This window comes from Plectropomus leopardus, chromosome 20 (assembly GCF_008729295.1).
Source record: "Plectropomus leopardus isolate mb chromosome 20, YSFRI_Pleo_2.0, whole genome shotgun sequence".
In the NCBI taxonomy this organism is placed as follows: Eukaryota; Metazoa; Chordata; class Actinopteri; order Perciformes; family Serranidae; genus Plectropomus; species Plectropomus leopardus.
Window position 1 is genome coordinate 27,455,353 of NC_056482.1, and position 63,136 is coordinate 27,518,488.

The 63,136-nt window shown below is 39.2% G+C and overlaps 2 protein-coding genes across 2 annotated transcripts in view; one reads left to right on the plus strand and one right to left on the minus strand.

The window, feature by feature from the left end:
* adamts6 (ADAM metallopeptidase with thrombospondin type 1 motif, 6) overlaps window positions 1–13,522 on the plus strand; it is a 77,378-nt gene extending 63,856 nt beyond the window's left edge. The window contains exons 20-24 of the mRNA XM_042509745.1: window positions 860–989; window positions 4,993–5,197; window positions 6,584–6,760; window positions 11,040–11,196; window positions 13,248–13,522. Coding sequence (XP_042365679.1) covers window positions 860–989; window positions 4,993–5,197; window positions 6,584–6,760; window positions 11,040–11,196; window positions 13,248–13,357 — 779 coding nt within the window. The 3' untranslated portion in view covers window positions 13,358–13,522. The remainder of the gene's footprint in view (window positions 1–859; window positions 990–4,992; window positions 5,198–6,583; window positions 6,761–11,039; window positions 11,197–13,247) is intronic.
* Window positions 13,523–31,638: 18,116 nt separating this feature from the next.
* Window positions 31,639–59,910, minus strand: cwc27 (CWC27 spliceosome associated cyclophilin). Its single transcript, XM_042509193.1, has 14 exons — window positions 59,712–59,910; window positions 58,881–58,977; window positions 58,283–58,395; window positions 58,026–58,169; window positions 57,769–57,867; window positions 57,572–57,675; window positions 57,303–57,372; window positions 57,067–57,146; window positions 56,949–56,985; window positions 56,695–56,864; window positions 44,987–45,090; window positions 36,892–37,001; window positions 36,652–36,758; window positions 31,639–32,282 (listed from the first exon to the last, which is right to left on the minus strand). Exons 1-14 carry the CDS (start codon window positions 59,751–59,753, stop codon window positions 32,120–32,122), a joined length of 1,440 nt encoding a protein of 479 aa, XP_042365127.1. The 5' UTR covers window positions 59,754–59,910; the 3' UTR covers window positions 31,639–32,119.
* Between the last annotated feature and the right edge of the window lie 3,226 nt (window positions 59,911–63,136).

The window sequence follows — 63,136 nt, forward strand, 5'->3', positions numbered from 1 at the left end:
TCTCCGAGGAAGGATTTCCAAGCGCGGAGCAGAAGCTGTTCCTCAGAAAAAGGGGAAGCACACATGTTCCTCCCAGTGTTGTAAACATGCCTTTGCATTGTTGATCCAAATGATCTAATTTGCGTCTCGGACCGCACTTGGCTTTAAATCTGCAAAATGTTATTTAATCACGCACCGTTCGATAAAGCAAGCTCAGCTAATCACCGAGCGATGTTTAATATATCACCGCGGTAATAAAATCCATGAAAAACACCTTTTGACAGCCTTACAACCAAAACTCTTTTACCCCATGCTTGGTGCTGCTCCTCCAAACTGTATTTCACTTCGAGCACAGATGGGTAGATTTTCTACGCACACACACACGCGCACACACACACACACACATCCATATCTCATTACATCTGCCAGACAAGTCTGCTGTGGGATATGTCCCACGAGGGCCCAAGCAGACCCTTTCTGAGCTGGTATGGCATAGACACATGCATGCACACACACATATAGCAAACACATGCATGTTCTCACACACACACACACACACACACACACACACACACAGTGGGAGGTGTGACACTGATACGGTAGCCCTCACTCTCTCCATTAGAAGCCAAAGTAAAGAGCTCTCTGCTCTGTAAAAGTGATTTGCCAAGATATCCTGCAAAGAATCAGGAATTTACATGTCTGGATTTACTACAGACTGAAAGCGATACCATCTCCGCTCAAACACGCCGTTCGACACGGCGCTCGACACGGCGGGCCTGGCCGTCCATGTTTCTGTCTGAAGGGGGGTTTAAATGTGCGAGATCAGCTGAGCTCTGTGCTGCCTTATTCTTGATCAGTCTTTTGTTTTTAACCATGTCAGGTTCCCAGAAGCAGGAGGTGGTGTGTAAAAGGCTGGACGACAACTCGGTGGTCCAGAACAGCTACTGTGACCCAGACAGCAAACCTCCAGAGAACCAGAGAGACTGCAACACTGAGCCGTGTCCTCCAGAGTACGTAACACACAATTATCAATTGTTAACCTGAAAAATGTGACAAAAATTAGTGAAAAATGGCTATCAGAAGTTTCCAGAGGCCGAGGTGACGTCCTAAGTTTGCTTGTTTAGTCCAAAACTCAGAATATATTCACTTTACATTATTATGAAACAGAAAAGAGCTGCAAATCTTATCATATTTTAAGAAGCCGACAGCAGAAAATGCTTGGTATTTTTGCTAGATAAATCGCTTAAATGATTAATCCACTTACCAAAACTTGTGTTGATGATATTTATGTTGATTTATTGATACATTTTCTTTAATTTTTTTTTACCCTTAGTCATGGTCTCCAGTTTAGTTAAACTTTTATTGACCTAGAAAGTATCAAGAATACTTCCACCTTTTAAGGTAAACAGTTACCTATTTAAACATTCAGCACAAAGTCTGCTGTTCTCTTGAGCTGAGTTTGTAACCAACTGTCCAATATCATTATTTAGATTATTTATTTAACCTTAATTCAGTCTCTCTTTGAGGAGATTCAGATCTCTTTTTGGAGGAGACCTGGCCAAGATAACATGCCATTACAAGGTTACAAAAACTATAAAATTCAGCATGTCAATAACAGACAGCGGACAATAAAAACAGTCTTTTAGCTCTGCTTTTGGTCTCAACCATCTCCTGAAGAATAAATATTTGTCTCTTTAACTACTAAATGCTTCACCATGTTCACCAGCTAGTCTTTAGCGTAGTCTTCTGTTTAAAGCTGGGCAAGAAGGGTACTTTTTTTCGCTGAAAACATCCGCCTGCTGCATCTGGAAACATCACTTATGACGGCAATGAGACTGAACCAAAAAGTTACAAACCCTAAAACCAAAATCATCATCTGAATGTTGCTAAAATGTTCTGTAGAGCTGAAATCTGTCAGGTGATCATTCTCTGTAGGTTTTTAGGAACATTTCAGCCCCCAAATGATCATTTGAATATCAGTTACTTACCTCATGTTGCACTGAAATCATGAAGCAAACATTGCTTTTCTTGCATTCTTCCACATTGAACAAAGAATCCAAAAACTCAAAAAAATCTCGATGAATTGACGTTGTAGAGGTTCACGTTTCACGACAGCAAAACTATATAAAAACATCTCAAACTCTCACACAACTGGTGCAGTATAATCAAGTCTCATTTATCCAGACGTATGTTCAACTTCCCAAACAGAACTAAAGTGGAACTTGTCTATACTCTCTTCAAGGCCAGACTGCACGACAAAAACAGTAATTTTAACTCACTGAACACAGGAGCTGCTGGTTTACAGCTGCTTCAATCTGTAGTTTGTTTGTGTCTTTGTGTGACGTTGGTTTAAAAGGGTTAGTTCAAATTCACCAAAATCACACAATAACACAAACAAACTATCGATCAAGGCATTTGTAGGCCAGCAGCTTCTGCCCTCAGTGAGGTAAAATCACTGTTTTGTCAATGCAGTCTGGCTTTTTTTAAAAACATGTATTTAAAATTTTCATACATATATCAAACATGTAGATATTTGTCTCCTCCACTAAACAAACAAAAAATCACAAAAGAAGAACGTCTCAGACACAAGACACTTTGTGCACACATCTTGAATGCATATTTTAATCAACGGCATTTCATCATTCTCCTAATTTGAGCTCATATATTAACCACGTTGCAGGGTTCACATCACGAAGTACGTATTCCTCTGAAACAGTTTCTCTGGTGTTCATTTTGGATCCCTGTCACTTCAATTCATCATGAATTTTCTCAGTTTTTGTAATCGTCGTTCACTGTGGAGGCATGCAAAAAAAAACAAAGTTTTCTTCACGAATTCAGCGTAACACGGGGTGAGTAACTGATACACAAACGCTCATTCTGGGGGGGGCGGGGGTGAAGTATTCCTTTAATTTACTGCTTGCAACCCTCCATAAAAACGAGACTTGCGATATTCATTCGCCTTCAATGAGCCCTACTTTGTGAAGTGTGTTTGGAAGAAAATAATAAAAATGGCTGTGATTTATAACTTCACATGTTAACTATTTTCAGTGTTTGCCTCGTGCCAGAAATTAGAGGCCTTGAAAATGACCACCTGTGTTTGATTGTTTTGGCTTCTTCGCCGATCCTCGAGGGGTAACGCACACGTATACAGGTGGAATATGAACTTGTGTTTGGTGGCCAAAAAGTCTGTAAACCCCTCAGTGTAGCCCGGAGCGCGAGCCAGACTCGCTTCAATCACATCTGGAAAAAGAGGGATTAAATGCATTGGGTTAATTAGTTTCAGACTATCTGACAATTATTTGTGTACGAGACAGAAAAACTGATAGTATCGTAAATCTACTGAATAAGTGGTAATTTGTTTTCATACATTGAAAATAGTCTCGGGTTATTTATTTTCACATCTGTATTCAGTGGACGCAGACTTGTGCTATCTCATTTATTTTGATTAGTGCTTGAAGGCTGTTGCAGTGAGTGTGTGTGTATTGAATTACAGTGCACACATGACGTGTGTGTGTGTGTGTGTGTGCGTGTGTGTGTGTGTGTGTGTGTGTTAGGGAGGCAAACACCCCCGTCTGCAGCCTCAGGACAGGCCGACTAAAGGAGAGCACGTAAACACGATTGTTTTAGAAACAGCGGCGTTTTACGGGCTGCAGTAATGAAAGCTAACACAGATGTTTGAACACGTCGTTAATTCTGTATACATTCCTGCAGATGATGTAATATCTCACTGGCTGGATGTGTTTGCAGCGCTGTTGTCTGGGCAGTTTTATGATATTAATTCTGAGGTCTGGAGACAACGGGGTTGAATGAGACTGGCTTTAATTTTCTGGAGGTCAAAACCTAAAAAAAAAATTTAAAAAAGTTGCTGTTTACCTGTCACAAAAGTGAATCTGCAGCTTTCATTTTTTAATAAATGTTAAATGTTTTTTACAGATGTTGTGTCCAGGAGCATTTTCAGATGTTAATACAATACTTTGTCAAGTGACACTAAGATAAGGTTGCTCCTTTAGTACGCTTTTGAAATAATAGTTTGAATTATTGGAGACACTCTTATTCTCGTGTTTTCGTTAGCACCCTCATGTTCGTGCCTTAAATCCTCTGGGAACAAAATCACAAAAACTTTCTTAATATGTACTTTCGGGTCTTACATGCATCATAAAAAGCATCAAAAATGATCAGACATTAGCCTCAATCCATATTTGAAATATTGTCATTTTAATTCTTTCACAGTTTCCTGAGGCTGGGTTGATTTGGGCGTTGTTATCCCCGATCAGCATCAAATAATACGGACAAAGAACATCAAAAATTCAATGTCAGGTGTCAGTTGATATTAATTTAAGATGCCAAACTGAAATCCCTCAATGCTCCTTTCAATAGGGTGCGTTCAGAAACACTCACTCTGAGTGCCGGAGCGCACTTTGGCACAACCTGGACTGTTAGGAAATTCGGAGCGCTGTTGAAATGTACCGTTCGTTTATCCAGAGCACGGCACTCTGGGAGAGGGAGCAGCAACATGAACCCTGAACCCTTCGTTAATTCACGGAGAAACAGAGCGCTCCGCGGTTTTGAACAGCAGCTCTCTCGTTTTACTGCTGAGCGTCAGATTGGCTTTACGAACGCAGCCAGAGTCAGAGGGCTGGAACAGATAGAGCTGCACCTCGCCGACTCTTCTTTGCTCCATGGCTGTCGTCATGGAGACAGAGACAGTCGACAAAAGGTGGGATCCAAGGAGGCATCGATCAAAACGTGATCTGCCCACACAGTCTGGAGAAATGCTATAATGTCCCAAATTCTACCGTAATTAGAACAAAATCGTCGTTACTTTGATTTAAATCAGGAATAAGATTATTAATTTGACAGAAAAGCAAAATTTTCCGTCTTTTCCTTTTTGGTAATAAATTCACAGAACCTACAGAAGCATAACGTGATTTTACACCCTGACGTTAAAGCCAGCTTGTGATGAAGAAACCACAGGAAGTAAAAGTCCTCGTAACTCGTGTCTCTGTCCTGCAGGTGGTTTATTGGCGACTGGTCGGAGTGTGGGAAGACGTGTGACGGCGGGTTCAGGACGAGGACCGTCCTGTGTATCAGGAAGATCGGCCCCGCTGAGGAGGAGACGCTGGAGGACACGCACTGTCTCACTCATCGACCCATCGAGCGAGAGTCGTGCAACAACCAGTCCTGCCCTCCAAAGTGGGTCACTCTGGACTGGTCCGAGGTGAGACGGTCTTCTGAAACACACTATCACTCTGGTGGTAATTTAGTCTCTGTGGACAGGAGCGAATGTTTCAGAGGTCACAATGTCTCCAGCAGATATCTGAGCCAAGATGTCCTCCTCCATGTGCTGGATGTAGTTTACAGTCAATCACAACTTTAAGTCCAAACCGCATATCGGCTGATGTCTATAAACAAATATCTGCACATTAATGCATTTAAATAAAACTCATCAATGGCCAAATTTTCATCCGTAGATAAAGAATGAGGTCAGAGATTGCATTTTGGCCAAAGTGCTCCACCTCTTCTGCTCTTCACACAGACTGTTTAATAGCCTTCATTAGTATATTGTAACCTACATGTGAATTATGGGCACGTACACACATACTTATGATTTGTCTTTATTTTTGTCATTTTTAGTTGACCCCATTGTATATTGCTAATGATAAAGTATTGTAATTTATTGTATTAGCTTGATTATATTGGCCCTGATTGTTTTTTTTCTGTTTTCTTTTTGACCTGTTTTCCATTACTGTTCTTAACCCTTTAAAACCTGGAGTGACTTCACTTTTCTAGTGCTGATTTCAGATGCCTTTCACAAGTATTTAAACTTTTAAATCCGAAGCAAATTAGTGCAAAATCTTTCAAAAACATGGAAAAAAGGCCATAAGCAACTTGGTAAATGTTCAACAAATAAAACTAAAACTATGTTTAAAAAGCTACAGGAAAAAATTTTACATTAAAAAGAAGAAAAGCTACAGAAAAACTGCATTTAAAGCTAATTATCAAAATTACAAATTAATAATTCTGTGACAGAATTGTTACAATTTTTAAGCACTTTTTCTTGGTAATTTTCTGTAAATTAAATTACATTAATGTTACATAACAGTATATTTTTTTATTTAGGGGGAGGAGCATACAACTTTAAATGGCTGTATTTAGTATTTATTTTGCAGCAGATTTGTAAAAAAAAAAAAAAGAAAAAAAAGCATGACCTCCAAACTTGTGGGCCCACAGGTTTTTGCAGATTTTATTTTATTTTTTTACATTTTGGCATTTTTTTATAGAAAACATAAATTGTATATATAGGGTATAGGGTTTATGGAAAACATTTTATTTTTTTTATTTTTTATGTTTTTATTTTTTTCTTTTCTTTTTTATAAGCAATTCTCAGGTAATTTTCCTTGTACTTTTTTTTTTTTTTTATTTTTTTTTTTTTACTAATTTCTTGCAAATATTTTGGTCATTTCTACTTTTGTTGCTTATTGTCTTCTTCGCATACTTTTGAAATAAATCAAGCCAATTTGCCCAAGTTTCAAAGGGTTAATGTTGCCAATAAATAACTGAGAATAAATGAAAGTGAAAATGAAATGTTCTCCTCCCTCTTCAGTGCACGCCTAAATGTGGCCCCGGCTTCAAGCACCGCATCGCCTTGTGTAAGAGCAGCGACCTGACCAAGACCTTCCCGCCCGCCCACTGCCCGAGCCGCAACAAACCTCCGGTCCGAATCCGCTGCAGTTTAGGACGCTGTCCTCCTCCTCGCTGGATCCCTGGTGAATGGGGACAGGTAGGACTATTTTTAACTCGATTTTAGAGCGCTTCCCGAACAACGGTGCGCCGGTTAATCCTTTAAAAGGACGGCTTGGATGTTTAAGAGACAAAAGATGCTCGGATAGATCCCATGTGTCGGTGAATGGTTAATGTAATTTACACCTGGATGACACGCTGAGTGGGCCTGTGACGTGCGTGTGCGTTTGTGTGTGTGGGTCCAAGTGCTGCAGCCGGCCGGAGCGAGTGTGATCAGAGGCAGGAAGATCCTCCCGGCTGTTTGAAGTTTATCTCTGCCTCGGCGCAGAGCTGGCTTCAGAGGAAGGAGCGAGGAGTAGCATTCTTGGGCTCACCCTGACATGACTTGTTGAGCACTTTACAACACAGCTGACTCATGTTGGCGAGGCGACGCCAGCAAAACGTGCGTCACAGAAACGCTGTGTGTACAAAGAAGCACGGCTCGGTATTTTGTGGGATTTGTTAATAATTTAGTGTAAAAGTGGAATTTTTAAACAGTGCGCTCTGATGTTTAGAAGATTGTGGAGGTGATGTCATGGCTTGTGTTTTTTTTTAGGTCAGAGGTCAAAGGTCAAGAGTCAGGCGGTCTCGGTCTCAGCTCTCATTTTGCTCGTAACGGCCACATGTGCGTCCACATCAATAACACACCTTTACGATTTGATCAGTGCCAATAATAGTCGTAAACAAACCAGACCTGACTGATAACATCAGGCTGGTCCATCACAGAGCCAGCCGAGGTTAACCCTTTCAGACCTGAGCTAACTGGTTTCTTTCAAAAGTGTGGGAACAAGGCAGTGAGCAATGAAAGAAGAAATGACCCAAAAATCAACAAGAAATGAGTAAAAAAGTACAAGAAAATCTTGAAAATAAGTTTTAAAAAAAAGAAAAATCATTTTAAAAAAGCCATTAAAATATACCAGGTTCTCATGGTCATGGAAAATCTGGAAAAGTCATGGAATTTTTTAAATATCGTGTTTTCCAGGTTTGGTAATGTAATAGAACTTTCTATTTTCTTTTCTTTTTTTTTTTTTTTTACATTTTGGCAATTTTTATAGAAAATATAATGGGGATTTGTAGTATTTGGGGATTTGGGGATAATTTATTTATTATTATTAATTTTTTTTTTTTAGGGTATAGGGTTTATGGAAAACTTTTTTTTAAAAAAATAATTTTTAAAAATACAGATTTGGAAGGTTTTCTGGTAATTTTTTATAGAAAATGTTAAAATTTGTGACTTTTTTATTTAAATTTTTATTTTTGAATGGCATGTTTTCTTTTAAAAGTCGTAAACAGAGCAGATCTGACTGATAACCTCATCTTGGTTCATCGAAGAGTCGGCTTGAGTTAATACGTCGTGGAGCAACAGCTGGAGTCTTCTCTTACGCAGCACTTTCTCGTGCGTGTGTGCGACTCCCCTCCCCTTTTTTTTGGCTGTAATAACAAGCTTCGCCCTCGCTGCTCCGCTCCCTCGAAGCGTCAGAAAGGAGAGCTTGTTGCCAGCTACCGAGCGCCTGGTCTCCCAAGGCCAAAAGGTCACTGGTTCAAATCCCACTTAAGTCGCACCATTGACGTACGCCATCTGTCAAGGCCGGCAGCGAGTCCTAATAAAGACTCTCTAATTGGGAAGGGATGACATGCGGGCTCAGTGATCTGAGGCAGCCAGGGAGGATCATTGAAGGTGACAGAAAGCCTGGTAGTTCTCTCATCAGCTGCGGGAGTGACGGTTCATATCACACACACACACACACACACACACACACACACACACACACAGAGTGACGTCTGACAGGTGTGTTTTTTCATTCAGAGTCATTACAAAAAGTCATCTGAGGTGTTTTGCCAAAGGTGTGTTGGCATCTACTGCATTTGTTTTTGCAGTCTCTTTTTAACGGCCACCCATAGAACCGCTTTTTATTACAGCTGGCACGTTTATAGGAGTCAGGTGCACGGTTTGGGTTCAGTACAAAAACCTTTTTCGTGTGTCAACAAACATTTTCTCCCTCAGTTCTGTGGCCAAGCTGAGACCATCGAATAGAGTCATTTTTTATTAAGTTTTGCTTCTTTTATTCTAGAAAACCAAGCCAGTATGAGCTTATGCTAAAGGGAGGCGTCTCTCAGGTTTATGAAGACCCATTAACATTTAATACTCCAGTGTTTTGGAGATATCCTTGTAAATAAATCCTAAATAAGACTGGGAACAAAAACATTTGTACAAAAAATTGGCACCAGCTCATTAAAAAATAATATCTCGGGTCTGTGAAACAAACAAAATGAAACGGTAAAGTTAATGATGTGTTATAGTTAATCTATTCTACTCACTTTTTATTTGTTTTTTAATGTAGTATTTTACTCCTATTTTTTTTTTTTCAATTTCTGTCGTATTTCTGCAGCTGTATTTGTCAGATTGTTTTGACGACAGCGAGAAGAGAAACTGGAAAAAGGTTCTCGCTGATGTTCTGAAAAGTTTGACTGCTGATTTAATCCTCTTATCAACACAGTTAGTAGTTGCAGCAGCTGTCAAATACGGCTTATGGAGGCAATTAATTAACCCGTTCTCACACATTTTGGGGCAGTTTGCGCTACAGTTTGTACTCAGATTAAATCGTCATAACTCAGCCCAATCTAAACACAGACCTGATACACATATTTTCACATTCGGTGTGACGTAAACTCTCTGAGGATGTCATTATTTCTGATGTTTATCCTGCATAAAAGTCATATATTTGTTTAGAAATCATGAAAAAAAAGGTGCTCCACATAACTTATGGGGCCAAATGCATAAAACTCTGCGTAGATTCACGTCTAAAACTGTGTTTATGCACAAAGGAAAAAAAATTCATACTCATTCTTCTTTGTCAGATTTATAAAATCTTGTATTCGCCTCTTTCTGTTTTTATTCATCTCAATTTCTATGAACCGGATGCACGTGCACAAGCCTCATTTTCACTTCTACACAGATGTAAAAATGTCTGTAAATAACTGTTTACATATGAAACGGGTTTCCATTAATCCTCAAATTGCACAAATTGAAAATGTGAATATAAACTACGCCCAATGGAAACGCGTCCATACACATTGTTTATTAATCTTGCCCAAGAAATGTTTCAGTTCTCTTCAGTGTCAAAGTAATCCAGATCATTGTAGCAAACAGAAAATACAACAGCATACAGTTAAATAGAGAGATATGTCCTTCAGGAGGTGGTGGATACCAAAACAGAGCTAAAAGAGAGCGGAAACACTGGACTCAGAATATGTTGATCTGTAAGATCTGTTGATCTGGATGTTTAAATAAATGTTTGATAATAAGTTTGCCAAATTAACTTGGAAGATGATGATGTCTAAATTCATCATCACAGATAGTTTTTTCTGCGAGGAGCACTTCATAGATGTTGCCTTCAAATTTTATCCCCAAAATAACTCTTCGTCTCCTTCAGCTGTGCACGCTGTTTGCAGCTTTTAGTCTGAAAAGAATTAGATTGGAATTCCTCGGGAGAAACAAGAGGCGATTTTCAGTCCGTTTGTTTCTCTGTCTCGCCTTACACACACACAAATGTGTTGTGTTTGTGTCTTCACACACACACACACACACACACAAATGTGTTGTGTTTGTGTGCAGGAAAAGCCTCGCGAGCAACAGTTGACCTGGTTACTCAGATATACTGACAGGCAGCCAGCTGAATGAGACAAAAGGGAAGGTGACTGTTTGCTCGCTGCCTGCGTGCCCTGATGATTGGTTGATTGGATCAAGTCATGCCGTGTGTATGTGTGTGTGTGTGTGTGTGTGTGTGTGTGTGTGTGTGTGTGTGTGTGTGTGTGCAGGGATTACCCAGAATGGCTGACTGTAGAGCACTCAGGGTCACACAGGAAAGATGGTCCTCATTTACCTTGTTCGGAGTTCGTAAGGTCATGAAAAACCTGGAGAAGTCATGAAATCTGCAAAAAGCAATTCCCAGGCCTGGAAAAATGTTGGAAATTTAAAGATAATGTAACATGTATAATAGATCATTCCAGGGGGGGCTTTTCATCGCTGCTTGCAGCTTTAATTATAAATTCAGTGCTAATCCAGTTCTGAATGTATTATTTTTTAAATTAATATATACATAAAAAAGCTATGATGTAGTAATGAAAAAGAAACGATAAGGAGTATCAGTGGTTGCTCCGGAGATTGTAAAGTCTTTAAAATTTGCCTCAAAGTCATGAAAAATGTATTGGTAAAGCTGTATGAGCCGTCTGTGAAATAGCACCTCCTGCAGAGACAGTGATGATGTTTTGTGTTGCAGTGTTCGGCTCAGTGCGGCCTCGGCCAGCAGATGAGGACGGTGCAGTGTCTGTCGTACACCGGGCAGCCGTCGAACGAGTGCGCAGAGACCCTCCGACCCACCACCATGCAGCAGTGTGAGAGCAAGTGCGACGCCACCCCCATCTCCAACGGCGACGGTAAGACGAAGAAACGCGCACACATCCCGCTCTGCCTCACATTTGAACTGCGCTGACTCTCTCTTTCAGGCATTTTTGCAGTTGACAATGATAAAAATGAAGTTTATTTATGTAGCACTTATCAAAACTAACGTTACAAAGTGCTTAAATTCACAAAAATACACACATTGGAAAAAATTTAAAACATAACACAAAACACAACACAATTTAAAAATTTTAAACAGCAAAAAAAATACAACACAAAAGAAAAATTTTTAAATAATGGTTAACTTTAAAAACAAAATTAAGTGCAATTCCAGGAGTAAAATATATTAATAAAATAATCCTTTAAAGAGAAATTAAAGAAAGCCTTTCGATAAAAATTGCGATTTAAAAGAAGATGATGTAGCGAGCCTGCGATCATCGACGTGAACATCAATCGTGCTGCTTTCACACGAAGCTGCAATCAACTTTACAAAGTGCTTTACACTTAAAATCACAAAAAATACACAGAAAAAATATAAGAACAAAAAAAACACAACACAAGAAAAAAATTTAAATAAATAGTTGAATTTAAAAACAAATTTAAAAATACAATTTCAGGAGTAAAATATAGTAATAAAATAATCTTTTAAAGAGAAATTAAAGGAATGTCTTTGTATTTTAAAAAAAAAAGCGATTTAAAGAAGACGGTGATGCAGCGAGCCTGAGATCATTGACGTGAACACCTATCGTGCTGCTTTCACACAAAGCTCGGCTGAAAAGGTTATAAACTGTCTCTATCTTCATCTTCGCTGTTCTGCTATGACCTAAACACGCTTGGATGACACACTCCTCTACACTCTGCCAGCCACATTAATCTTTCCAGTGAGGTTGGCTCCTGGTCAGAGCGAAACAGCTCAGCCCTCCATATACACTTACACATGATGGATGGCTATTCAGATGCACGGAGAAGGGGCCTTTCGATTAGCCTGAATGGAAAACGTGAGCAGCGTTTACAGGCTGGCTAATGGGATTAGCTGTAGGCTAATTGTTCCTTTACGGACAGCAGTGAGGCAACGTCTCGTTTCATTTGGCTCTGCGGAGGCAGGGGCCAAAGCCTAATAAGGGAAGACACTCTGATCGTGATAAGGCATTTAGAGCACTGCCTGTCCGGCATCCAGAGAGCAGTTTGAGTGTGTGTGTGTGTGTGTGTGTGTGTGTGCATGGTAGGGGATGGCAGGAAGCCCAGTTAGTGAACGAGGCCAGGATCTGTCTCAGCTTCAGCCTCTGCGTCCAAGTATAGCTGCAGAGTTTGACTCTGCGGAGGCCTGAGGGAGATGCGCCGGTCCTCGTGTAGCAGGTTAGCCCCGGTTTGTGCCTCTCGTGTGTTCTGTGAGTCACAGCGCCGAGCATCCCATTTTCTGAAAAACAAACACCCGGCGGTATTCGAAAAAACCCCAGAAGGTTGTTTAAAAGCACTTATCGCTGTTTCTGGAGGCATTTCCAGAGTCCTTAAAAGACTCCTCGGACCATCTGCATGAGGAAATGTTCCATTTGTTTCACAATAAGGATGCTATTTTCGTAAAACACAAGCAAATATTGGGACAATGACAATTCTCCACCGCTGAGGGGCTTTTTTCAGAGAAAATCTCCCGATCTGCTCTGAACTCAGATCTCAGCGTCCCACTGCGGCGAACTGCCTTTCGCACAATCTGCCTTCTCATTTACAGCCATCAAACCTCAGAATAAGCTTCAAACTGAGCTAAAAACAGACCATCAGACTTTCTCCTGCGGCGTCGAAAAACAGATATGGAGTCACCAGACATGTCAACATTAATTTGACCAGGTTTGATGAATGTGTTGTGTGTTGATGTTTTTTATCTGGTTGGTTTTATCATGTGTGATAGTGTTTTTGAGTGTGAGGTTTGTGCTGCAGATGTAATAAATAAATCTAATAGCTAAACTCGAGCATGAATCATACGTTCTCTTTTTGAGACGAATGTTTTTTATGCATAGTCTTTAGTTTACATTTAAAATGAAATATTGGAAAAATAAACAGTGGCTCCTCCCTCTCGCCTTTCTCTCTCCAGAGTGCAAAGACGTAAACAAAGTGGCGTACTGCCCGCTGGTACTGAAGTTCAAGTTCTGCAGCCGAGCGTACTTCAGACAGATGTGCTGCAAGACCTGCCAGGGGCACTGACCCTGAGCCAGAGAGAGAGATGGAGGGAGGCTGAAACGGCACTGAAAGGGAGAGAAGAAGAAAACAGGGCGGACTGAAAACCCCTCTGGACCGGCGGACGACGGGAGATCGGCGCTGGCGAAAGAGGAGGAGAGAAGTAAGGATTCCCCTGTTAGTCACTCCTGATCCTCCGGCCCTCCAAACCACTGCTCAGCCCTCAAACGCTGACACGAACTCACGTTTAAATTTCACTTCTGTGAAGTGGAACTTGGAAGATGATTCGTCGGTGATGTTATTTTTATTATAATAATAATTATTGATATCATTGTTAGTCTTCCTTCGTTGTTCAATGAATCCAAAGTGCTGGACACATCGCTGGCAGAGGACGTCTCCCTGGACGGACACACGGAGGGGGACGCCTCCTCTCTAGAAGGAGAGGGGGACGGGAGCTGTGTCCTGTCTTTTTTTTTTTTTTTTTTTTTTTTTGTGGGACGACTGTGATGGTGCTATTGGCGGGCAGACTTTCGGCTTCGGTGCACTTTTTTTTTTTCGTGTAAATACTTTTTTTTTGCCAATTTACCGCTCAGATACGACAGAGAAACCCCATCAGCGTACTGTATATTTATTGTACAATTCCAAGCAGAGCCGAGATATTGTCCTCTGATCATGTCTGTGTCAGATAGTAGCCTACTGTCATGGAAGGGAATGTAATGTGAGTGAATTCATATTCTCTGTGCTGGAATGAAAATATTACATACTGTAACATAACCCTTATATACTGTAAGGATCTGTATATTATATATGATGTTAATCCAGGACCAGAAATACCGCGCAGGATTTTTTTAATCACTTTTTCTTTCCCCAGACGGGTGCCTTAGTTCCTTAAATCAGAGCTCGCCCAGTGTCAGATGTTAGTGCAGAGTAGGATGACGATATTGTCAGACGGTGCCTGGGCCACGTGAAACACGATCGCCGAATTGGCCTTTACGAAAACGCTTCAGTTCACTATTGAAGGATTCACTTTGAAGGAGCAGATTCTGTGAAGCAGTTTGTTCATGTGGAAGCGGTCGGCTTCTTACTCGACGGATGATTATTTAACCGAAAAGTTAAAAGTCACTTCGGTGTCAGAGTTTAAGGAATATTTGACTTTCGCTTTCTTGCCACGAGAGACGAGAAGATTGACACCCGTCACTTTCACGAAGCTGAAGCCAGGAGACGGTTATCTTATCTGAGCATAAAGACCCAAAACAAGAAGAAATATTATTATTATATAATTCTGTAATATAATTTTAAATATTATATGTTGTATCATGTGTAATATTATTATAGAATTCTGAATATAATTTTCTATAATTTATTCCTCTAGTTTTTCTTTTTAGGTAAAGCCAAAAATTTACAAAAAATTAGCAAAATTACCTGAAGAAAAAATAATTCAAATTCTGTAATATGATTTAAATACAACATAGTTTTCTAGATTCTAAATCAGCAACTTAAGAAGAAATTACCCCAAAATTGTCAAGAAATTAGTGAAATTTTAAGAGAATTGCCTAAAGAAAAAAATAATTCTAATTCTGTAATATAATTTTAAATATAACGTGTATGTCGTATTATGTGTAATACTATAACATAATTCTAAACAAAGTTTTATGTAATTTTTTGGATTTTTCTTTCTTTTAATTCTAATTTCCTGCAGTTTGTGAGACATTGCATTTTTCCATGTTTTTGAAAGGAACCAAACCAATTTGCTCGTGTTTTCAAAGTTTTAAAAATATTTGTGCGTGGCGTCAAGAAAGAGCGGGGTTTCAAAGGTTTGAAGTATGGAGATAAAAAGAGTGAATTTGTGAGCTTTAGAGCTGTTGACAGTCTTTGTGCTACGATGAGCCAACGGTCTCCTGACGCAGTTTCACTTTTATTGGACAAACGTGAAAAATGTGTATTTCCCCAAAACGTCTCTATTCCTGTAAGGAGCCAGTGCTAAATATACACACACACACACACACACACATCACATCCGTTTTGCTGCCAGACCACGTTTTCGGGCCTCAGACGCCCCCTCCGGATAAAGTTACCCCCTCGTCCTCTTTGCTCTCATCATCTTCAGTGAAAAGACAAACTCAGCCAACTCGATGGTGCTTTCCCCTCCTTTTATTTTTTTATTTTTTGAATTTCCACGGAGTACTGTGTTTACCTCTGCTTCTCCTCCCCGCTCCGCTCCGCTCCGCTCCGCTCCGAGGGTTACGGCCTTCCCAGGCTTCTGGTGCTATCAAGTGGGTGCTTCCATTCAACCCTCCAGTGTGCTTAAACGTGAGGCTGGATCCAAACAAATATGAAATGATAATATCCTTGTCAATATCTCTGTTGGTAAATGCTGGTCATGTTATTGTTTTTTTTGTTTGTATCTGTTTATACCTCACACTGGGAAAAAATATTCATTAATTTTCGTGTATTGTTGTTTGTGCTACCAACAAAACGGACCCGGTTGTAGCCGACAGGTGACATTCCTGCTGGTGCGGTGAAAGGGAACGCTTTTCCCGGAGGAGAAACCCTGAGAGACAGTTTAAGGAGCGTGCAAGAATCTCATCGAAGCTGTTAACAACTAATTTCTAATTTTGCTGCTGCTACTTTTTTGTAGCCACCTTCAGTATGTCGGGCAGATTTTATCGGTTACCTTGAAGGAGGCCGTCGGGAGAGGAGTCAGCGGACGCTGAGAAGCATTTTGAAATTCTTGGACTAACTCGTCTGCTGGCTGCGGGATCACGGAGCCTCCAGAAAAAACTCAAAACTGGTACTCATTGCTGTGAACTTGGATGTTTTGAATGTCACATTGCTTACCTAAAAAAAGTGCAAGAGAAATGAAAAGCATCATGTGATTAGTTATATTTTATATTCAGTATTAATGTTGGTACACTGTTACTAATTTTTTTTTTCAAATGTAAATTATATGCTAATTTATTGCGTTGTCTCACTTGTACATTTATTTTCACTGCATGCAAACTGAACTTTAGCATAGTGAAAAAAATGCAGTGATGCAGCCCTTCACCAGCCCCCCCTTTTTTTTAAAAAGTAGATACAATAAAAAGAGCAGCTTTTAAAGAGACTCGGTGTTCGTGTTCTTTTATTTCTCCTCTCCTGCTCGTTAAAACACATCAAAACACACATTTCTTGTACGTTCATCAGATTTTAGAATGTTTTTTGGATGATTATTTCATTTTTGGACATTTCTCAGATTTTAGGATTTTTCTAGAAGTTTAGTACGTTTCTAAGATTTTAGAATTTTTTAGGGATTTTAGGACATTTCTAGGATTTTAGGATGTGTCTTGGACTTTAGGAAATTTCAAATATTTTAGGACATTTTTAGTATGTCTCTCAGATTTTAGGACGTTTGTAAGATTTTAGCGTATTTGTAGAATTTTAAGACGTGTCTTGGATCTTAGGACATTTTTAGGACTTTTTCGGATTTTTCGGATCTTTTTTTATTTTATTCAATTTGGGCATTTCTAAGATTTTAGGACACTTTTAGGATTTTGGAAGATGTTTTAAGAATGTTTGTTTTGAGGACGTTTTTGATTTTCAATTTTAAAAAATTTCCTCGATTTTTTGGACATCTCTCAGATTTTAGGACATTTTAACGTATCTCTAGGATTTTAGGATGTTTCTATTTTTTGCGCTTTTCTAGAATTTTAAGACGTGTCTTGGATCTTAGGACATTTCCAGGACGTTTTTTTTGGATTTTATTACTATTCAAGGGCATTTCTAAGATTTTAGGACACTTCTAGGGTTTAAGATGTTTTTTTACAGATTTTAGAACAGCACATTTCTAGGGTGTTGGGATGTTTTGATTTTTTTTTGATTTTTTTGACATTTCCCGTATTTTAGGATGTTTCGAGGGTTTTAAAACATCAGGGTCTTAGATCCTCTGTTGGAGGATCCTCTACTGGCACTTTTTGTGATAAACAGCCTTTATTGTGATGCCGTTTTATACATTCTGGCACCTTCTTCATACTAAAACTACAAAAACAACCCTCATTGTGAATCACTTTACTTTAATTGTGAATCAGAAAATAGTTTTGGGGGCCACCCGGCACCCGATCAGGGGCCAGATTTGGCCTGTGGGCCGTAAGTTGAGTATCACTGCTTCAAGAGATATGTACACTTGTCCTTTCACTCAACTCTTGGAAAGCACCCACAGCATGAGAGCAGCAGCTAATGGCATCACACCAGGATACCCGTTACCGCCGCTGAAGAAATCCATTCATTCGCCGCCTCAGTTTAGGGTGACCGAATCGGAGGAGTTTGTAAAAAAAGCTTTTGTCCTTATCTACCTAACTCTGAGACGCCGGCTGCATCATCATCCGAGACTCAAACCTAATAAACGTCAGCTTTTCACACACTGTCCCGGCACTGTTGCCATAGCTTTGGTATGGCGCGCTCCTTCCTCTCATCCCGGCCTCAAGTGTCTGGATTCACTCTTTGGGAACTGTGAGGTTTCCACTCTCCTTGGTAATTAATTCCAAATAAACAGTAACTAGCCCACTTGGCTGGGAAAACGCAGCCGTCTCCTTCTAATCCACAGTGTCCAATTACAGAGGGAGACAGATGGCCTGTTTGGTCTAATGTAACCAGTTTAGAATACCTGTACGTCTGGCCCGGCTTCTGTCTCCCGCGCCGGCCTCGTCTGCAGGGGTCTGTGATTACATTAGTCCTAACCTGCAGAGCTGAGGGCGACAAGCGAAGAGAGAAAAAAGGGAGGGTGATGGAGTTCAGCAGCAGATGACCTGACAGGCCCGAGGTGCACATGAAACATTTGCACGTGTGCACATACGTCAACGATAACTTATTGTAGCTTTAACTCACAAACAGAAGGTTTTTCTTGAAAAAACAAAAGCGGTTCGCTGGATTCTGTGTGTGCACACGTGGGTAAGAGGCCTCCAGATGATGAGGCGATGAAAGTAAGATGGACGTCAAGACTATACATGCTGTCACACATCTTTGGGTGCATTTTTTTTTTTTTTTTATCTTATCTTACGCTCTACATTAAACTGAGAGTGCTGTTTGAAATAATAGAGGGTGATATTTTTAAAATAATTAGCCCTTTGACACCTGGAGTGACATCAGTTTTTACTGTGCTGCCTTTAAATGACTTTCACAAGCATTTAAACCTCTGAACCCGGAGAAAAGTGCTTTGATTTCTTTGAAAAACATGGGAAAAGGGAAAGAAAGCAACTTGATAAGAAAAGTCCTGCGAATTGAAAAATAAAAAAATTGAAAAGATTCACAAAAACAAACTGAAAAAGGAAAGGAGAGTATAATGTCTTTGTTATATATTTAAGAAAAGTAAAAAAATGAATCTAAATCTCAGAATTATACATTTTAATTGTGTAATTACATGCAAAATTTGACCATTAAAAGTTGAATCCCCCCAAAATAAAAAACATTACTCACTCCCCAGTGCTTAAAGATTTATTTGTGGTGTATTATTTGTGTGTTGTGTGGTGTATTTTAATTTTTTACACAAAGCAGTTTCAGACATTTTGACTTTTCATGTTAAAAAAAGCACAAGTAAATAAATTAATAACGTTAACGATGGCTTAGTTCCATTCAGTGAGTCAGAGAGCTGTTCCAGTACGCCAGCATGTGCAAAAACAGGGTTTCCTCTAAATGGAACGCGGCCATCATTAGCGGTATTTACACACCTGCGATTATTCTTAGCGTGACAAAGCAAAATATCCGTCGTTTAAACGGTCTTTACTGACATTCAGAGGCTGGAAATATTCTCAACACTATGTTTTTTGTCAGGAGGAAAGATGACAACAATATAGTCGCTCCAAGTTAGGAGTTTTTGCTTTTTTTTCACTGCGAAAAACACGTCAACACCTCAAACATACAACAAAACAACGTCAAGCTCCAGGAAATAGACGACACCAGAGGTAAGCTAGGTTTGAATTTTACCACAAAAGGACGCAGTTATTAAACAAGTGTAACGAATTAACGTTACTGTTTGTAGGCAGTAGTGAGTAAAGTAACGTTACTTTTTAAAAAGTGTAACGAATAATGTATAATTAGGTACTTTTTGAGAACAATCGGATGTAACTGCCGAGCTAACGTTAGCTTGTCAGCTAACATTAGAGGAGCTACATAGCCTCTGTAGCTTTGACAATGTCAATGTTTTTTCTTGTTATTCTGTTTACCATCTGCTGGTGTTTTGTTTACAGCATTTAGTAAACAAAAAAAGTCATTTTAGTGGGAAAATAAAGATCTCTATATAACAAACTAGCTAACTGTTAATTAGCAGGCTCCTTAGCTTGTTGCTAACTGTGCAATAAGTTCACAGAAGAATTATTTATTATTATTATTATTATTATTATTATTATTATTATTTTTTATTATTATCTTGGTCACATCAGATAGCTGTACAGACAAATTAACCTTTAAATTATTATACGCACTCCTATGGCTCTGTGAACAAAATTATACGCCAATATTATTTTCTACTTTCATTGAGTCCATTTTTTAAACCAGTTAGGCTATGAAAAATATCATACATTGCTATGATTTTCAACTTTTATTGAGTTTTGATAACCAACATCAGTCCTAATTATAAATATGATTTTTTTTGATGATCCCAGCCTGGGATGTGTCAGTGATTTGCAGCAACATTGATTGTGACCGTACACTTTTTGGAAATAGCATGTATTTCTTCCATATGTCAAATATCACTGTCACTTCAGGCTTGCCATTGGTCAGTGGTATAACGTTAAAGTTCAGAGTTGCAAAAAAATGCACAAATTCACTTCACTTCTACGAGCAAATCCACTAATTAATTCAGATGAATTCCAATTAAATTGCAGAGTTGAAATGTCGGTGTGACCGAGACTATTCACCGCACAGTCAGGCACCGCCAGCAAGAAAAAAGAAGACGACAGAAAGGTACTGTTTAACTCTTCCAGTGTGTTGACTTTATTAGTCCGGGGGATAATATTAGTCTCTCAGACACGTACCATGTGTATTTGACTGAATAAGTGACAAGGTGATTTCCCAGTACATGGAGCTCACGGGCTGCTTATGATAAGAGGTGTGGAGAGGATGGGGAACAGATTTCTCCTCGTCTCTGGGTTTCTGCACTTCAAATGCAAACTACTGACAGTGAGAAAAGCCATTGCAGTTGCTTATCAGCAATTAAATATCCCTATCAAGCTGCATGATAAAATATAGGTGTGCAAAATGTGCCAACTAGCAATCATGAAGATGCATGAAAACAAGATGCAATCATGCTCAAATACATGTTAAAATGCTTTAACATCTTAGAATCTGTCAAACTTATGTTTGAGCTTTTCTGCTCGTAATCACTGACGTGCCAATCGGATTGAAAATTGGTATCAGGCCCAGTCATTGCATTTCTAATTTATCAGGATTGTTCTTTTTGAACACACACTGCCCGATTCTTTGTTTACATCCGCTGTCACACCGGTGTTATGTACAGAAAGCGTAATTTACAGCAGATATTTAGGTTTTCTTGTAATGCTGCTGCTCTAATAAGTACAAACATGTACAACTTAAGCTGCTACAGCACTTTAAGTGGACATTTTTATTGCTCATTTTTAGTGAACTAGTTTTACTATAATGCTGTAGTAAGTTAATTTTTTTAAACCATTTTTTACCTGTCTTTACTGAGAATGTTTGTTAAACTATAACCTTACTCTGAAGTGGAATTGTGATTATATTGTTTATTTATAGTCCTGTATTTTTTATCACAATGCTGCACTGAGTGGAGTTGAGAGCAGTTTGTGAAGACATATTTTACTCTCTGTACTCAATTGCAAGCTGCATTAAGTGGAAATGTGATAGGAGCAAATATAAAAATATTTTTAGGTTGTCGGGGCACCCAGTAGCTCACCTGGTAGAGCAGGTGCACTATGTAGAAAGGCTGTCCTTGCTGCAGCGGCTGCAGGTCTGAGTCCAACCCGGGCTGTTTTTCTTTGTTATTTTGTAAAAAAACAAAACAAACAAACAAAAAAACAAGGAACTGTTTGGATGCAGACATTTTGTCTTGTATTGCTTTGCCGGGATATTAAACCATGAAGCATGTACCCTGGATTGATTTTAATAACTTTAAAATACTTGAAGTGTACATTGTGCAGCTGTATTATCCTGGTGTGTAAAAGTATTGGATCAGGACTCGGTATCAGCAATTATTCAATATGAAATGACTGAGATCGGGGGCAAAAAAAACGTGTTCAGGATATCCCTAATTATTGGTCTCACCTTAGAGGTTAGGACCCCAAAATCCAGTGTCATAACTCTCGGCTGGCAGCCTGAGGACATACGCACTTAAAGACAGCGGCTGCTGTATTTATTCTCCGGCTCGGAGGTGTGAGGATTAGCATAGTGACGAACAACAAAGCTCCCTAAGCGTTTATCATCCTCAATCAAAGTTGCTGTGGTACCGCGGTGTCGTCGATGAGTGCTTGAAGCGTTTCGGACACTCTTCCATCAGAACACGGCGCAGCAGGACAAACAGCTCCAGATGGTGTGGGTGGAGACGGTGCATGCACGGACCCGGGGGGTCTGACAGGCAGGAATGCTGACCTGGGATGGGAAGGTCACGGCTCCAGCACCTGCTATCTACTGGGCTGTGTTTGGGCTCCGTCCTGTTAAGCCCCGCTGCTCTTTCCCACAGCTGAGGCCCAGATTGAACTTCCGTGGACGAGATCAAAGCCCCCGAGGGCAGTGGCTGCAGAGGAGAGGGCAACAGCCACCCCATCACATATACCAGGAGGATGTGTTTTTTCCTTCACACCTTCAAAGATGTGAAGAGAAATGCTTCAGCTGTGCACCGTGGCCTCTCTGAAAGCTGTTTTCTTTCAGTGTCAAGAGCTGTGCACTTTGCTTATCAGCTGTGAACCAAACACGCTACTGTGCATATGAATGCCATGCCTAAACATACACACTGTTCTGTGCATTTCAACAGCACAGTGTTTCTTAGTAAGCTCTCTCGGTGCCTGGTTACATCAGAAAGAGGAATCATTGTTGCCAAGTGTTGTTGCGAAACAGGTGATAGCCTGTGACAGAGCAGCTGCTGGCAGGTTGTGCACAGAGTGCTGTTGTGTGCTGCTAGTTTCATTTGTGGCAAATTAGAAACAAAAAGTAAAACTTTAGTTAAAGAACGACTACACGATAGCTCCTGCTTTTCTTTTGTTTGGGTTGCATTTGGTCAGCAGTGCAACCTTTCTTGCAGTAATTTATCATAAGTGGACTCGACGATAAAAACATTGTGCAAATTCACTTTTCCATGAGGAAATCCATTCATCATGATAAACCCACTGACATTAATTGATGTTTGAGGGCTTCGGGGTTGAGTTTTCAGCACAGGGTTCAAGTTCAAACAGTGCCTACTTCCAATGTAACTTTTAACTTTGGTCGTAGTTTAAGCACTCCCGACTAACAGCAGTTCAGATAGTTCCAGTATAAGCACAACTTGCAACTTAAATCAACACCGTCTATCTCGTGGATGAATTATAGTATAATCTAGTTGCAGTCGAACGGACCTCCATGTGCAGTAAGATCTCCATTAATACATGCACACAAATGATCTCAGCCCTCAGTATTTTATTCAAAAAAGTCTTTCTGTAAGACCTCTCCCATGTGTTTTTCTAAATGAGATAAAACTATTTAAATGGTCATTGAAATATTGCAGAAATTGAAAAAGACATACAACTAGCTGGAAATGCCATGGTTAAAATTGATGCCATATGCATAAACAGCCAAAATGAAGAATAAAAAGCACGTACATTGCAGCAAACAGTCCATAAGGGTTCATATACAAATGGTCATTTTGGGGTGAAGTATTCCTTTAAGCCAGAACTTGAGTATAGCTGATGCAGCTGGCTGCAGGCCATGAGCTTTTGTTGCTTGTCCCATCTCTCTCCCTCATTTCTCTTAATCACTCTACTGTCAACTATACAATAAGGGCATAAAAAATGTGACTGATCATAGCAATCAGTCTTCAATCTATAAAGGCTGGTGTACACTTTAAACAAAGTAGTTTGTTTAAAGTGTCGTCTAACTACGTTTGAAGGCAAAAGTGTTTAGAGCTTAATGGCTGCATTCAGAGGCAGGTAGAAAAGCCTGAGGCGAGACATGATGAATCGTACAAATGGGGATAATGCTGCACAATTTTAGACTGTCTCTCCTCGAGACACTCGTTTGTGCACACAGAAGTGATGGAGGAAGTGAAGGTAGGAGAAAAGATGGCGTACTATCTCACCTCTGCACACACCTGGCCGACGGCTGCATGAAGTGGGCACATTTGTCAGAGCACAGAGGGGAGTTTAAGGCTCACTGAGGCCTTAACTCTTCAGTTTCCACATGTGCACTGGTTCAGCAGGTAGCTGGGTCACCTTTAAGGGATTTGTTCCTATACTGTCCTCTGTCAGCAGGAAAGACAGCAGATAAATGGATTAAGCGTATAAAAAATCAATAGCCAATCACTTAGGCCAATGGAGTAAAGCCAAGCGCTTTTGCTTGCTTGTGGAAGAGGCTGAATAATATTGTGTGTGTATGTGTGTGTCATCATTTGGGTGGATGGTGCTCTTGAACAGTGCGCTCCACGTAGAGCGTACTTAAGGACATCCTCTCTCTGCGGAGGACATTATGAAATCCATCAGGAATGAATTATGTCGTGATTTAGCCTCTTCTGCTCCGACCGCCCACAACTAATAAATGACAGCAAGCTAATGAGGACAAATGATAATGGGGCTGTAGTCGCAGCGCAGAGAGCTACGAGGCTCGCCATTATTAGTGCGTTCAGCTACATTGTAATGCTGATTCAGTTTCATAGCCCACATGTCCTTCACTCTCGACATGGAAAAGGTGAATCTTTGTATAACACACGAGGACGTCCAGCGGAGGCACGTTGAAGGTTTGACAGCGACCTTGATGGTCCGCTGTAATGTGAACCCTCTTTAAGATCTATTCTTTTAGTAGCTTGTAACTGTAATTATGCTCTGCTGTAACAATATGTTTTATGGAGGAATAAGTCATCCTTTTTTTATAGTGTGTATTAGTTGTCCTTTATGTAATCTCTCCCACCTCTCATTACAATGGAAAAAGTGGCTGTAAAGACTAAATGATGTGCTTGCAAGCAATTTTATTAATTGAGATCAGTCGTATTATAAAGAGAACAAAGTGCTATTTTAAGTGTCGGTCAATTGATAGTTGTCCTTTTCTTTAGGATATTGAAATAGCACGGCCAAGACAACAACAAGAGTGGAACCACTCAAAAGTCAAAATATGACTTGTTTCCTTTTGTAAGGACTCTTTATATCACTTCCCTTTAAGATTTCACCACAGGTTTGTTTATTTTTGGGACAAAATACAAGACAGGGACTCACATAAAGGCAATTAATTGGGTCAGTTTCCTTCATGCTGTATTATTTGATTTTTGACTTCTAGTGGGCAGAAAAACTCCCCACCACTTGTCACCAACAGACATGGAGAAAAATTTGGGATCGTGTTTCTGGCCACCTGGTGAATGTTAGTCCAATATTCACTTTCCTTTTAGCTCCAATTAGCTGGGATAGGGAATAGCTGGGATACATGCCGCTTCTTTTACATCTTGAAAATTTAAGTTTGGGTGCTGGGTGCTTATCTTGTGCAAAGGCAGGTTGTGACTATAGTTACGATACGACCTTAAATGGTACTGTATAGTAGCCTGCTTATCAGAAATCCCAAGATGGAAGCTGATCTTCTTCCAGGCTTTGTTTTTAAGTGTGTAATAGGTCTAAAATACTGTCCTTGGGACAGATGTGAAGCTCAGATGCGATTCCCTGCACTGAAATGATCAACGTCATCTCCATAATTACCACCATAGACTAATGTTTACAGAATAAAGAGATATATCTACCTGCTGTGATTGGTTGTTCATATGCCATGAAGGGCACCTTGCTGCAAAATCACAAATTAATTTTGAAAAGAGCAAAGAATGAGCAATAGGTTTTTTTCAAAAAGATGTTTTGTGTCTGATTGGCTTCGGCTTCTGTGAAGGACGCAATAGATCGATGCTCAATATTTTATTTTTAAAGTGCTGATGACTTCTCAGATGGTTCTGTGTAACAAACGATTTGGTGTTTCGGGTTCAGGAGTTGGTGAGATTTGCAGTAAATGTGGTGGAAAACCAAATCAATGAGCCGTAGGAGGAAATGTTTCACCTGCAGAGCTGGCTGTTTTCTTAATGATTTTAGCAATAACAGTCATTTTATTAAGTGATGGTATCAAACATATTGGCAGGTTTAAGATAGTATTTCACAATATTCTACTGATGTTTACAAAATGATGTGCTACCAGCCAAAATTTAGAAAAGTTTTTAAAAAAAACTATCAAGATGGAGAGCTGCATTACCTCCAAACCACAGAAGATCAAAAGCATGATTATGAAACAAAACCTGCTTACAGGCAGCTGTTGCCCAAGTTTGTTCTTGAGTAATCAATGACTGATAGCTAGCCACTTGTTTCTTGACTATGGATCCCTTTGATCCTCTTTTCCTCGGGCTTTAAGGTTACATACCTCAGAGACTACTATGGACCGGACAGCAGTAGAAGTAATGACTTTAAATGTATGCCCTTTGCACTCACTGAAGTTCATTAAAAACACAGCATGTTGCCGGAACCTGATGATTCACAAACACGTGGAAGGTCAGACAGAGTATAAATGTTGTTGTTTTCTTTTATTTACAGTGTGAATTCACAGCCACTGCTGCAGAAATTAGATCTGATGAAACACCATGTGAATCTTCAGGATTATTTGTTTGTTTGTATTGATGCACGGAAACATGAGACAATGATTATTCTGTATTCTCTGTAAGTTTTGCACTAATTCATTTACAAGTTAACACATGAAAGTGATTGAAGTTGTTTAACGAGAATACGTCATGTACGCGGCGTGAAGTTTGTGAATAAGTGGCAATAGTAAGATCTTGTAATGTAGGTTTTTCTGTTAAAAAGACAAAAGTTTCATCAATCACATAGATGTCCAGACTCAACAGAAGATTGGCCTGCACCCTCTAGGTGGTGCTACCTTGAAAGCCATTGTCATGAGTGGGATCCTGTCTGAACCGATTAAAATGTTTTTGACTTTGCCCGAAGATCAAGTCAATGCTTCAGTCAAGAGCTTAAGTGTTGTCCATTTCTAAAAGGCAGAATCTGTAGGCACTTGTTTGAGAAAAGGACAACTTACTAAACTGTAACTGAAGAGCAACCAAAGGTGGGTTTTCATTACAGATTTGCGCAAAACTTAAGTGATATTTTCGATTGCGAGATGACTGCGTTTCCACTGAGTGATGTTCTGCAGCTTTTCCTCCTTGTGATAACACTCCAAGAAGCATGATGATGGATGTTCAAAACATTAGCAGCTTTATCGCTATTGCAGCCATCGCACTAGCTGTCATTATTTCCAATCTAAGACGATGTAGGCGTGTTGTGTGAGCGATTCTGTGAGGTGATAGTCCACGATTTCACAGAGGAATTTTGGATTCAAAACTTCTGGATGATCTGCTCAACTTTTGAAGAGTTATGTGATGCAATAACAGCTCTTGTAGCTCCTGCTGCGTCATGTTCGCACATAACATCATTTAAAGCACCTATGAAAGCAAAAAAAAAGGTTTTCATTGCAGTTTTGCAAAATATGGCTCTTTTGAATCACCTGAAATACCACGTCATGCAAGCGTAATTTTCTTTTTTGCGATAAATGGGAGTTTTTTTTTTGAATTGATGTGTTTCCATTAGGTGTATTTTATATTTGCAATTTCAATTTGAAAAATTTGAAGGGTTAACTTTTGAGCAAATCCGTAATGGAAACCCACCTACTGTCTACAGTTTACCCAAACCACATTAAAGCTTTGACTAACTTATCACCAAAATTCCAATTAATAATCTTTCACAATATGGAATAAATTCGCCAAGAAGCTAAAATGGATATTTTATCAAGTCCAGCTAGGAGGTTAAATAACAACTGCCTTCCATGTAACTCAATGCTAAATATTGTTTCAGTTTGAGGCGAAGTATTTCTGAGGTTTGCTTTTCTGAGTTTAACCTTGCTCTTAGTTGTAGTCCCGGGCTTAATTTATTGTTTACACTAGTTTCCTTCTGTGTGAAGAGAAATAGCATTCATTCCTGATCAGTCCTGTCCAATTGCTGTGGTATTGGAAATTTCTTGGGCAGGCCTCGCTTGGACCTCATGTTTGGCAAGACGTAGAGGAATGAATATGTTATTGTTAATGTCCACAGCTCTGCCCCGTTTTCTTCCTCTGGCTGGCATCGCTCTGGCTCCTCTGCACCGACATGTCATTTTCAAGGTGTGTCCGAGTCGCCTCAACTGTGATGCACAAACACAAGAGCAACAAAAGAGCATAACAACGCTGCCATACAAAGACGGCTTTGTGTTACTTACTCCTAGTGTGTTCTGACAAGTGTGCATGCTAATTTTGCTCTTGTGTAGTAGAAGAAGTGCTTTTGGAGAATATCGCTCAGAGTAAGGGAAGGAGTGGTGTAATGGGGAAGAGAAAGACTTGGCCTGTGTGAAAAATAAGCTTATAAAGTAGCTGTGAAATATGAACAGTGACATGAGGACATTTATCCAAGTAAAGCATATTAAAGGAGAAAGGGGCCAAGATTCAGCTCAGGTTTAAGGATAGCTTCATATTTTTTCAAGTCTTAAAACAATACCGACATACCCAGATGTACATTAAGAGTTTTTTTCACCATTTACCCCTGGGAATCAAAGTATTTCTCATTCTGATTGGGGACTGTAATACTGCCTGTGAAGAAAGCCCTTCCTAGAAAAAAACGAGGCACAACTTTTGTCACAGTGTGACGTCATCTGGCAAGACGCTGTGGTGGTCAATGAATAATAAGTGAAATCATACATTCCTGGTGGATTACTTTGTAACATGAAAGCTTTATTCCTACTGTTTACCCCTTGATTGTCCCAACAAAAGATAACATAATTGCTGCCGTTATAACTTTCCACTGTTGTTAAATCCTGTGTCTGAGGGCTGATTTCATTCTAATTGCCCACAAAGTGATGTGGTATAAAATTTACAGCCTTAATTCTGTATAAAAATGCTTGAAAGTACAACTGAGGTTATTATGAGGCTTCGGCGGTGAGAGAAATTAATAGAGTACCTCCCAACGTTACTGTTTATGTAGTAGAACGTTTCCTCTTGGCGTTACTAACCTATAAAGCCTCGGATCTGTCTCTCCAATCTGTCTCTTAAAAGGGCTCTATACAAAATTCAGAGTGTATGAGTTATCTGGACACAGCTCTGACTATGGAGGTGGTTGAGCCAATGGCTAGCAGCTAATGGTGCTAACTCCATAAACAGCGCTAGATCATGGTGTGCACTAACATGCATGTGTGGCCAGACCAGCTTACCACAACAAACCACAGAGAAGCTCGGGGTACAACAAACACAGATTCTGTGCTCAGGATGCCATTACTCCACCATAACTGTACAGTGGAGAGTGTGGTTTGCTGCTATATTAATGCTTTACATAGTGGCCAAACTGCGTAACTACAACTTCTGGGACTATCACGTGATACCTTAGGACCCAAAAAGCTGTTTTCCTGTAGACTCACATTAGACGGGATTCCATTACAGGTTTATGCAAAACTTAATTGATATTTTTTGAAATTTCGATACAAACACAATTACGAGATAACTGTGTTGACTGAATGAGTTATGTAATGCAGTAACACCTCTTGTAGCACCTGCTGTTGCACATCTTTTGCAAAGCTGTTTTGTTTATAATCAGGCAGACTTTTTTGCATACATTTTTCTATCTTAATAAATGTTATTTCATTTTTTTTTAAAACTTTTGCTGTACTTGCTTTTGTATTTCTCTTTGAGTTTTGTTATGCACCAACCTAAATTCTTGGTATGCAACAACCTAATTGGCTCTAAATCTGATTCTGATACTATCCCACCGATGCAGCTCAGCAAGGACACTTTCAGACAGAAAACAAAGTGGAAATTTGGTGCTAAAATGATCCTAAGTTTGGTAGAAACCCAACAGATTTAACTAATTTGGATTGCCAAAGCCTCATATTAGCTTCAGCTGAACCTAAATGCATTTGGAGTGGACGTAACTTATACTGAAGCCATGGCCAATGTGGGCAGGAGGAACAATTTCAGCAACCAATAACTCTTTCAATGTACATATGGGCATGTGAGTGTTGTTTTGACATTAACTTGAAAAATTTGGAGCATTTCCTTTAAACACTTGCGGAAGGACAAAAAGCTGTTAGGACACCTGCAAAACAGACAAATGAACTCTCTGCTCTGTCGTGGGACGTCTGTGATTGACCAACCACTAACCAGAAAATCTGCCGTGCCTGTCCAAACCATCTCCCCTCTTTGATCTCGCAAACTCATCAATATCCCTCCTACGAACGCACGCAAACCTACCGAGCTCTCTTCTTCTGCACATTCTGCCGATCACACCCCGGGGAACTGACTCATGGTTCAGGGGTCAGGCACGTGGGCCATCTCTGCTGCTCACACACGCCCATCCAACACATAAGTTATAACAAAGGACCACTTAACCCTGCAGCGTGCAAAGGAATTTAAAGTTAAATCCAAATATACATATGCTTTATGTGTGGAAATGTGGAAAGAAAGAGGAGAAGGGAAAATACTTGCTGTCACACAAGAAGTGTTGGTTGAATTTCTAAGAGATGAGAAGGATTAGCTGGCTATATTTAGCTCTTACCCACAAGGGCAGAGGGAGATAGTGGTTGTAGAGTAGCATGATAATGCTATTACCATCCCATCTCATCCCTGGCAGTCACATGATCAGCAGCAAAGAGTGGTATTTCCTGCCCCGAGCTGGGCACGGTGACACCGCACAGCTTTAAGTGTTCTCCTGGTGGTGCTGCAGGGGAATTATATAGTCCTGTCCCCTTTAAACATAAATTACTTATTTATAGGGCAAGCAGTGTCCTTATAAAATGCTAATTTATCTGTGCATTTCTGTGCATCTTCATAAAAGGTTTTTTCTCCTTTTCTCAGTAATACATCAGTGGCACATTTGAACCTGACCTGGACCCAGGAGCACATCCAGTCAGTTAGATCACTGTATCACCTGTTTTAGATTTGCGGCAGCTTGGGCCGAGCCGGGCTCATAATGTAACATTAACTCTCCTTCCTGTTCCATATGAAAATTTAAGCATAATCCCAGAAGTGCAGTTAAAAAATAGCGCGCTGGCCAAATGCAGCTCCCGGACACACACACACACACACACACACACACACACACACACACACACACGGCAGTGGCAGATCATTTACCCCCAAAAAACCACCACAGTGAGGTAAAGTCTTTGGTTTTAAACAGTTCCTTTTTACAAGCTCTGGCTGCTCCAGTGGTGACCTGAGAAGGACAGTGTGGCAGATATATATAAAATGCAACAGGGTGGTTAGTCCATCACCGGTGCCCGCCTCAGCAGTAAAATAAGACTTTGACAATTTGGGAAATACACTTACTCCCTAAACGTTTGAACACCAAGTCGGTACTTTTCGTTTTTTAAATCCGTCATCTGATAAAAACCCTTTCTCTTGTCCTATAGTGCAACCTCTGGGTAATAGCGGGTAATGACCCAAACTCGACCCACTAACCCACAAACCAGTAAATAATACAATATAAAGTGTCTTTTATGTTTTAAAAAAAGTACAAATGTAGACAGACAGCACATACTCGTTGTACTCATCTTAAAATAACGAGTGCACAGCTGTTATCATTCATTGTTTGTTTACATGGGCGCACAGCTGACAGGTACAGTGGTTTGGTTCCATGACGTTACAAAATTGCATTTTTAACGCATTCAGTGTGGACAGAGAGACGCTTGCTTGCTGTTAGGACACTGTATTAGGCCTACAAATTTGTAGAGAGAAATATTTTTACCCTATTATGACTGCAGAAATTTAAATATGTCATACTTTAACATATTTTTCAAGCCAAAAGCCGAATAACAGAAAGCCTGAACGCACGGGAGGAATTAAAATTTTTTTTGAATATAATGCAGTCAAGTACACCACCATCTTAAACTCCATCCTCAATAATAAACATATAGGGGCGCCTGGTGGTGGCTCAGTGGATAGAGCAGCTAGAGCAGCGGCCGCGGGTTCGATTCCAGCCTCAACCCTTTGCTGCATGTCACCCCCTCTCTCTCCCCCTTTCAACTGTCCTGTCCATTAAAGGCAATAAAAGCCCAAAAAAATAATCTTAAAATAATAAACATATAAATTTAATTAACACGTTGCTGGCATTGTCATCAAAATCATAAAATTATGAGTTTGGATGAATCAAATAGAAAAGAGTCAAATCATTATCGTAAAAAACTGTTTGCTAATTTTTTATTCATGTATTTTTAAGTCTAACGCTCACATTTAAGCTCTAGACAACATAAGCAGAAGAAGAACAGCATAAAAAAGTGAACAGCATTACAGGTAATCAAATCATGACCATAATCAATACAGTGACCCCAGTCTTAATCCTGACGAGTCACCGTAGAGTCCGGTGCAGCTGTTCGAGAGCAGAGGAGCCTTTCTTTTACAGATTATAGGGATCGCTTCTGCTCAGGTCCTCAATCCAGATGTTCGAGCCAGGACACTGTTCAACAAAACGGGGTTTGAAGTGTTGGAAAAGTGGACAGGCAGGATTCTGTATGACCAGTTTCTCGGTCACATGGCTTGGGCAGGACCTGACCTTTTGACCTCACGACCTCGCCTCTTCACCTCTTGGCCTTCTTCTCCTTCATGATCTTCTTGCTCTCCTCTCTCCGTCGTTTGTTGACGGGGTTGCGTGGGTCGTAGATCTCGAAAGTGTCCTCGTCCTGCATGTTGGCATCCTTTACTTTTCTGGTTTGCTCATCAAACTGCAGAACATGGGCCATCCTAAATCAGACAGAAAGAGGTGGAGAGAGTTCAAAGAACAGCAGCAGAGGATCCACTAAATCACAGATCTGTAGAGCTTGTACTTTTTGAGGTCTTCTCTCTTTTTGCTTTGAGCAAGTTTAATGACAATGTCATCATCAAAAATGGGAAATTGAGATAACATTTATATTATTCTAATGCTATTTTTTAAAAGATTTTTTAAACTCATGGCTAGATAACAGATATCTCTTTTTTTAATAGTATTTTTTTATAATTTTATTGTAATTTTTTTCTATTCTGTATTTATGTTTTTTGATTTTTGCAGCACTTGCTTTTATTTTTATTTACTCTTAATAGGGTTCTTGTGGGCATCAAATGCTGAATTCTTTATTCCTTTGATTAAAATATGCTTTGAGTCTGGTTGAAAATACACCACCATTATATTATTGGTATTTAAATTCGTAAAGAATCTGACGGAAAAGTCCACGAGCAGGTATTACAGTATTAGGGCTCATATTTTAGAGACTTCTTAGCAGTTAAGAAATCCAGAGAAAAAGCCCTGGTCCCCAGAGAACAGACGCTCATGTGTCTTTCATTTCCCCTGCCAGTTTCTCTTCCCCTAAAGACAGATTAAAGAATCAGGACATTCCTCGCAGGAGATATCAGTGTCAGGCATTTCACAGATAAAACACATTTTTCTCCCACTGACACGATCTCTTCAGCTGCTGTGTGAACGCTATCAGTAAATCTAAACAGCAAAGCAGCAGTGACTAATCAATTGCGAAGATCCATTTTTGGCCACGCAACCTCTGTTTGTTGTCGACCAGCTACATCCTCTTACATTCCTGTCTGAGCGGAGAATCACAAATAACTGAAATATGTTGGATTCTGTTCAGGGAAAACTTTTTAGTCATGCTGGTTGCAGCAGGGCTCTATGGATGGCGGCGTCACTCTACCACTTTAGTTCAGATTGAAATATCTCAGCAGTTATTTTTTGGATTGCCATGAAATCCTCTACAGATATTCATGAATCCAGGGGACTTGGTGATCCTCGGATTTTTTTTATCTATCTTTTATCATCATGTCAGGATTTGAATTTGTCCAATACTTTGGTTTAAGACCAAATGCAAAACTAATGACATTCCCATCAGCCTCAGCTGGACTTTGTGTTTAGTGCTAATAAGCATGTGTAATTAGCATGCTAACTGTTAACACTTAAATGCTAAATGTTGTAAACATTAAACCTGCGAAACAGCGCTGATCAAATATTAACCAAGATTCTGTTACTGTGCCGTCTATTTCTTGCCTAAAATGTCTTTAGAAACATATTTTAGTGCACTGTTTCACTGTAATCCGTTCTCCTTTGTCATCAACTTTTTAGCAATTTTGTTTTTTAGACCAACAGTTTGCATTACATCACCCACCAACAGGAGTGTTAATTGGTCCAGTGTGGCGCATTGCATTCCGATAGTTGTATGTTTTCGCCACAGTTTTTTTTTCTCTGTTTTATTTGGTCATGAAGCACCAATTTCAAAAGTACTGTGAGAGAGATGAGCCCCTTTCTCTCTCTCTATGTCAAACTAAGATCAAAGTGTGAAAACCTGGCACTGCTGATCAAATATTAACCAAGATTCTGTTATGGTATTGCTTATTTCTAGCCTAAAATGTTTTGCTTTAGTGCACTGTTTGGCTGTAATATGAGAATTTGTGAATATCCTTACTGCATTGTGTATTTCCCACCTAATTTGTTGTCGGTAACATGTTTTAGCATGCCATTTAAATGTAATTCAAGATTGTTTGTTACTGGCTGGCTGCAATATTGTTTTTTCAGAGAAGCAACTCTCATTACATCACCCACCAGTGGTAGCATTTATTGGTCTGGTGCAGTGCAGTGCATTCTGGTAATTGTAGGTTTTCTACGTCTTGAGTAAAAGCTAATGCCACAGCCTCTTTTTCTCGTTTTCTCTGGTCATGTAGCACCGATTTTAAAAGTATTTGTCGCCTGCAAAGACAACACAGTTTTATGAAAAGACCATTTCTCCAGCTTTTAAATTCTTCTTAAATGTCACAATCTTTGAAATTTCCCTTTAAAGTTGACGATCAACAGCTCCTTCTTATCTAGCGAGAGAAAATAATATTTACATGACCTTGTGCTGTGTGTGTCTGTGTGCACCAGCATGTTTCACTACATAAAGAAACTGTATTCTCTATTGTATATTTTTAAACATTTTGATGCCTTGTCTACTGTGCGTCGCATGTGGTCTGCGTCTGAGTGTTCGCAGTTTGGGTGTGTGTATGTGTGCACTCTGCGCTCTCTCCGGTGTTCATTTGAAATCGGCAGGAGTTGTGACAGCTCATCTAGAATGTCATGGCTAGACTCTGGCAGACCCCGAGGACTCCTGCTGTGCGAGCGGGCCGCCTCTGATAATTTGTCTAGCAGTCTTAGTGATGACAGCCCGCCGGCCGTACGCTCCTCGGAGTCACACGGCTCCGAGACGTGAGGCGGCGACCCGGCGTTATCAAAACCACTCTGTGCTGCTGCGATGCAACGCTGCAGAAGCCTTTCCTTGATTTATTTTTCTTGCCTTTTTTTTGTAGGGGGTGAGAATTACGGAGTACAGGAGGGATGGGGAGAGCAACTCTTTGCATTGCATGAGTTTGTGTGCGTTAGCGGAGACCGAAAAGAGGAGGAGGAGGGGGCTAAAAGAGGGAGAGTCAGAATTTGTAGACACAGACACAGATGGAATAGTTTACCTCCTCTGGCCCAGACTTGACTTCCAATGTCTGACCTGTTGTAACCCACATTCTGTTCGCGGCGCTCCTAGAGTGGCACAGACTTCCCACTGGTGTTTTTCTAGGACTGCTATGCTACTGCCCCTGTCCCTCACTCCCTCCCTCCTCGCCCATACCTGGCGGGGGCGGCACAGTGAGGTGTCTACAGCCGGGAGAGGCTCCAAACGCCAGCCAAGGCTTCTCTCAAATTCATTAGGGCCCCCCCACTCTCTTACACACACACAGACAGACTACACTTCAAGGGGGCTTTCTCGAGACTAATAGCAACTACAGATTTTGTTATTCTAAATCTCTCACACACAGACACTTTGCTCAAATTCAAACACATGGTATTCATTTCAAACCCCGTACTCTGTGTCGTTAGACTTTGAGATCTTTGGTGAAAAACAGAATATGAGAGGAAAACACAGCGTCAGGCCTGATTTCCTGATGGCCAATCTGGTGGCTGCGGGTTGAAATCCCAACTTGACATACACACACACACACACACACACACACACACACACAGACACACACACACACACAAAACTTGAACTTTCACACACATTTATCAGAACCCCAGAGCAAGCTTTGGATCTGGTCAGCTTCATCATTCCTGCTGCAAAGAAGGATTTTCTGCAGCATTTGACCATTTTAGTTTTCTCATTTAGGCGGCCCTATAATAATGAATGGTCTCTTTTTGCAATCTCTTTAAAATCCACCACGAGGGCATCAATAGGAATAACACAAGCAGCGGAGGCTAATGAAAAAGGCCTCTTCGTGCCAACTTGTCATGCTCAAACTTTAGCGTCCACAAAGCAGTGTGTTTGCCAAACTGCTTCTTGAACTCTCCAGGAGCACTCAGGACTCTGGTGCGCTCACACGCTGCTAATATCTGCTGCGGTGAATAGTGTCAGTGATTTAAAGCTGAGCACAGACTACTAACACCGCAGCTATTTCATTCTGTCTTATCCAGTTTTCCTTTTCCAGAGGCACAAGAATTCATACAATTCATCCAGGTTATGGTGGGCTACAGCACTTCATTTCTATCTCAACATTTCTACGCTTTTTTGCCACTGTATGTGTGTAGAAAAGAAAGATTTAAAGCTTATGTGAATAGATTTCTTCATCTTATGAATTTATTATGGGAAAACATTGGCAAACGACTACCTAATAACACATCCAGACAAAAGACAACATTCATTAGGTCGTCGTTATGCATTACCTGCTTGCCGTTCCAAATCTTTTATCCCTCAGGCAGTCAGACTTTTAAAATCCCTGTTATACACCTGTATATGGTTTATATTGGAGGTTGGAGGTATATTTGAGGTTTATATTGTACTTTTATATTGTGCATTATATCAAATACTGGCACTTTATTCTTATTGCGGTTCTTTGGCTCCTGGTGGACTTACCTGGTTGTTTATTGTGAATGTGTGTTTTTGTGCGTGTATTTGTTTTGTTGTCTTAACATGCTGCTCTTAACTAATTGCCCAAAGTGGGATTAATTAAGTTGTTTGAATTGAATTGAATTAAATTTTGTGTTTCTTGCAACCTTAATGTTAGAGCCCAGTATGACAGATGAGATGATGTCTTAAATGGAATCAAGCTCACTCACCAGCCTTTGTCGTCGTCCTCTGCCAGCTCGTCCACGTCTTCCTCTGGAGCGTCCTCTGTAATGGCCGAGGACAGCTTGGACTTGAAACGATTGAGGAGGTCCAGTGTCTACTCAAAAAGATCAAACATGATTTAGTATTTACAGTACAAAGAACAACCATAAGTTAGTCCCCACTATTTCTTCTGAACTGATTTGTATTTCAAGTATCGTAATTACTGACACCATGTCGGGCTCTTTCACCTGTTGTTCTCTGCTTGAGCCTTTCTTCAGTTTCTGTTTCCTCTGCTCTTCGTATTTCTTCCGTCCCTCCAGATATTCAGCCACCGCCTGACTGGTCGGCTTTTCTTCCTCTGGAGACAGACATCACTAGTGATTAGTTTCCCTAAATCTTACATGACCTTGATTATTTTTTCATTTATATAGTGCCATAAAAAGATTTTGTCCTTGCAAACAGATAACAAAATCACTACTACATTAAAGTTACAAATGTTTGAATTTATGACAAAATTATTATTATTATTCATATTTTTGGTTACAGAAGAGCAGATAGCCTGGAGATATTTGAGTAACCATATAGCTGTTTGAAGGAGGTCTTTTTAATTTTAAAAAAAACCCCAAAAAACATGATTACATAATATCTACTGGCCTGATTTTCTGGACCAAGGAAGAACCCATTAAATTTTACGATTTACACAATTATTTTTCGCCTTTTTTAACATTGTGAGACAGGGCATTTGGCCTTGGCGAAACTCTGCGCTCGCTGAGTTTCTTATGTTTTTACATTTCTAAGAATTAAACTTCGGTCAACTTGAGGACACAGAAATGCAATCTTCCTAAAAAGCTTGTTATTTCAAGAACTGGGGCAATCCGAGGTTCCCTGATGCTACAAGTTGACAACATTTGGGGAGCATACCACCGCTTCACACGCTCCCTGGCAGTTGACAGATGAGGAGCTAAAAAATATGCAGAACATGATCAGAGAGAAAAGATAAAAGGACGTAAAGCTTGTCAAGCTGTGTGTGCAACAGTTGCTGCCGTACATGATCAGAGAACATGATAATAAGAGAGGTGAAGACATGAGGCAGCGCAGGTCAGTCCTCTCATCTCAGATTGACATGCTCTGCATGAAACCATACTGCTGCCGGCCATCACAAAGATGAAGTGATCCAAAGCTGCAACCTACTAACCCCTCGCTTTATCTTTCTCAGAGATGACCTAAATTCCGCCTGCTACCTTATACCCCACACCTTATGTAATTGATCCCTCCTGGGGAAGGAAAGACCCCTTTCATCCTAAACAGACACGGGATACAAAAACAAAAGTTATTAAACTGGTGTTACTGGAATACAGGTGACATGTTTAGTGTATAAGGTGAGAGAAAATAATGTGAATAATATATAATAAATAATATAATAGCAACTAAAATAAGCTATAAAAAGAAATAAAACTCTTCTTTTTGAGAATTAATCAAAAAAAATTGAAAATTATCATTTAAGTCAGTGGTTCTCAAACTTTTTACACCACGTACCTCCTCAGAAGATATTAGGCTCTCCAAGTACCACCACTATGACCAATGCTAAATTACAGTAGCGCAGGCCGACCCTATTCAGCTAGAAACATCTCCCACTGGAGGCAGGTTTATTCCTAATTTCTAATCAGGTGTTGTGGAGACTTTACTACTGAAATAGCCATTAGCACTTGAGTTAGGTTTACTCAGCTGTTATATGAATATTCTTTTGCTGCACACCTCATAGTTACTTTTTGGAGCCAAAATTGTAGTGATTTTAAACCATTTATTTTACCTCTGCTTGCCATGCTGCCATCACAATTTAGCTCGTAACTAGTCATGACGTAACTATGTAGCAGCCTGCAACATATCTAAAATTATATTTCTTATAGTTCATGTATTTTTATTTGATATTTAGTATTTTGATAGCCTATATATATTCAAATAAATGTATTAATTCTGAAAAAATATTTTGGAGTTTCCTCTTTGTACCGCCATTGGTGCATGTACCATATTATTAGAACCATTTATTCTTTCATTTTTTAAACTCCAAATGCTCTGGATCAAGCCTCTTTAATGTTACAGTTTGCTGATTTTCGCTGTTTAGCATCTTTAAAATCTGAATATCTTCGGTTTTTGTACAGTTGGTTGAACAAAATTACACTTTAAATGGTGAAAAATTCATTTGTTCCAGCTGCTCAAATTTTAACTTCAGTATTTTTTAATCATTATCTTACATCTTTGTGGTTTTAGATACTTTTTCTATTTACTGTTACCATTGCTGTCTTTGTGCTGCTGTATTTCCCCTCTAGGGATCACTATAGGCGTATTGTATCGTATCGTATCGTATCGTATCGTATCGTATCGTATCGTATCGTATCATTAGGACATCACCTTGGGCTCTGGGAGACTTTGATGGATATTTCGACTATATTCTGACACTATAGGGACCAAATAATTACTAAAGAAAACAGTAATCAAACTAATTAATTATAAAATAATCATTAGGTGCAGCTAAAATGTAAAAGTCGACTCTACGGCAGACTGGTGCTACAAATAAAAGGCAGAGAGAGTAGGAGCCACAGCGCTGACGGGAACGCTGGGAATAATTTTCCACCCAACTGTCCTCCTGTGCAGTAAATGTGTGAAGTTGTCTCATCATGAATGAGAGCAGAGACAATCAGCGTGCTGACATTGGTGTCTCATGCAGTTACTGTGCTTCTGTAAATCTCCAGCTCAGACACACAGGCTGTGAAGTCACAGAGTGGCAGACAGTGAGCACAAGTCTGCTGGCTGCTGGAGCGCTCGCTTTCCACAACAAAATGTGATGTCACACACGCCATCGGCCCCGGGACAGCGTCACCTCGCTGGACACGCTGTACCACTTTTGGGCTGGATGCTGTGACACATTCGGCCGCAGCAAATAAATGATGTAACAGAGAAAACACTGAAGTCCACTGCGCTGTCGTTCAGAGCATAAGTGCTGCAATGTTATGAGTTTCTGTCAATGTGTATTTATTTATTTATGTACCGCTTATTGACAGTCTATGTTTCTTCTTTTATACTGCGAACAAAAGTTAAAAATAGCACTCATAACCACAGATTTCATTCTAAATATTTTAAGTGCAATTGTGTATCTATTAATAATAAATCAACTATTATATGTCAAAAATTTTTACAGCACTTTAACATTTAAAGAAACAGAGCACTGCTTTCACTTCCACGTTCTGCCAACAAAAATTAGACCCAAAATAAAGTTCTTCTTCACCTGAATTCAGTGCATCTCCTACAAGCAAAGCATAAATAAAATTGAGAATTGGAAACACGTATTTGGCAAAATGAAATGTGATTTTAATGGTTATTTAAGTCTGTCTTTGGGAGCTGTATGATACAGTTATACGCTGTACTGCATTGCTGTTTTGGATATTTGAGTTGACGCTGGATAAGGACGAGGATTTGTTGAGGTGATGTTAGTGCTGTTTTTCTTCTTGGCCTTCACGCATTCATCTTACTGCAGTTTGTGGACTTTTTTGCGGGTGGTTTACTAAGCTAGTTGTGCTGCTTTGCGGCACAGACACGTATCGTGTACTCTTAATCCAAAGTACTTTTAAACAACGGATGATGATCCGTTTTGGTGGCAGTTTTTGCCTTCTGCTCCAGACATTTCAAGGGGAATATGAGTTGGCTTTCATTTGAGAAAACAGTGCAATTATTCTTGTTTCTCTGAGCTTTAAGGCTGCGAATGCTACAAATACCGAGCAGTCACTGGAATTTCCAAACTCGGCCCTGGAAATCTACGTGCAACACTTTCCCCGGTGTCAACATGGAAGTCTGCTCTGCAGCTCCAGGGGCCAAACCCTTTTCCTCCTGATTTATGAGACCAACAAGTGATCCCCCTCCGTCTCTCCCCCAGTCACCTCTCCTGCTCTGCCTCCCTGCTGCAGCCTGTGACATGCAGGATGCTGACTGATGACGCCCTGAGGTCCTACATGAGCAGCTCACATCACCTTCTCCAGCTGTTGTCGCTAACTACTATCTTTGCGTTTGATGGCCTTTCTAACTACATTCCTCCCCTCTCCTGTCACCTGGGCTCCAGAGAGCTACAAATCAAGCCGCTGATGTTGTAGCAACCGCAGACTGTTATGGACGACAAACGCCCTCTTCTGTGGGATAAAAGCGTCTCCCTCTCCGTTAAACAATCAACACTTTTTAAAGCTGTGAGGCAACATTACTGCCGACCATCAATCAGAAACACATCAAAAATAATTTCTCAGTCAGTGCTTTGAGGTCGACACAAACTATCCATCTTAGATTATGCAACTGAGACTGTTTACATAAGAAAATATTACAGGAGTGTCCCATGAAAATAACTTAGTCAAAAACTGTCAATTTGGACAAAATGACACTAATCTTGATCACAGGTAATTGGCGTTTCAAATATCTCTCTGCCGCAATGTTTTTTTTCCCAAAATGCAACAGACACCAGTGTAACAAAACACCAAGGCATAACCTGTATAATATCTAAGCGGGATAAAGACTGCTGCCACATCATTTAGGGGGGTGGGTATTGAATGGACAGTGGTTTCAGAATGGCTCTCTTATTTTTGGCTCTGGTACCCAGTGGTCACGCCAAGAAAGAGAAAACCAGACTACAGGAACATGCTGTAATTTATGTGATGAAAACTGAAGGAGAATAAAAAAAAGTGAATTCTGAAGAGACAATTTGCTTTTCACTCCAATCAACATCACACGTACATGCCAGCAGCCATATGGGCAGCTAGAGGAAGAGGAAGAGGAGGAGGAGGAGGAGTGGGTACTGACTGACTTCATGTAGAACTGTGACTGGATGGTCAAGAATTTGAAAGAGAAAAAATGAATTCCCGAACACACTAATCCCCTCTTGCAATGATTTATTTAAAAGTGCTGATGTTTCGGTCACGTATTCAACATTCACTGATTTGGGGCTTTTTTGCCTTAATTTAAGAGGACAGTTTAAGCGTGAAAAGGGGGGAAAAAGGGGATGACATGCAGCAAAGGACTGAGGTTGGAATCGAACCTGCTGCGGTGCGGACGTACATGGGGCGCCCGCTCTTATCTACTGAGCGCCCCAACTTTCACTGTCTAACTGTAACGGAAGTTTTTAAAATCTTCACATCGTTACTGCTCAAAAGTACGCCTTCATTTGCACAGTACAGCTCCTAAACTTAGTATTTATGTGTAAGAATACTAATTTAAATTAATATTTGTTTAAATTTGTTTTAGAATCTTCCACTATTTTTTTTAAAGTTTCTTCGTGAATCAGTTAGTCGGAAGAAAATCAAATTAGTGAAATCTTTACAAACATAATTTTGGTAATTTTTCAAGCCGAAATATCAAATATGGAATGATTTTTTTCTACACCAATATTGATACTGATGCTGCCTTTGGATACCGAAACTTACTGATAGTGTTACTAAAACTGCTATCCCTACTTTGGTATAAAAAAGACATTAAAAGATGTGAAGACATAAGACTGTTATTTTAGTATTTTTTTTGCAGAAATAGATTAAATTGTTTCCTGAGTTTCTTGTACATAAAATGCCTTAATGCGGCTAAACTTGAAAAATATTTCAAATTACCAACAAACTTTAATCCTTGAGCTCACCAGAAGTCAACAGTAATAAATGTAAAAGAAAATAAATTAAAAACAATTTCAACACATCACCTATGGCTCTGAAAAAAAAAATTCTGAATTAGAAATAATTTATTGGTATCCAGGGGGTGTAAATGTGGTTCTTCACAAGCAAGTATATAAAGTATTAGTGCAATAAGTAAATATAAAAAAAATAATAATATGCTGAGTATATAAGTATGTAATTTTTTTTTTACTATTTCCTAAAATTTTATAAATGAAATGACTAATATTTAACAGTTTATTAATCCATTAATCGACACATATAATTTACAGCCCAAAAATGGTTTAGCCCAGCCCCTCATCATGTGTGCCCCTACTGACCAGCCTGAGAAGCATGCCAGTGAAATAAGACCGGAGGCTGACCTTCAGAGAGAGGTCAGAGCAGAACCACGAGAGTGATTTACGCTTTCAGGGATGGCAGTGTCAATGTGAGCCTTAATGTGTGTGTGAGAGTGTGTGTGTGTGTGTCGCTGTAACTGCTGCGCAGCTTCTCCGGCAGGATGAGATAAAACGAGCCCTCACCACGGTGTTCTTCTGTGGCTGAGCTGAGTCTCAAGATTTACAGCATTCGAGCAGACATCCGTCTCCCCTGCAGTGGCCATTGGCCCATGACATCTAAGAATTCCATCTAATGGAATTAACTTTTGCTTCCAACACAGAAATGTAATGAGGAACTCTTAAAAAGAAACTCCTGCCTCTGGCTAAGCTGCCAGAGAGGCACAAAACAAAAGCTCCCTGGCAGAGCTCAAATACCTTGTTAGATAATGGAGGAGCTTAGGCTAGTTGCCACTCGGTGCAACAATGCAGGGCTGTTACTGACTCAACACTTGAGTTTATAACTGGATCTATTAGGAGAAGGCCTCTTTCTGCTTAGTGTGTTTACAGAAACAGCTTACCTCTGTGCACGTATCACTAAGAGCAACACATTAAGTCAGATACACCAGCAGAATCTTAGTTAATCTGTGTATTAAAGCACAATGTCATGATTGTATTTTGTGCTCTTTCACCTAAAATCTTGAACCAATCAGCAGCGAGTCAAGAGCTTGGTGTGTGTGTTTAAAAAGAAATAAAACCATCAGTGTTTGCGGAGACAAAAACAATGTTTGAGCAACAAAATCCCATCATGGTCTTCAGTAAATTTTGGCTGGTGGTAATCCCGCAGTTCGACTGGTCCCAGCAGCACCCCCCACGAACTATTTTGTTTTGTTGCACAACAATATACACACGACCTCAAGCGGTTTTTGTAATTTTCAAAAATGTGTTTCAGCATCAGCAAAATATCCGAAGATTGACGGCATTATGACAGACTGCAGTGTGGTGAGGACCTCGAGGAGGTTTTAGGAAGGAGGGGGGGTGGGCAGATTTTTACAGTCTCACATCGGCCAAACTAACAAACACACACAGGGTTTGATGTGCAACTATGGCGGCCACTCAACAATTTTCACCCACGCAATTTTCTGTGAGCTTTAACACAAAAATGCAGACCCTCGAGGGGGGGAGAAAAATAGACGTCTGCAACTAATTGACAAAATCAGAGGGTTGCCTGTCTTAGTGTCCATTAGCAGAGAATGTAGCGCAGACCACCCTCTTAGAGACTGAGTTCACACTCTCAGCTCTGAGCTACAACAAATCTTTTTCAGGCACCTCATTATGGTGAGATATTTGTACATGTATCATATGTATCAGCACTAATTGTGAAATTCAGGCCTGATACAGATACAGATTTTTTGGGTTATTTAATTCTCCCTTTTATGCCAGGGAACCAAAGAAATCTTAACCTTAGACCTTTGTTACACTGTCTTTGAATGAGCTCAAATTTAACCGTACAAATTCATGAAACAACCTGTAATTTTACCTTCTTCCAAATACAAAATAATATCTTAAACTGCTTTTGAAACAGGGTACCCATGAAGTCTTAAAAAGGCTTTAATTTTATATTCTAAAATTTAAGGCTTTAAAGGGTCTTAAATTCATCAAAGTCTTTGTTGACATTAGCTGACTCCACTTGAGTTTTTTGATCCACATCAGCTGCTGTTTGTGAGTGTTTGAATGTGAGCACTCACATTGGCTGTCAATTATGTTACAAAAGCCCCCTTTTGTATCATTAAATATCTCATTAAAACTGAACTTCATAAAAACAAACACTTGAGCAAACATCAGGGTGATGGGAACGACCTTCAGAGACAGAAACCGTCTTTGGGAAACATTTCTTTGGCGTGTGCTTTGAGTTTTTACTTTGGCCTTTGTCCATTCACTAACATGGAGGGGCGGGCTTTATGACCTATACTGCAGTCAGACACCAGGGGGCGATCCAGATTGAAAAGTTACACTTTTAGGAGCTGTCTTGTCCCCTGATGTGTCAATAGTGAGTTTACTGCATCCTTTAGTCCAAAAGTTGTCCTGGGGAGGATCTCTGTGTATCCTCAACAATGTTTTCTATTGTCTCCAATACGAAGTTTGCTTTAAGCCCTGCTTTTTTAGCCTTTGCTAAACTCGTAATAAAAAAGATAAACATTGGCTGCCAGTCAACGAGGCAAATATCGGCAAATAACAATGTTTGGCCAGTGCGTCCATACTGCACATTATATTATCAGCCACTAATAAACAACACACATCCGTCAGTGAATGTAAAAGAATAAAATGTGCTCACATACCCTCCTCGACTTTGTCCACTGCAGGTTTTGCGCTTTCTTCTCTCCTTTGCTTTATGGCCTGCAGTTCCTTCTTCAGCTGCCGCGCCTCTTTCCGCAATTCATCACTGTGCGAGCGGAGAGATAAAGTTAAGAGTTTAAACTCAACATATATAACTGTTATAAAGGATTACACCTGTAGCGGACGAGAACGATGACGGAGCCACAGGTTCACAGACAAAAGTCAGCCGTGACAAATGTATAGTTGAAGCAGACTTCTGGCTCCACTGGCTGTTACAGAAACATATTCATCATTAAAAAAATTACACCAAAACCCCCAGAGTTACCGCTCTTCACAAACAAACATCAACTGTTCTGCCTCTAAAAATGTAACGTTCATGGCTAATTATGTGGGTTTATAAACCAAACATAAAACAATGTGTGCGAGTGTCAAAATGAAGAATGTACATTAAAATCTTATGTTACTCCAATAAATTTGATGGAGCCTTAATAAAATAATCGTTCGCCCCTGCAGGCTCCTGGAAAGCACCAGGAGAGGTGCTGAGGTTGAGCAGACTCGAATGAGAAAAATGTCAATGTGGTTTTTATTCTGAGATGAGTAATTGTCACTGTAGTAAGTCTCATTAAAGCTTTTTAAAATGCTGACACTCAACAATGGTAATGAGTACAAATCTGGTGGGGAGCAAAATATTTTCATAATGCGTGCATGTGAAGAAAATGCTACTAAAACCTTCATAACTTCAACTATTTTTCATGTTTTAAATCTAATATGCTGCAGTCTGAGGCTTTTAAATTACGTAAGCATCTCTGGGTTTGACCAACAATTTTCAAATTCATTGTCAAGCAAAACAAGTCCCAACAGAAACCCAACAAGTCCAAAGCCAAGGCCCACATAGGCTTGTAACGGTATTATATTTTCCTGATACAATAACCATCTCAGGAAATATCATGGTATACATCTTTCACAGTTGTTGTTATTATCAGTTCAAATGATCCTACTGGGAATGAACGTGGACTTTTTGTTTAAAAACACTCTAGTACTATTGTATTATTGAAACCTGAAACCATTTTTTATATTAAAGTACATGTAAAAACTCTCCCTTTAAAAAACAAAGTTTAACTAAAATAACAGTGACATTCGCTGTCCAGCTGCACTTGTTTTCCAATACTGTAAATAAACAAAATACATGGTATGGTATTTGTCAGTCTTCATACCGTGGTATACGTTAAAGCTAGTATACGACTTGAATCCTAGTCCCAAGTTAAGACCAACAAATCCCATTTAAAGTCAAGCAAATCTTTTTTATTTTATCAGGTCAAGTCCTCAGATTCATTGCTTGAGTCTGACTCAGGTCCAAGTCATGTGACTTGAGTCCACACCTCTACAAAGGCACAGTCACACAGTGGATATGCATGTAGAGCAAAGCCCAACACTTTAGATGAAAGCCATGTGATATTACGGCACAATGTGTGCAATAAACTACACAAGTGGCTGTGATACGTGAAATACACAGCTGTCAGATGCCGTTAGTGGCAGAAGTAATGAAAGACTTTATACTTCCTTCCCTCCAGTGGCACAACATGAAGTATTACAGGCGCTGCTCATGTCCAGCCACCCTTATAAAATCTTTAACTGGATCACAGAGGCAGGCCAAGGCACATCCTTGACTCAAGGTAGCGTCCCCTTTGGCAGGTGGCCCGGCGCCCAGCTCATGCAAGGCTGAATGCTCGGAGTCTGAACCGGGGCCAGCGAATGCAGATTATTGTTCCCTTTCACATGATTGAGACTACTGCCAGTTGCAGAGCAGATATGTTATGTTAGGAAATGATAATATTTTTGTACTGCCTGACAGCTCTGTTTTTGTCCCATTCTCTTGCGGAGCCACAGAGCACAGGTAAGCTGCACAGTCTGGGCCCCCGGCCTAGAAACATGTGAGGCATCTCCAGACCAAACAATGGCTGCCTTTGTTTCTTACATCTGCTTCTCTGGACCGACATTCATTTAGATCCTTTTCTTACCTTTTTTATTTCATTCTTGTGTTTCGAGCCGTCCAACACTCATGTTATCTTTGTTAAAATCTCTGACATCGTCTGTGGCAAAGCATCGAGGCATCAAACTGCGAGACATTTTAACTGTAAGTGCCTCGGCAAATATTAACAGCTGTGTCTGACTTGATGTCATGTCTCTTCCTCGTTAGCTTCCCTGCTGCTCCCGAGGATACACATGAGGAATCAGTCAGACATACGGTTGTTAGTCGTCTCTTTTCCAAGAAGAAAAAATGTTGCAGCTGAGTCCAGACGCAGTTGCCAAGAGCAGAGCTGGTTGGCAGAGTCAGACTTGGCCTGTGTGAGGAAGTCGCCCGCTCAGCTCCGTCTAGGAGCAATGACAACAAACCTCTTTTCTGAGACACTGACTCCAATGTGACAAACCACAGGTGGACAAAATAATATAATAACTCAAAGACTAGAGCTGCCATTCACAATTTCACATTTCACGCAAGAGGTAAAGCCTAAAAAGCTGGTAAAACGTGTATTAGCTTTTGGCTGGTAGACCTCAGCATATTGACATCCATCAAAAAATAAACAGAGCCAGTTAATTACAGCAGCGAGTGGGCAAATGTCATCATGAATTTTAAGACTTTTTTGAAGACTTAATACGTCTTGTGTTCAGCCACTTCTCTATCTGTTGTCAGATACTAAAATATCTGAAACTAAAATATTTGCCTCTACTGAGGAGGTAATGTATTCAATTTGGTTTGTTTGGTTGTTGGTGGATTACGGAAAAACTACCTGCCTCTAGAGCTGGGCGATATGGTTTTCAAATAACATTGTGATATTTTAAGGCTATATCGCTATAAAGATTAGTAGTCTCAGAGTTTATAGTGTGCAGAGTTATTTTCTCTGATTTGGCAGAACAAAAGGTGACAATATACAACAATTTTCACAGCATGTATAGTGCAACTTATGACTAGTAAGTTATTCTTTGTGTAGAAATTAGTTCACTTTTAAGCAAGCTTTTAGGGCAACAGACAGCTACTTACGAGGCCAAATACCTGCTGCCTGATTTAGTTACATGAGTTGCAAACATTGCAAAATTTATAATGTGACATGAAACAAATTTTTAAAAATCATGCAAGCAAAGACTGGACAAATACTGCATAAGCAAAGATGACATAGTAGATACATAAATAGATTATTGCTCACAGACTATGACCTCAAAAATGACCTGAATCTATTGCATTATGTTGTATATATACAGTGTTTATATTTTATATATACAGTGTATATACACTTTGTTGGACGCATCATTTTGTCCACTTCAGAGAGGTTGCCTTGACATGACTTCTGTGCGTTTTAGTGAAATTAACTTCAAAAATGACGTAAAGTTTCTGACTTGAACACAGTCCAGCCTCTTCTCCGGGTTTTATACATATATTCTGCAGCGAGGAACTCTTTGGACTGAGTGATCACTTTCTGCCTGCCTTGACACGCTGCCATTCGGAAAACAAGAAACGTATCCACGGCAACAGCCAAACAATCGGCTCCACAGCCCTGGTGCCAATAAAGAGAAAGGGGCCAGAAAGGACAGGAAAAGCCCCAACAACACCTGTTAGGACACACCTTGGGGCTCAGCAAATTCCTCTTCAGACCCTCACATCACAACACCACAAATTATTTTTCTTCTGCACATGAAGCAATAATGTGACAACCACATTTTTTAACTACACTGGATAAATCACAATGTGATGAGCAATTTATGGAGTTTTTGATTGAGGCTGTTAGTGTTATTTGAGATTTTTAAAAACTTGAGAACACCATGTTAGGCAATAATTGTTTAATCACAAAAATATCCCATAAATATGAAAAAATAAAAATGTTGAGAACCCCTTATTTGGTTATCGACAAATTATGATCAGGACATACGGAGCACGATATTCTACGACCGAAAAATAAACCTGTCATTGCTCTCTGGTGGACTAACTGTGTATTTCTGAATTATTGCCAACATATCTTTAATCTTGAGGCAACATATCTAAACAACCCCGACATTTGTTATAAACTAAGATCGGAAAAGTAATATGCAACTGTTTTAATAATCAATTGCTCAATGAAGTACTTATTCAACGTTCAGTATCTCTAGATTTAAAAATGGAGAATTTCATATCAGAGTCAATTGAATATCTTTTTGGTTTTTGGACTGCTGGTTGAATAAAATAAGACCAAGCGATTAATTCCTGAATAAAGAAAATAACTAATGATTCATCTCTACGAGAAAAAAGAAAAAAAAAGAGATACCAATATTGCGTCAGCATTGTAGGGTTGACTATTGGGGCTTTTACAAAATATTTCCGCAATGAGATTTTGAAGGACAATCATTAGTGTTGTTAACAAAATAACTGAGTGGATAAAGGCAAGTTATAAAACTGTTATAATAGTCTAGACCAATAAATCGACCTTCTACCTTCTTCTTCTACCTTCCAATAAACAGACCTAAACGTTTTTTGTGAATCCCTTCTTGCCCCTGTGGCCTGGCTCCACTTGAAGGCTGCCAGCTACTGTCACTCTTTCACAATATTCACAAAAAGTGAAGCCCAGAGAGCTGTGGATGATTAACTTTTCATAAAGAAAGCATATGAAGTGATTGGCAGTAGACCAGAAAACTCTCTCATGATTCAGAACCTTGCATTTAATACTCCGGTGTCTGGCAGGAGGCTGACGCTGACACAGGAATTCGACAACCTTGAAAAAAGTACAGTGATGACTGTATGGTTCATCAAAAATTCAACCGGTTTCCAAAATGTACACACAGGCGTATTTTTTTTTGCCTTTTTTGGATTTCTCTGGATTCTTCTGCGGCCTTTAAGGGACTTTAAGAAATGTAATAACTGATAAAAATGAAACCGTTTTAAGTTCAAATAAAGCTGCAAAAAGTAAAGTTTAACACCTTTGGATGGCAGCAGCCTCTTCCCGCTATGGTGGACTCAGACCAGTCTAACGACTGAGCAAGTGATGTGGATGAATGTGCTAGAATAACAAGATGGCTGGGTGAACTCCCCTCAGGGGGCACTCCATGGCTTGGTCAAAAGCCAAGGAGAACTGTGAGCTGGAGTGGAGGAATCCAACCTCAACACAGGAATTTGCATGACTTTGCAGAGTGATCTAGACCAACACATTACCCATGCAGCGGACCAAGGTTCCTCTCTTAGAGCGCCTAATCTGCTTCAACTACATCCTTTTGTTTGTTAGTCTCGATGGCAGAAAGTAATGAATCTTGTGGAATGTTTCTTGACATTTATAGGTTACGTTTAGTCGTGAATTTTCTATTCCATTTAAATATTTTGCTTCCTTTGGAGAGAAAAAAGACACAGCAAACGCGCAGATTCTCAAATGTTGACGTTGATCACGGTCCAAGTGGCGTTCTGCTGGTTTTTTATTCACTTTCAGAAAAAGTCTTAACCCCCTCGTCCTAGACATGCATCGCCGTCTGGAACTGTTTCCAGCGAGCAAGTGCCCCATATGGGGCAGACATGCTACAGTGGGCCAGAGATGTGTAAACCTGGCAGTTCCAAAACATACACAGACCCGCTGCCAAGAACTGGATTATCTCAAGCAGTTTTCTGCACAACAGCAGCGGCGAATGCTTTCTTGATCTCTGAAACCTTTCCCTGAGAACGCGTTGGGTTATGACCGATGACAAGAGACAGGTGCAGCCAATTAATAGAGAGAGACGCAGGATAATTAGTGTCTGATGATGTCCCGTTTAACTTACACTGTCCACACGGCGAGGATACTGCTTCCTCACAGAGCAGTGTGGCAAAAGACTACACCCAGAAATAGGCAGATGAAAACTAGAACTGCAAGAATTTGTAAATAAGTCAGTTACTCAAATGACAAAAAAAGAGTTTGGCGACTATTTTTATAATCGATTAATTGTTTTCGTTGAAACATTCTCTGGTTGCAGTTTCTTCTCTGTGAGGATCTTCTGCTCTTCTCTGTTTTATGTCACTGTAAACGGCTCTTAGTTTGGAAAAAACAAAACTTTTGAAGATGTGATTTCGTGGTCAGGGAAATTCTGCACTGAAGGCACCAAAAATTTGACGAGATTTTCGCCTCCTCCCGAGTAACGATGCACTGCTCGCACATATAGCTCAGTAATAACTATGGCTACATAACGTGGAAAATATAAAGTTGCTGAATATCATGATAATGATTTGAGTTGTGATAAATAGACATTAATGTTTACTCAGTTTTGCCGTTCTGCTGCTTTCAGTATACTGCGAAAATAAAGAAATTAGTTGTTTAATTTAAAAAATGAAAGAGAATTATTTCCTCAGCTCCTGAGTGCAACGTCGCAGACTTTTACGATGTGTTTATCACGCAGGTTGACATCACGATGACATGACTGACATAACTCCATATTATCGGCTTTAAGTATACTGTTTATTGTTCATTTCTGCACAAATTAATGATTCAGTGCAAAACTAAAACTATTTGTTTAAATATTTGTTTGTCGACAGAAAATTAATCAGCAGCTCTTGAGATATTGTTTAATCCAAAATGCCACAAATTCACCTTCTAAATGTGAATATTTGCCATTAAAAAAAACAAAACGATTTGATGATATTAAAATGAAGATCCTTGGCTTTTGTAATGTTTGTGTAGGCATACCAATCGATTTCTAAAATTTTAGCGATTAATCAAGAATGAAAATAATCATACATTTTTCAAGTTGTGTTTATATATATAACAACAGTCTCATGTAATGTAAAAGTATGGACAAAATATCAATTTTGACATTAGTTTGAGTATTTCTTAGTGATTAGATACAGTTATTTAGGTTTTTTTAATAACATACTATAAGGAAACATCATGTAAATAATGGGATCATTTTGACGGCTTCTCCGTTTAACGGACTCTGTCAAAGGCTGTATTATTAAAGCCTGCTGCCACAGACTGTATACACGGCGCATAAGTATGTGATAACAAGTGATATAAATAACAGGAAGTGCAGTTGTGTTATCTGCAGCCTGCAGTAAGCGAGACAGCAGAGGGAGCCCGGCCCCGCTGGCAGACGCAGCTCACACTGTGTCCCACAGCCATATGGAAGCGTTTTGCTTCCCCAGTCATGCCCCGTCGGGTTTAACAAAAGTGGCGACTACCACATACACTGCTTTTGGGACTTCATTCAGTAGTGTCTTTTATAAAGCAGCCCCCCTTAAAGAGGCCCACTTCAAACACAGCAAAACCAGACGTGATCAATAGTAACATAAAAGAAGTGTCAAACTGTGAGCGTAAAAGCCCGACCAGTCAGACCAGCAACATCAAACATCACAGCACGTTGAGACAAACTTAGTATAAATAGGATCCGCTGGGATTGATTGTGACTCATCTTTTACATTTTCTTGGTCCAGGTACAGTACGCCATTATTTGGCAGCGTGCTCGTTGAATGTGAACAAGTCCAAGCATTTTGCAATCACGGCGCTGCAGTGGAATATCATCTGGCTGCTGGATAGCAACGTAAGATAGTTTTGACCTGATGTAAAAACTGTTTTGGTTTCAGGGAGACTCCTAATTTCAAGGTTGTCTCAGCAGCCTTGAGTCGGAGACAAAAGACACAATCAGTGTTGTAAATTTCCCCCCGAAACTGAGGCCTGGGCATGCTGTAGACGCTAGCCCTTCACACACATAATACACTGTATATCTGAGTGTTAAAGGTCCCATATTGTGCTCGTTTTCATGTTTATATTTTAGAGTTTCTATTATAACATTTTTCCATGTTTTAATGTTCAAAAAACACTATTTTTCCTCATACTGTGGGCCTGATAGCTGTATTCATCCTCTGTCTGAGGTGCTCTGTTTAAGTGCCTGTCTCTTTAAGTCAAATCAAGTCAGTTTTATTTATAAAGCCAATTATCAGCCAGTTTATGGACTGCATGCACTTTTCTGACAATTTCGCGTTTTGATCAGGGTTCCCGAAAATTTCAAAATTCGTAAAAGATGCTCTATGCATTAATCTAAAAATAAGCATTTAATTAGCATTTAAGTGTCATAAGTCAACCTTTTAAAAGTAAAAAAATGCTTAGAATGTGAATGAGGGATTTTTATGAATATTTGTTATGACATTAAACTAAAAAGCGCAAATAATGAATAATTAAAAATAATAATATTTTGCCAAATTCCTCTTGTATTAACATCACCAAAGAGTCATGTTTTAAGTAACAATAAATATCTAAAAAAATGTAACAAAATTCCCTCTAATCTTAATTAATTGATGCCGGTACATGTTTTGTTTGTTTGTTTTTTTACCTTAAACACTGTAAAATTGGTTGTAAATATAATTCCAAGTGGCATAAAAAAAAGTAACTGTAGGAACCCTGTTGATACTTTTACAGTATTTTTATGGCACCTATGCCTGCTTTATAATAAAATAAAGACATGTAAATCTGTTTATTTTACAATATGGGACCTTTAAAAATAAACAACAAAAGTCCCGCAGCAGTAAACTCAGACAGAAGTGGGAAAACTTGCTGCTTTTCTAACATCCTCTCTCCTTTTTTTTCCCAGGTGACTAGATACCAGTTGGTGTTCCTGGTCGCGCACAGAGCAGCTGAAAGCTCAAAGCAAAAGCAACGGTGGGAGAGCGGAGCTCACCCTGCAACAATGCCCCCTTTGTCCCGGACTAACACTGTACCTACCAGCCTGCGCTTTGATTCGCTGCCAAGACAAACCACTGTGTTGGGTTACAGTTCTTGTAGCAAAACAATCTGCGCTTGTGTTTAATATACTACAGTCTGCCTGCATTGGGCTGGCTGTCAGTCAGGACACACACACACACACACACACACACACACATGACTGGGCCCCCTCTTTATCCCATTAGCACTAATGAGAGAAGGGTATGTTGATTATGTGTGTTGAGGGCTACCTGTTAAGAGGATATGGAGGAGAGATAACCGGCCAACCAGCCAGCATCAAAGAGAGATGAAAGATAAATCCCTCTCTCTCTCTCTCCGCTCTCTCCTCAGCTCATTTTCATACTAATGTCGTCTCACACACCATCACCGTCCACTCTCACCTTCACTTCACTCACACTGTTGGCTCACACAGACGCACTGTTTGCTTCTACTGCAGCACAGTAAGTAATTTGGTCTGAGTGCCAACATTCCTGTTTCAAATAGCAGGTCCACTGATGTTGGTCCAGTGAGCTACAACTCGTGTGTGTGTGTGTGTGTGTGAGAGAGAGAGAGTGTGTAGAAACAGAGCTGGGAGATATGTGGATGTCAGTGACACCAGGACAAGAGACACTAGAGCGAGTTTCAAGAGCACCATAGTTATGAAATCGCACTATTATTATGTCTGTTATTAAACCTTTGAGGCCTGAGAAAATTGATTTATTTTTTTCCAGAAACATTGAAAAAGACAACAATAAGCAACTTGGCAAGACAAAAAAAAAGCAAAAGAGTAGATTTTGAGTTGTTTTAAGCAGGGAATGGTATCAAAGAACTATATTTATAATTATTATAGTTCAGTTTTTTAATTTTTTTTTGTCCAGAAGATTACTATCCAATTAATATTATTGCAATGAAATATCATGACTTTTCCATAACTTTAAATGGTTTTTACAAATCTTATGTCTTTTTCAGTCCTGGAAAATGTGATTGTGAAATTCCATGACTTTTCAAGGTTTTCCATACCTGATATTAGTATATAGTTTTGGGAGACCAAGTAGGAGATTTGGATCTGAGGACTTATTGAGTATAAACGTGGTGACGCTGCTTTTTAAAGTCCCTCTTGAAGGGGCACGCCTCCGATTATAATTGTGAGGTTTAGTTTAAGGTTCGCCCACACTGAACGTTTTTTTTATTTTTTTAAATTTTACAGCCCTGACACACCAACCTGACGGCTGTCGGTCAGTGTCGGGCTGCGGGTGAACATCTGTTGCCCTTGTTTTTGCGGCGTGTCCTGCTCTGTTGGCGCTCATCAGCCCTCGTCAGCTTTTTTTGGTCGATTTAGCACGTTTATCGGTGTTTGAGTAAAGGAATTGTCTCAGATTGTCACAGGAGAAGTGAAACAAGTTAAACTAAACAAATGGATGATGTCCCTGAGGTTTTACAAAATAAAAGTTCCTCCTATGCCAACACTTTGCACTTTTTAATCAATCAATTTTATCGGCGATCATTAAAATAAAACGATAATGCCACAATGCCAAATATAGGCCCCAATAATAAGCCAGACCGATAATCTGTCGACCCTTTATACTTTCAAATCAGTGCGGCCAGGATGGACGAGGGACCAGACTGTGATTTGGACTTTTCCTTTTAAAGTCTGTCCCTTTTGAGTCCCCCAAATTTGTGCAGCACCGACTTAGACCCCTTTAACGTGACAGCACACATGCACTTAATGCTGTTGGTAATATTTGGGGACTAAACATAAGACTCGGTATCAGAAATGTTGTGAGTTTGATTTTTAGCCAACAAACGGATGTCAGTGAGCTTCTTTGAAGGTTTTCGAATCCGGCTGCTTGTAAACAGCCAAATGTGCTCGAATTGAGTGAAGCTCTTGTTTTTAATAACACCTATAATAACTCCCTGGAAAACCAACCACGACCTCATTAGAGAAACCGGCAGACAAAAGTGTTTTGGAGGGATTTGCAGTTGCAGAGAGGCAGTAATTAATACATTTAATGATTGTTTTTGGTTTGTCTCGGCTCCAGGTGTCTAAATATTCAAAGCATCTCTCATCTCTTCTGGATTTGTTCTTGTGGTCGAGATATTTTAGGATGAGCTTAATGTAGAGCTGAAAACATTAGTTCACTGGCAACTTTCTGTGTGAAGGGATTGTTCCCTAAAGTATTTTACAAACAAAAAAGCACCAAACATCCCATAATTCTGACTTCTCAAATGTGATTAACCCTTTGAAATCTGGATCAGAAGCCTTTCACAAGTATTCAAACCTTTGGACCCTGAGTATTTTAGTTTGATTTCTTTCAATATCATAGTTAAAAAAGGCAGTGTCCTGCAAATTGCACAGAATTAGTAAATTTAAAAAAATAGTTTTTTAAAGTTAAGAAAAAATGTCCAAAGAACTATTCATATCATGTTTATTTATTTTTAGAGAATTTTTTTGCAAGTTTTATGTAATTTCCGTGTTTGTTTTCTTTCTTTCTTTTTTTGTTGCGTTTTTGTTGTTTTTGTTATTTTACTTTCCCGCTTTTTGTTTTTTGGTTTTGGGACATTTTTTGTATTACTTTTGACTAATTTCTTACTAATTTTTGGGTCATTTCTTCTTGAGTTGCTCTCTGTCACCTTGCAATGTTTTTGAGAGACATCAAGTGAATTTGCCCAGGTTTCAAAGAGTTAACGAGGAAATAATGGTCACAATAATACATAATAACTATTAGCTGCAACACAAACTCAGTGTTTCTAATAAAAATTTCTAAAGCCCAGCCTCTGCTCGTCGTAAATGAAAGTTCGGAGGGTCTCTTCTGCTCACAGTGATTCTGTTTCTCTGTCTGCGTTACACAGTTCAACAGCTCCCCCACCTGGTTTATACGCTTCATTACCAGTGGATCAACTTCATCATACTGCTGAAGCTGTTAGTGACCAAAATGCAAGAATCATTATGTGTTAAACAAAGCTGCCATCTGTTGGATGGAGTTTATATTTGGACTAAAGGTGAGACGAAACAGGTGAGAAACATGCAGTCGTACCTGCGGCTGCTCTTTTTCTCCCGCTCCTCCTCAGCGGGCTCTGACGTTTTCTCGGCGCTTTTGTCTTTCTTTAGCTTGTTACTGATGATCTCTCTCCTCCTCTCCCGCTCATCAGAGTCATAATCGTCATCTGCATCCTCGTCATCTTCAACATCATCGTCATCATCGCTCTGAAATGCAGAACGCAAAGAAGTTTACGATCAGAGAAAAGCGATTCTGGAGGCTTTGTTTTTCACCTTCAGTGTCCGACTAACCTCATCTGGATCTCCTGATGTCCCCTTCTTCTTCTTCCTGTAAAAAAAGACAAAGATTATGAAGGTAGGAGAACACTTTGTTGTGTTATAATTTCTTTAAAAAGTTTATTTTCCATACTTATCAACTGCTGGAACAGAGCTCAGTCTGGGATCGTCTTTCAGGAGGTCGTGGCTGCTTTTGCTTTTTCCCTTCAGTGTCTGAAAAATCAAACAAAAATAAGAAACTGATTTTGTTTTTACACATTTCGCAACATTTTTTAAATTCAACATAGCCTTAACTCCTGATACTACCATTTAATTTCAAAAGAAAATCATTTTAAAGAAAAAGAAGAGTGCAGTTTTGTGCCTCAGTACCTGGCTCACTTGATTCACCATCTCCTCCTCCTCTTCAGCTTCCTCCCCAAATGATAACAGACTGAAGTTCCTACAAAAAACACAAAATACTTTCAGCACTGAAGCATCGTTAACAACAATAAATGCAACATGAGTTTGTATTAAATTAGACTGAAGATGACCTATACTCAAAGATGTAAACGAGAAGAATCGAGAGCAAAAAGGGAAGATATGAGATCAAAATCTCCGTAACGGTCTGCAGCTCATACAGATAAAGTCTGAGCGCTCACTTTGTGGCTTTTGACTGCGATTTCTTTCCTTCCTCTTTGTCTTTTTCCTTTTTGGCTTTCTTTGTTTCGCGAGGTATGATGTCATCAAAAGGACAGTGAAGCACCTGTGAGACAAAATGATTTTACATCAGTGTTTAAATCTCAGATGTAAATACTCAACAGATGTCAAGCAAGTGAAAAAAAAAAGTAGAAAATACCTCTGTAGATTTGATCTTGTGGGGATTCAGAGGTCTTTCCTCATGGTCACATTCAACTTCTGCCAATCTGAGCATGTTATACACTGTGTCTCCTGTCACCTGCAGCAGGCATTTTTGGGAAAAATAGGGGGAAAAAGAACTTTGAGTACTTTTTAACAAACGCAGTTCTGGAAAATCGAGGCTTTTTCAGATAACTGGTCGAGGACAGACTTGAATTCACAATAGAAACATTTACATAAACTGCCACGGTTCTGCACCTTTCCGAATATGGTGTGTTTATTGTTGAGCTCATCTGCACGTCCCAACGTGAAGAAAAACTGACTGCCGTTATCATGTGGTCCGGCATTTGCCATGGCAACCAGACCTCTCCGATTGAAGCGCAATCTGGAGTGAAATTCATCCTAGAGGGTTAAAAAAAGATTTGAGCATCAGGGTTAGTATGTTAACATGTGATTTACACTTATGATTTTGTTAGTTTTAACGCTATTTATGTAAAACAGAGACGCAGTCTGACCTTGAATGGCCGGCCGTAGATGGACTCTCCACCTGTCCCTGTTCCAGTGGGATCTCCGCCCTGAACAATGAACTCAGGCACCACTCTGTGAAACACTGTGCCATCATAGTAACCTACAGGGCAGAAAATATAAGACATTAACCATTCCCATGGGATTTCCAGAAAATAACTTTGTAATTTGGTCAGTGTGCGGCTGGTCATCTGTCTCGAGGCAAACAAGCAGATAATAAAGTGTCAAATAATAATTCAGTGATAATTTCATATTTAATTGTGTTAAAATTAAGCTTTTTTTTAAATTAAATTCTCCTATAATTAGCACTGAATTATAGTTGAATCAAGGAACCAATAAAAAAAAAGCATTACTGACATTAATGTTTTTCCTTTTTTGGTTAAGTTGTATTCTCCTAATATTTTTGAAAGAAATCAAACCAATTTGCTCAGATTTCAAAGGGTTAAAGTACAAAAGCAGACCTCTTCAAACTGTGAGGATTAGATTTTGAGTGACTGATATTGGTAGCATCTGGTTTTCAGCAGCTTTGTTTTTTAGGAAATCTGCATTGTGTAAGAAAACAGCAGGTCTTATGATTATGGTTTTTACCTTCCATGCACAGCTGTGCAAAGTTCCTGCAGGCTTTAGGAGCCTCTTTGGACCACAACTCAATGTCAATGTCTCCTGCTGAGGTCTTCAACAGGACCTAAAAAAATATCACAGAGTGGGGACATTTAACCCTTTAACAGTCACACGAAGAAATGCCTTTGCAAAAAAAAAAAACATTATAAACTGTAGAATATGTTAACAAAATGTATCTATTTATTAAGATTTTCCCAGAACATTTTCCCAGTATAATGCATCGTAAAAAGTGCAAAAATCAAGGTAATATAATAGAAATCTGAAAATAAAAGTAACTTCATGCAATAAATTAATAAAAATAAATAGATACAAATAAAAATAAATCTCGTAAAAAAAAACTCTATGAATGATAGAGAAAAAACAGTTTAATATAATAAAAATAGAACTGAATAGAATTACAGAATAATAAAAATACTAAAATGCATCGTTTAAAAACACCTGTGTAAAATTAAATTGGGTTTTGGCAAGTTTTAGAAAAGCAATTTGATCGCAAAAAAATAATAATAATAATTATACACCATATTTTGACATTTACTTTACTGTTTTTCAGCTCTAACATTTCACCGGACACAAATAACATCAGCTACAGGACATTTAATGAAAGGATCCGAATATTAGTACATTTATTATACAAATATAAACACGTTGCTGCATTTTAACAGTATTCGGCGAAACGTGCAACGTAGCTAAACACTGTCTACATCATAAACTCATAAAGTTTACAGTGAAAGAGTTTGTTGCACATACAAAGTGTAAATAAAAGGTTAAAATGTTAAAATTGCCAAAAATCGCGCTCACCTTTCCATTAGTTGGTGGCTCCTGGATGTAAATATTGCTCATCCTGCCGCCGAGGTTTGTCGGTAATACAAGAAAATAGTTTTTTAAACTTTCTGATACTTAAAAATATACTGAATTGTTATATAAACCGTAAATATTAGCTAAATTATTTCGATTTACAAGTGACAAAAATCTATTTTGTGACTACAGCCATATTGGGCCATACATGCGAGCGTTTTGTTTACGTCCGAGTACGTGGGGGGATGTCGAATAAAAAATAGTTTATTACGTCATTTCAGCAAACGTTGACAAATAATTTAGTAACTAGGTTTTTTAATATCGTTGAATAAATATTAAATTCACTTGAGTATCTATCTGCAAATGTACATGAGGCAGAACAAACCTAATTAATTTTGTAGACTTCCCTACAATTGAAATTTGGTTTGACCCAAGTGTTCCACAACAATACACCATCGGAAACAACACAAAAAATGTGTTCCACTGCAGCTAACGCGGTTAAAATACTTCAGTTTCAATAATTAAAATCTGCAATAGACATTATAAAAAATACAAAATAAAATATTTTAGCTGTTTGATTTGTGTTGATGCTGGTAAAATAAGTATTTTTAAGCGGTTGACGTGGTCGCTTCCGTATTTTTTTTATTTTATTTTTTTTTTTGCGTGCGATAATAGCTCATTTTTTGGTACAACTTTTTTAAAATACATAGTCAGAAAAATAAGTTCACCTCATAAGTTAAATAATATGTTGATTTTAAGACAATAATGCGTGATATTCCTATTAAAAGTAAAAAGAATTAGAGATAATTTAGAAGCGTTGGCGTCAAACGGAAGTACCGTTTTACAGGGAGGACTCGGAAGACGGGCAGCAATGGCGGCGGCTGAAAACAATGTGGACCTGAAGCGAAAAGCTGAGGACATTCAGGATGGAGACGGGGACAGAGAGGACGACGAGTGGGTCGGACCAATGCCAAGTGAAGCTAACACGGTTAAGAAAAGAAAAGGTTCATGTTTGGCTTTTAGAAAACTAGATTTTTTAAGTTAATGTGCTCCGACTGCTAATCAATGCTAACAGTGCTAACCAAACTCCCGCTCACTCTCTGGTGTTTTTGTTGTTGTTTTTGTTTTCCTCCTTCAGTTCTCGAGTATGAGCGTGTTTACCTGGACAACCTGCCCTCAGCTGCGATGTATGAACGGAGCTACATGCACAGAGACGTTATTACACACATAGTTTGCTCCAAGTAAGTGATTTTCATTTAAACTCCTGACACCTGCTGTCTATTATTACATTTCTTTACATTTACACAATTTTATTTTAAATATTTACACGCTAGTTCTGGTGGTTTTTGCACTTTATTTTTCTGTTTCTATTTTTATATGCTTGTGCTGGTGTCATTAATGGGAATATTTAATTTTACATGCGGGTATTATTGTGTCTATATGTCTTTTTTATGTGAAGTACTTTGTAAATGGTTTTTTTTTTGTATACCCGGAAATTCAGAGGATGCACCAAAAAAATAAATTAAACATTTTGCTTTAAACATTTCCTTCAGAGCATCTGTGGTCTGTAATGTCACTGAACCCTTAAAAATCAGCTCCTCACATTAAAACATGTAAAATCTCTTCCTTCACAATGATGGCTGCATCTTAACATATTTAAGAAAGTTGGCGTTCTGTTTATTTGACTTTTTTCTCCTTCCGCCCCGGCTTTGTTTCTCTTAAAGTAAATATTACTTGTCTTGTTTTCCTCTTCAGGACAGACTTCATTATCACAGCCAGCCAGGACGGCCACGTTAAGTTTTGGAAGAAGAAGGAGGAGGAGGGAATCGAGTTTGTCAAACACTTTCGAAGCCATCTGGGTATGCATCGAATTTATTGCAATTTTTTTCTGTTTATTTATTTAAAATTAACGGGAAGGGGGAAAGTTGAATGGGAAAGAGAAATGAATCAAAGGCTTAAAAACTTGTAATATTTAGAACTACATTTTTTTGTAGATGTAGATGAATTTTCTACGCTTTTTGGTACATGGCAAAGCACAGGAAGAAATTATATTCTGTCTTCCTTGTGGTTAATTTTAGCTTTTGCACATTGCTTTGTTATATTAAAGTATAAAGCATGTGTCATATATGATGAGTGCTGACTGTTTTTCTGCAGGTGTGATAGAAAGCATTGCAGTCAGCGCTGAAGGAGCTCTTCTCTGCTCTGTTGGTGACGATCAGGCCATGAAGGTTTTTGACGTTGTCAACTTTGACATGATCAATATGCTGAAGTTGGGGTGAGTTATTACATTATGTGTTCACAGAAAATGTTTACAAAAGACGTAGTTGTAGCTGCACCGGTTGAAAGAATTGATGGCCACGCTTCGTACTGATGTTTTCTGAAGATTTATCGCTCTGCTGTTTGCTTCCTCACATTCAGACACCTTCAACATCAAACATCGTGAAAACTACAACAAAACACAAAAAACATTAAACAAAAAACAACTCACAGGATAAGTTTAAAACCTGTTGGGCATCTTGGACTGAACATATATCCTCATTAAGATCAGACTTCACGTGATCGAAGAAGATATACTTTTAACATCACTTCCCCTAAGTTTATTTTGAGCTACTCAAGTTTTAACGGTTCATAATTTATTTGTAATTCCATTGTTTCTTTATGCAGCCAGACCTCCGTTCACATTGTCAGAGTCAAAGATTTTTTTTTTCTATAGCTTTCATTTACTTTTTGAAGTTGTTGTTTGCCCCCACTTTTTATTTTAATGTTCATTTATCTATTTAATTTAAATTTTTTAATTATTTTTTGTTGATTTTTGGTTTTTTTTATATTAGTTAGTTGTTTTTTTCTTGGTTTGTTTTTTGTTGTTACTCTGTGCTCTTTCCTTATGTTTGGTTGCTGCTCAACGACTACTGTTGTTGTTGTCACTTGCACGAATGATTTTGCAACATAGACTTCGTATTTTTTTATTCTCATTTATGTCTCTTGAAATTTTTTGTCCAAAACAAAAACAAAAAAGACAGAAAATGTCAGTATGCTGCTGTATGAATGTACTAATTTGATTCCAATAAAAACTTTAAAACATTGAAAAATGCAGCACCGGTGTCCATTATGGCACGTTATCATTATACATAAATAAAGGAATAATTTCCGTGTGCGCCTCCAGGAACACCTGTTGAATATCGTTAATCTGGAGTTCGTCATCTGCAGCCATGTTGCTCTTACCCACGAGATTACTGACCTATGACCTCAACACACGACATCACATTTCCCACAATGCCGTCAGCTTATTTATCACATTTTTAATGACTTTATGAACTTAAACAGTAATGAATTTATCATTTTAACATATAAATGAACACATCAATAAAACATGATTTTTTCTGTGTGTGCAGCTTTCATCCAGGCCAGTCCGAGTGGATCTATAATCC

Excerpts from the sequence above, each read along its gene's own strand:
- cwc27 (XM_042509193.1), bottom strand. The coding sequence starts at position 59,753 with ATGAGCAATATTTACATCCAGGAGCCACCAACTAATGGAAAG. Across the intron at positions 57,373-57,571 it reads TCGCAGTCAAAAGCCACAAA|GAACTTCAGTCTGTTATCAT; the intron begins GTGAGCGCTCAG and ends TGTTTTTTGTAG. Across the intron at positions 45,091-56,694 it reads GAGAAAAAGAGCAGCCGCAG|TGATGAATTGCGGAAAGAGG; the intron begins GTACGACTGCAT and ends CCGCTCGCACAG.